Source organism: Acomys minous (genome assembly GCF_964271855.1).
Source record: "Acomys minous genome assembly, chromosome: 1".
In the NCBI taxonomy this organism is placed as follows: domain Eukaryota; kingdom Metazoa; phylum Chordata; class Mammalia; order Rodentia; family Muridae; genus Acomys; species Acomys minous.
Window position 1 is genome coordinate 98,486,956 of NC_140483.1, and position 72,089 is coordinate 98,559,044.

The 72,089-nt window shown below is 39.0% G+C and overlaps 1 pseudogene across 1 annotated transcript; it reads right to left on the bottom strand.

Annotated features, from left to right (window-relative positions):
- Nucleotides 1-25,013: 25,013 nt before the first annotated feature.
- Nucleotides 25,014-50,470, bottom strand: LOC311606577 (non-selective voltage-gated ion channel VDAC1-like; annotated as a pseudogene). The gene is made up of 3 exons: nucleotides 50,387-50,470; nucleotides 26,541-27,257; nucleotides 25,014-25,385 (listed from the first exon to the last, which is right to left on the bottom strand). The product of its transcript is annotated as a non-selective voltage-gated ion channel VDAC1-like (transcript).
- Between the last annotated feature and the right edge of the window lie 21,619 nt (nucleotides 50,471-72,089).

A 72,089-nucleotide genomic window follows, 5' to 3' on the forward strand; every position in this document is an offset into this window, starting at 1 on the left:
TGGGATGGAGGATACCAAGACAGCATGTGCCACGGAATCACATAAGCAGGTCTCTTATGGGTTCACAGAGACTCAAGCACAAGCAGATTATCTGCCTATAACTTATGACTATTAGGTTGGTTTTCGTGGAATTCTTAACAGTGGGAGTGGGTATATCTCTGACCCTTGGTTGTTCTTAGGACTCTTTTTCTCCTCCTGGGTTGCCTTTTTCATTCTCAATATGAAGGATTTTCATGTTGTCTTGTTGTATTTTATTTTGTCTTGTTGGGTTGTTGTCTCTTGTAGCCAAACTCATTTCTTAAGGGAAATGGAAGGGGAGTGGATCTGGGGGAAAGGAGAAGTGGAGAAAATATGGGAAGCAGAGTTTGGGGAGAGAAAACTGTTGTTGGGACATATTGTATGAGAGTAGAATCTATTTTCAATAAAATATTTTAAAAGATTGTACAATGCTGAAAAAACTCTACGGTTCACAATTGAAAAGTATTATGAAATATTCATTTGAAAGAACAAGACTGAAAAAATAGAGCCCCCTGTGTGTCCTGCTGGAAAATGACCACTTAAGAAATGTTTTTCGAGGCTCACTTGAGAAAGTGTGATAAAGACACTATGGATGCAGTATTTGGGATATATTACATCCTGGGACTGATAACAGAACTTGACATCACAAGTGCAAGAATCTGTTTTTGCAAATATGAAGACTATTGGAATGAGGGGGTCACAGAAGTTTATCAAGGGTCTGAAAAGCTGGTAAAGCCAAGTAATACCTAGAAATCATGTGTTTTCTGTAGGTTATGAATGAAACTTTTCAGATGAAGTTTTAGTTTTAATGAAGATCTGAAGATTCCGGGGAGTCCAGAAATGCACTGAAATTTACCAAGGAAATCTGGAGACACTGTGAATCAGGCCCAAGAAAGAGGACACATATGTTGCAAACAACAGAGCTGGAGGGAGGAGCATGATTCACAAAGTAGCTGAAACACAGCTCTCTCATGCCTCCAGATGTCTGGCATGGAGCTTCAAGGTATCATGTTTTCTTTGCTGATCTTTAGTCTCCTTCTGGCCTGGTGGTTATTTGGTATGCCCTTATAAACTGTTGTAGGAGCCAGCATGTTTTCCCTGTGCCATAGCATATGGGAAGTGCATAACTTGATTTGCATTGTTACAGAGGCTCACAGTTCAGAGTTTACATTCAATCTTAGAAAAGACTTTGAAACAACGTAGACTTTTGTCCAACATTATAACTGCTGAATTGTGGAGAACTACTGGAGATAAGCTAAATGCATTTTACATTGTGAGATGATTTTGTGCCTTTGAGAATAAGAGATGGACTATTATGTTTTAAAGGTGATGTGTTTGGGTGTCAAGTTGAATAGGAGTGGACTGATGTTAGTACATCTTGACTATCAACTTTATTGGACTAAGAGATTTATAGGGCATTAGTGACTTACACCTATCTTATATCTGTGAGGGCATTTTCAGAGAGGGTTAGTTACAATGGAAAGATCCATCCTGAATATGGGCAGTACCTTGACATGGGTCTGGGTCCAAGTGTGAGTAGTAAAAATGAAAAAAGGAATTTAAATGGACTGCTTACATTACTCTTTATCTGTGTTTTGATTTGCCCAGTGAAGCAAGCACCTTCCTGCTGCCAAGCCCAAAGTGGTACTGCTACCATGCCTCCCCAACATAATGGATTGAATAAATTGAACTATGGTACAAAAGAATCCCTTCATCCCTTACACTGCTTCTTTTCATATATTGGGTCACAACAATGAGAAAAGTCACCAAAATTGTCCCCAATATGACCAAGTATCTCATAGAAGAAAAAAAAAAAAGAAGAAGGACATCAGGAATTTTGATTAGAAAACTAAGGGTATGTCATACAGCAATTGAGTTGCAGTGACAGAATTGAGAGTCTCTTTTTTTGTCCTGATATAGGATCTTGTTATAGAAGCCAGGCTGACCTCAAAGTCATGCTATTCCTGTCTTATAAGTGCTAATGTCATATATATGTCACCCTTCCTAGGAAGGGGTCAGTATTTTAGAGGACTAATGAACGTTATGAGAAATGATGGTGAATGTGTGTGTATATGGCAAGTGAATGATTGAGCAAACTGGGAGTGAGCAATGCAGCAGCAAAACTGGCAGATGTTTCTACAAATTCCATGGTGTATCTGAATACACAAGACAAGGAGAGTAATGGAGCATAAACTCATTCAAGAATAATTTTGCTGACAAAATTTAGAGTTTATGTTCAAAAAAGAGAAAAAGAATGTATGTGGAGTTAGAACACTGGTGGAGAGTGTCTCTGTATGGTTAAAGATGTGCCAGGAAAGCAGTAGCAACAAGCAAAATGAAACCAATGTCTTACTCTCTCTATAGCTAAGCATTTAGCACTGCTAATGTTCTTCTTTTTCTTTTATTGGGCTTTCATTTTTTACTATTAGTTTGTGGTTGTTTTATCATTAACTCTAATAAATTATTATTTTAATAATATTAACTTAAGACTGTCCTTATTTGGACGCATATTTCAGGTTTTGCATCTTTGCCCTGCCATGTGTTTTGGCTCTGAGTAGCTGGGAGCTTCCCAATGCATTTTGCTCCTTAGTTACACATGATGTGACATGGGGCAATCTGTGTCAAAAGCAGCCACTGAAAACTACTTTTGGCAGATGAATAATCATACCTTTAAAAAAGAGAACCTCACCAAACATATTCATCAAGTAAATATATTTAAAAGGTACTACACAGAAAGCCAACTAAAATAAATGCAGACAACAGGGAGCTGCTGCTACCTGTCTATTACAATACCAGTGTCCCAACCAGTAAAAGTACTGAAAACTAAGTTATGAAGCAAAAAGTTTCATTCCTTCCTTCAGAATGGTGCAGAAATGTGGCATAACAGTTTATAGTTTTCATGGAAAATTAAGCTCACTCTTACAGAATGACCAACAATTTGATCCAAGGACTTGGATCTTATGTTTGCACAAAGACCTGCACACAGATGTATACAGAAGCTTCTTTATTCACAGTAGCCAGAACTTGCAAGTAATCAAGATAACCTCCAGGAGGTGAACTGATAAAAAAGAAAAAAGCTGTGGTATATCTAGACAGCGCTGCAGAATGAAGGCTCAAGCCATAAAAGGAATGTAGGAACCTTAATGTACATTGTGAAGAGAAAGAAGCAATGTTATATAATATAACATAATTCATATTCTAGAAAAGACTATAAGGTAAATAAACTATCCATAGTTTCAGGAAGTTGAGAGGGAGTGGTGAGAAGGTAGAGCAAAGAGGACTTCCAGGGAACTAGGACAGTTCTGTATGTTCCCAAATGGCGAGTCCTTATCACTAGGTATTTAAGACTGCATAAGTAACATCGAGTGTACCTTAATGTACTCTAAATTTAGAGTCATCATGATGTGTCATTGTATGGTCAGCAATGGAAACACGTTCTGTTGGTTCAATGGTGAATAATGGGAGGCTATCTATGAGTGGCACCAGGAGGGTAATGAAAATTGAAGTTTCTTCTGTCCAGTTTCTGTGTGAACCTAATACTTACTTTAAAATGTAGACATGACATAAATATTTGTAAATTTCAAAGAAAAACAAAGCGACTGGACTAGTATGAAGTACCTCAACATGCAAAAGGCCCTTGCCTGACAGCCTGAGCTCAATCCCTGGGACTCAATGTTAGAGGCAGTCAATCAACTCTACACTTATACACACACACATACACACATACACACACACACACACACACACACACACACACACATGCCCCACACATAAACACATTCTTGTACACACATACAATTTCACACACACATTCATACACACACATGCACACACATGTAGGTGCTACTTTTTAACTATGGGGCTTCCTTAATGCCTCTACCTCCCTTCCAACCCCCCCAAACTAGGTAGGAGAGAAAGGTTAGTGGGGAGACAGGATCTAGACCTCTTCATACCTAGTTCTGCTGGTTACCGTCTTTGGGTTCTTAGGGAAAATACTAACCCCAGTCAGGATATCCAGCAAGCCAGCAACCTTAGCAGCAGCTTCTTTCTTTGTCCCTCTCCTTTAAAAGTCCATCAGGCATCTTTTCTCTCTCCGGGCTCTGGTATTTGTACCCTCCCAGAGTCCTCAGAATTAAACTAACTGCAGCTGGCAAAGACCATAACTCTCTTTGAGCTGTATCAGCTGTGGATAAATTAAAAGTAGTTCTATATCCCACACTTGGTATTAAAACAAAAAGATACTTACATAGAATAACTGAGTTTTAATAAAACCAAAACCTACTACATACATATTTTCACATATACACTCAAAAGCACCATACATATACTCTCACATATACACAAAGAAACACATATGTACACATATTGCCAAACACACATGTATACATACTGTAACACACATACTATCACACACATACCATCACACACACACACACACACACACACACACACACACACACACACACCTCTAAATATGGAAGAAAACTATGACAATACTGCTTTAGTTAGGGTTTCTATTGCTTTGACAAAATACCATGGCCAAAAAGTTGAGGAGAAAGTGGTTTATTTGATTTATGCTTACATATTGATGCTCATTTTTGGAGGAAGTCAGGACAGGAATTCAAACAGGACTGAAACCTGGAGGCAGGAGCAGATGCAGAGGCCATGGAGGGTGACGCTTACTGGCTTTCTCCTTGTAGCTTGCTCAGTCTGCTTTCTTATAGAACCCAGGGTCACCAGCCCAGAGATGTCTCCACCCACAATGGGTTAGGTCCTCCCCCATTGATAACTAATTCAGAAAATGTCTTAAAGCTGAATCTCATGGAAGAATTTTCTCAACCGATGCTCCTTCCACTCAATGACTCTAGCTTATGTCAAGTTGACACAAAACCAGGTAGGACAAATAAATATTTTCAGTAGTTGGAAATGGCCACTATTCACAATGTATCTAATTTCCTATACTAAATTCTATGTGTTCAAACTCATTTAAATATTTCCAAATACTTTCCTATATCTTCTATTTATGGAAATATTTTTTAAAGTAAGCCAGATGCAGTGTTTGTTATGTTCTTTGAAGTTTTAAAATATAATACAATATTTTTCTTTGCTTACCTAAGCCAGAAAAAAAATGTTTTTTTAAATAGATTCTATCCAGTAAAATACTTTAAAAATCTATTTTTGCTTTCTTCTAAAGTAACCCAAATAATTTTTTTTGGCCAGGGAAGATTCTATATGCAAGGTAAACAATGGTTACTGGGTTTGTGAAATGTAGCTAACATCAGTGAGCAATTCAACAGTGGTGAGCACAGCGGACTAGTGGCTATTGCATTGAGCAGCATGCGTTTTGTTGCTTCCTCCTGATCATTTTAACTTTCTATTCAAGCCTTTTATTTCTTGTTGGTTAAAAATGTAGAATTTGTCTAATGTTTCATGGGTTCAAACTATAGTTTGCTGAGAATATGTCCTAGTGCCATCACTCATGGCACATTCTGTCCCATCAGTGGATACTTGCTTTATGCTTACTTCATAACTAAGAATGATAAGGCACAGGCCAGGACAGGGATGGGAAAATCCAATGTCTTTATAGCATACTCAAAATATTCCTTGTGACTCTGGAATGTAGCTTTGAGGTGGCTAGAGTGGAGCTGCACAAGCATGTGGATCTTCTAATACGCTCTAAGTTTTCCCTTAAATGTTAGCAAGTAGTTCTTACATGAGCTTATTTCTTTAGGGATTACAGAATAATGACCACCCCCCCCCCCAGCCTTATCATTGCATCTCAACTAACTGAGAAACTTTGTTTAACTCAGATTTGTATTATGAACCAAGACAAATCATGTCTTTTGGCTCACAGTTCTAATTGTTCAAAGTTAGGAGCTCTGTTAGGAGTCCCTAAGAGGCTCTCTTTTACTTTCATGTCCTTGTGCGTCTTTCTTGATTCCACATATGAGAGAAAATGTGTGTTCTAGTGTTTTATAGTTGCTATGACCAATGAAGCTTAGTCCTTTAGAGTTTAAGATGTTTTTAGTTGTAGATAGATGTTTTAAGTTGATAAAGGCAAGATGTGATGGAGATTGATTTACATTCAGAATTTTAGACGCACCAAGATAGGAAAGATGTTTTCTTCAATACTCTCAAATACAAATAATCAAAACAGTAAGAATGTAACATTTATATTATTCCTGACTGTGTGATGGTTCTTCTTGCTATAGGTAGTTTATTGATATACATGTAATAATATAAATGTATGCATAAAAAGAAAAAGTGTTTAATTACTTAAAAAGGATTTATTCCTTTATTATGTATACAGTGTCCTGCTTGTATGTATACCTTCAGAAGAGGGCACCAGATCACATTATAGATGGTTGTTAGCCACCCTGTCATTTCTGGGAACTGAACTCAGGACCTATGGAAGATGAATCAGTGCTCCTAATCTCTGAGACATCTCTCCAGGCCACTGTGACTAATTTCTGATAAGAAACAAGTTAAGTGATAGACGTTTTAATTTTAGTTTATAAATCCAAAGGAATACAGTAGTTCCTAGTGGCCTAAACAGTGTGTAAGAGTTGGAGGTGCTTGGTTCCATTGCATGTACACTCAGCAATAAGGGAGTGAACAGAAGATGGGGTTGGGCTATAAGACCAGCCTGGTCTTAGTAACACACTGCCTTCAAAAAAACCCTCCATCTTGTGAAGGATCTATAGCTTTCCCAAATGATGCTACCAGTAAGAGATATTTCACATTACCATCAGAACCCATGATTCTAGAATTTGTGAAACTGGCTTACTTCACTGAAAAATGTTGTTATACAATTCCATAGAGTTTCCTGTAAATTATATAGCTCCATTTTATGACTCAAAGAAACAGAGGGGTGTGTGTGTGTGTGTGTGTGTGTGTGTGTGTGTGTGTGTGTGCTATTTTTATTCAATTATCTTATAAAAAACCAATGTATTCCATAATTAAGTGACTATACCTCCAATAAATATAGATTTTCAGGTGTCTCCATAAAAGCCTAACTTAATTCTTTGGGATACATAACACAAAACTGGTATATCTGGATTAGATGGAAGTTATATTTTGAAAATGTTAGGACTCTCCATATTGAATTCCATAGCAACTAGACTAATTTAGAGTCTTAACATTAATATACAGTTTCTTTTCTCCTGTATCTTCATAATACTTGTTTATTGTTTTCTTCTTTATTAGCCTATCTGATTTGATATTTTCCTGCTGCTACTTATAGGGCTATTTGGATGTTAATTATAGTCATTGCCTGTGCCTATCACTTGAAGAGTTTCCACTATGTTTCTTGAGTAGTTTTAAATTTTCAGATATTTGGTTTCTTTGAATTGATTTTTGTATAAGTTCATAGGTCAAGACCTAGTTTCAGTCTTGTATGTGGTGACATGGCTTTCCTAGTACTACTGTCATTGGCATTGATGACACGCTGCTGTGCAAGGCAGATAAATTTTTCTTTTTATTCAGAGAAATTAAAACCTGGTTCAAGATCCTTCCTTCCAACCACTGTGCTTAACAGGTACTTTAAAGTACCCTTCATAGTCATCCATCATTTTTGCCATGGTGCTTTTTAGCAAAAACATAGTAAATATACTTCTCTTCCTATGTTTTCCTCTCCAGGAAATACGTACCTGCTGCTTCCTGATAGAACCCCGAAGACAGTCATCATCATTTAAAATCACCTATTCAGCCACATGGAATCCGATGCCTGTTGACTGTATTTTCTAAAGCTTCCCATATTTGTTCACACATCTCTGTTCCTGGTCTCACTTTGAGAGATGAAAGGCTCCTTTCCTGATGAAATTACTGTAATCTCAGAATTGGTATCTCTCTCTTAAATGCAGACTTGCCACAATGGTTTATATATATATATATATATATATATATATATATATATATATATAAAACATATACAATATACATTGGGTCTTTGAAGTTTTGCTTTCATTACAATGTGAGATTTTCCTTTTTGAATCTAAACCTCTGCGAAAAGGACTTTGTGGATTCACTACTGAAAAATTCAATTATTTATTGTCAGAAGAGCCTGTGACCCATACTGCACACTAAAACTCTATTGCATTAACACATTTGTAGCCCACAAACATGGGGTGATTCAAGACAGTCTTTCTTCCTTAGGCCTCTTTCCCACCCCACTAGTCTCACTTTAATAGTTTAGATAGCCTAACCACAAGATCTATTGTCCTGACCATGTTAATATTAAGATAGAAAGAGGAATTATTAGCTGTAACACTGAAAAAAGAACGTTATTAGCCAATTTTATAGGAGGTAACTCAGGTCATTATTTAATCAAAGGGATCTTAATTTGTGTTCCCACAATTTCCTGAGCTTACTTCAAATGACTTTAACCACGTCTTATAAAAGGATTTGTCTTTGCTTTGCTCATCATTGTCTCCAGAAAGCTTTGCATAGGTTTTGATGCCCCATAAGTAGTTGGTATTCTTAAAACAGACACTGTTACATGAACACTCTCAACTAGGAATTTCACTGACGACCTGGACATAAATTAAACTTCATTGGTTGGTGAGCTGGTGTACTAATAACTCTCAGCATTACTGTACATAGAGCTGGGGGAAGGTGTTGCATGGCTCTCAGTTGTTTCTAAGGTACTGTTGCTATTCTCAAAGAATGATTAACATCTATGAAGATTTTTGATAGCAAGCAATGCAGTAATATCTCTCAATGACTTATCCTCTTTAGGATATAGCTCATTATACTTATAAATGTCTGAAATTTTCATGGTGGTCTACTGTAGAGAAAGAACATTTCAAACCAGAGAAGAAAATGTTACATTTATTTATTTATTTATGTAATTTATTCAGATTACAACTCAATTGTAATCCCATCACTTATATCCTCTCATTCCTTGCTCCCTGCCACTTTCCCCTTATTCCCCTCCCCTAGGTCTAAGATTGAGGGGGACCTCCTCCCACAGTATATGGTCATAGGTTATCAAGTATCATCTTGTTAACCTGCTTATTCTTTCATTGTGTGCCATCAAGCATCCCCACCAAGAGGAGGTCGTCAAATATGGGGCACCAGAGTTCATGTCTAAGTCAGTCCGTGTTCTCCACATAATGGTGGAGAATGTCCTATCTGTTGGCTAGATCAGAGTAGGGTTCGATGTTTACTACTTGTATTGTCCTTGGATTGTCCCAATCCACTCATCATGATATTCTTCTTGTGGGTTTCCAGGACGCTCTGGGTCCTTCTATTTGTTCATCTCCTATATTTGGCTTACCTAGAATCCCAGTGGGATGTCCTCACATCTATTCCAATCTCCTGGTAAGCGAAAACTTTCATGGGACATGTCTTTTGGGCTAGTGTCCAATTATAAATGAGTATGTACCATGTGAGTCTTTCTACTTCTGGGTTAACTCACTATTATGATCATTTCTAGTGCCAGCCCTTTTTCCACAAATTTCAGGATCTCCTTGTTTTTAATAGCTGAGTAGTGTTCCTTGGTGTAAATGTACCAGTTTCTTTATCCATTCTTCAACTGAGGGACATTTAGGCTGTTTCCAGGTTCTGGCTATTATGAATAAGGCTGCCAGAAGTGGATAGACACACATATGGTCACTTGATTTTTGACAAAGAAGCCATATATATTCAATGGAAAAAGGATAGCATCTTCAACAAATGGTGCTAGTCTAACTGGATGTCTATATGTAGAAAAGCGCACAAAACTCAAGTCCAAGTGGATTAAAAACCTCAACTAAAACCAGAGACACTAAGTCAGTTAGAAGAAAAAGTGGAGAAGAGCCTGGAACACATTGGCATAGGAGACAACTTCATGAACAGAACACCAACAGCCCAGGCCTTAAGGTCAACAATTAATAAATGATACCTCATGAGGCTGAGAATCTTCTGTAAGACAGTAGACACTGTCAACAGAACAAAGCAACAACCTACAGACTGGGAAAAGATCTTATCCAACCCTACATCTGACAAAGGTCTAATATCCAAAATATATAAAGAACTCAAGAAATTAAACACCACCAAACCAAATAACCCAATTGAGAAATGGAACTCAGAACTAAAGAGAGAATTCTCAATAGAGGAATATTGAATGGCTGAGAAACACTTAAAGAAATGCTCAAAATCTTTAGTCATCAGAGAAATGCAAATCAAAACAACTCTGAGATTCCACCTTACACCCATCAGAACGGCCAAGATCATAATTTTAAATGACACCACATGCTGGCGAGAATGTGGAGAAAGAGGAGCACTCCATTATTGCTGATGGGAATGCAAACTTGTACAATCACTTAGGAAATCTATATGGCGCTAACTCAAAAACTAGGGAATAGGGCTTCCTCAAGACCCAGCTATTCCACTCCTTGGAATATACCTGGAAGATGTTCCTCCTCACAACATGTGCAACTATGTTCATAGAAAATGTTGCATTTAACCTCAAGAGAAAAGGCATCTATATAGTTCATAGAAGACAACTTACAGTTCAGATAGCTATTCTAGATCTATATGTGAAGAAAAAGGCTCACACAGGTAACTAATATTTATAGAGTCCATTAGCTAGAGAGTCATAAAAGTCCTTCTAGAAAGGGTTAAAAACCAGCAGTCGGAGTAGAAGAACATAGCCATGATGCAGTCAGGCAGAAAGAGAGAGTACTCAGTCTTTCTCCTCATTCGTGTTAAGACATGTGGTGGATTATGTGATGGCCATGCCAGCGAAGGTAATATTCCTCTCTGAGGTTACTCAGTCTAAGCAATTCAAATACTCATCTTTTAGAAACATCCTCACGGGATGTTTCTCTACAATAGCCACTCTGAAGATTTCGTGCATTTACAAATACAGTGAGCGATCACCTAAAGACAGCATATCATTCAGAGTTATTTCTGCATTGCCCAACCCACAAATCTCCATACATGTCAGTCATGCCATAAGAACAACAGCAGGGCGTTATCCTATCTAAACAGGGTAACGTGTAGCCAAATATCCAGATACTCCATGACCCAGACAAGTTGATATGTAAAATTAACTATCTCATTATCCATATGGCATATCAATTAGTTCTGACAAATGTCACGGTAATTTAAAAGCAGCCTCCAATAATATTATGGCATCGGAGGTAAATAAGATGGTTTGCCCTGCATATCTCATGTATGTCTTGTACCTTGTTTATGTTTGGATATGTCATGTGATATGATGTGCTCTTATATGGACATGTGTGAAAGCCAGAGGAAGACTTCAGTGGCCTTCCTCTATCACTTTTGTCTTTTAAGTCAGAGTATCTACCCGAACCCAGAAATGTGTTTTGTTTTGTTTTTGTTTGTTTGTTTTGTTGTTGTTATTGTTTTGGTTTTTTGCTTGTTTATTTTGTTTTTGTTGGTTTTTTGGGGGAGGTGTTTATTTTTGCTAAGCTGGCAGTGAGAAATCCCCAAATTCTCACTGATTATTTTGTCTCTGGAGTCCCAGAGGGTTGGGTTATAGCTATTTGAAACCAGATCTGGCTTGCTACCTAGGTGTTAGATATGGACTTGGGACTGGTTATGAAGTCAATACTCTGAATAACTAAAGCTTCTTTTTAGACATTAGCCTTCATGAAATGACTGTTTAATAACAATGTCAAAAATTCAAGGCTTTTCAGGGAGCACCTTTGTAAACTGGAAGCATTGGTCTAAAGCCATTTGGAGCCATAGCAGGCTTCATACTAGTAGGAGAGCAATTGTCTTGGCCTTTATTAGTTTCTTTTATATTGCTTGGATGAAAAACATAACCAAGGTGACTTTTAGAAACCTTGGTTGATTTGGATTCTTCAAAAGGGGTGAAAGTCCATCGCCATTATGGTAAGGAAAAATGGCAGCAGATAGACATGGTAACTGGAGCAGTGAGCTGAGAACTCACATCTTAAACCATAAGCAGGAAGCGAGAGAGAGAGAGAGAGAGAGAGAGAGAGAGAGAGAGAGAGAGAGAGAGAGAGAGAGAGACAGAGAGAGAGAGAGAGAGAGAGAGAGAGAGAGAGAGAGAGAGAGAGAGAGAGAGAGAGAGCAACTGGGGATGGTTGAAGCATTAAAAACATCACCTTCCCCCCCAGTAACATACTTCCTCCAGTAAGGCTACACCTCACAAAACTACCTGAACACTACCAACCACAGTATTAAAATATCTGTGCCTATGAAGGATACTACAGTTTAAACAAAAGCATGACCGTACTCTTTAAGGTTGTTATTTTGGAAACACACTTAGCAAAGAAACTTCTAGAGCAAACCTGTGGTCTTTTGATGACTGCAAGCATATTCAATGTCCCACAGATTGTGTTCCATAATATAAACAACAATGGAGATAAATATCAACATGTTGGGAATACAAAGAATACAGTCTCAATATTTTGTTTCTGCTATAGTGCTCTTTCAATTTCCTTTACAATGGTCTTTTCCATGTTTAGAACAATGAGGCATGGTATACAATAATACATTACTTAAGTAGCCTTTAAGGAAAAAAATAAAGCTAAAGATACAAAAGTTTTTAAGCGGAAAATGAGGAAATAGAAGGATCCAGAGGGTCCTAGAAACCTACAAGAACATCCTGATGGGCAGATCTGGACACAGGGGGGTCTGCTCAAATTACTGCACTAAGAAAGGACAATACATGCAGTAAACTTTGAATCCCTATTCAGATCTAGCCAATGAACAGTACTTTCTCCACAGTTGTGTGGAGAGCAGATACTGACTCTCACATGAACTCTGGTGCCCCATATTTGACCACTTCCCCGGGAGGCCTGGTGGCACTCAGAGCAAGGATAAGCAGACTTTCAGGATGAGACTTGATTGGCTGTGACCATATGGTATAGGAGGAGGTCCCTTTCTGTCACAGACCTAGGGGAGGGGAATAGGGTGAAAGAGGGAGGGAGGGAGGAATGGGAAGATACAAGTGAGAGGATAACAATTGAGAAGTAATCTGAATAAATTAATTAAATAAAAATAAAAAGATTTAATATTTACATGAATACCTTTGCTAAAGCATCTAAATTCCTTAAGTGATTAATAGCAAAAGTTAGGTAAATTATTCTTTTCTTTGTAAAAAAAAATAGTATTTATTATATGAGTATGTATATGTATTTTTTTTTAAATATCCAGACACATATATGTGTGTGAATATCTGAGACTAATGCCAGGAATAAGCCTCGATTGCTCTTCTATCCTGATCTTTGAGGCAAGGATTCTCAGTCAATCTCAGCGCTCACTGATAAGGCTAGTCTTACTTGTCAGCTTTTTCTGGAGACCCACTGTCTCTGCCTTCTGAGCCTGCATCCATCCTGTGTGTACGTAGGCTCTGGAAATCTAAACCCTGCTCCTCCAAATCACTATTACTTCCTCTGGAAAAAACAGTCATGCTCTTTTTCAGTTGTTTCAATTAAGAACATTAGTGCATTTTTTTTTAGTCAACAACCAATTACAAAATCGAGGCAAAGAAATGCACTTTGCATGTCTTACTAACCACAGCTTCTAGCAGAGATGCAGTTACATTATCCTCTAGAGAGAACCAGCTACTTAGCCTTAATTTGAACGTCCTCGAAAGAAGAGTCTGCATATTTGTGCTATAGAATAGTGTCTGTGCAAGTGTGCTCATTACTGGGGTCTTTTATAGCAAAGTAGAGTAATTTTATGGATTTTATTTTTAGCAGAAATTGGATCTACATCAGGCCGGATCTACATCAGGCCTGGGCTAATGACTGATAGGGAAAACCTCAACCCAGTATGCATTTGTGTGAAATAAAAATCTCTGGAAGAGTTAACTCAGGGTGATATATTAAATCTTTGTGTTTTCACTTTTGCATATGAAATGATATTAACTCAATTATAAAATTAAGTTGTAAAGTGTGGTGTATAACATCATTTTTAAAAAAATCTATTGAGTATATTCTGTGTGCCTGGCCTTTTTTTAATCATGGAGACAAAGCTCAGATTCTTGCCTTGCATTCCTATACATCTATTCAGGTAGGAAGTCTGTTAAGTAAACAAATACCTTTGTAGTGCATTAAAAGGTTATGAAACATATAGAGGAAATACATATCAAGGACGGGAGTGTGAGACTTTTAGTCATTGAGATGAAGCATTCAATTTTTACTTTATAGCACATGATCACACACTTTAAGATTTAAAACAATGTGTACTTACTTATCAAACATCACAATGTTGCTGGCTCATGATCACTCCACTTCAAGGCACTTTGGTTGCAATTTTGGTGTTCCACAAGGCTGCATTCTCATCTGGATCATAAATGGGAAGCATCTTTGTTCAGTCTCCTCAGGTTGTCAGCAGAGCTAGCTTCATTTTGTGTTGTTTAATTTATGACAGCTAGCTTCATCAAAGTCAGCGTTGGGAAAGTGTCAGAACTGGATCTTTTGGCTGCATCATCCCCTCTGATATGTTATGATAAAAGAGTGGTAACCTATCCTTTGTGTGTGGGTATGTGTTAAGATGGTTTACATATTTTGGCTGCATCATCCCCTCTAATATATTATGATAGAAGAGTAGTAACCTATCCTCTTTTCTGTGTTAAGTAGACTCTGACATTTGGAAGCAGAGATAGAGATCATGGGGGCCACTTGGGAAGTCTGTCTGTCTGTACATTGATTTAAGGAGAAAAAAGATGGCTGCCAAAGCTTTCATGAAAGAGGTGATGATAGATCACATCTTGGAAGGAACAATGAGAAACAACTATGTGGCTAATCTAGGGATGACATCCAGCATTAGTGCAAGCCACCTGAAGGGAAAGGGTGTTTGGCATTTTTAAGATACAACACAGAGTCTTATGTGGCTGGAGTAGAATAATTTAGAAAAAGGTGGACTTTGAAGCCAGAGAGCTACCAGTACCAGGGGAAAGGTGGAAGAGAGGGTAGCCATATTGTGGAAAATTCTGTTTCGTTATTTCTTCACTTAACACCCTGATTGTAGCCCCTTTCCTCTCTTCCCTTTCCAGTCCCACCCTCCATCCTTATTCCCTGTATCCCCTCTCCCTCTACTCCTCAGAAAAGGGGAATGCCCACATCAACTCACCACAGAACATTAATTTACATCCTCTTCCCCTGTGGCCTGGAGGCAGTCTCCCAGGGGGAAGTGATCAAAAAGCTGGCAACAGAGTCCATGTCAGAAAAAGCCTCCACTATATATATATATATATATATATATATATATATATATATATATATATATATATATATATATATACATATTGACATCAAGCAAAAACGGGGGAGGTTAGAGTAGAGACACAATTTAATATAAATTAAACAAAGATGTCGCTGCTTGGGACAAGGCATGGTGTGAGACTCACAAAAGTATGGGGACATCTTTGAAGACTACCAGATTAATTATAATAGAAGGGTCGGTGGACATGAGAAGACCTGATAAGATAGAGAGACATATGAAATCAGATTGACCTTTGAGTTTAATTTTTTCTCCATTCTGTAGACAAAGTAGTATTTTCCAAATTTGTCACCATCGCTACATTGTCAATGGTGTTCCTACCCTGAAACTTTGGAATTGTATGAGAAACAAGCTCAAGGGGGTGTAGTGGGGCGCACCTTTAATCCCATCACTCTGGAGGCAGAGGCAAGTTGATCTAGACAGTTTTTGATGCCAACTTGTTCTACGTAGAGAATTCTAGGCCAGTCAGGGTTATATAGTAAGACCTTGTCTAAAAACTAACAAATAAACAGAACAAAAACATAGGAGCAGGATAGATGGCTCAATTATAAAGATCATTGTAGAGACTTAAGTTCAATTCTTAGGTTCACAGCCGTCTACAACACCAGCTTTAGGAAGATTGAACACCTTTGGTCACCAGGAGTACTTACACATATGTGCACATATTTACACTCATAAACACAATTTTAAGATTGTAAAAAATAAATCTCTTAAAATCTCTTAATCTGGTAGTCCTAAGAAATTGAACTACAGCCTGTAAATCACTAGAAGGGGTAATCACCATTATCCACCAGGCTGCTTAAAATAAACAAGCAAGCAGCAGCAAAAAAGAGGGGGAGAGGCTGGTGTGTGTGTGTGTGTGTGTGTGTGTGTGTGTGTGTGTGTGTGTGTATGGAAGGCTGTGGGATGCCTCCTATAAGTACTTGATCAACAGCAGCCATGCAAACTAACACCAGCTCACACAAATGAAATCAAAAGTCAACCTAGGCAAAGTCATATGTTAGGAGAAAAAAATGTAAAAATCTCTTCTGCTTTTACTGTATCTTATTTCTGACGTACTGATACATTTTAGAAAAGGTGGTGAGACTTTCATAGGCCAGTACGTGAGTTTGGGAAAAGATTTACAACAGCGTACTGGTGGTCCTCTGGCCCTTTTGTGAGCTGCACCTGATGTCCACAAATTTGCAGCTTAAAGAAACACTCCCCCCTCCTCTCACTGTTTGTGCTCCAGGACTGAACTTGGATCTTGAAGTTCGGTGCCTTCACCATCTTGTTGGCCCAGAAAATTTGAGCTTTTATAAGGCATTTCTCTAGGCACGGGTTATTTTCATTTTCAAACTCTTTACTGGCCTGTAAAGAGCCTTTTCAGCCTCAAGAAGCTAAGGTGATTAAGGGAAGATCGAGAGCCCTGAGACATTGCATTTCTATTGTTACCTCATCTCCAAAGCCAGAGACTATTATTTCCAAAGCCTCCTTTACTTACACACAAATGTGACAGTGGTAATTCACTAGGGTGGTTTTACTTTAGCTACTTGTTCTCACGGTTAAGCCATTTTCATAATCGCTAATTAGATGTCATGGAAAGTATTACTGGAGGATAGATTTTGTTCTCTGAGGCTGCTGGTACACCATGCTCCTTCTGTGTTGCCCTGTGTGAGTGTATATACATAACTGGCTTAAAGAGTCAGTGACTCTCGCCTCGTTATACCGTGACCATATGTGGCCAATTACATTTCCTCTGTTTTTAATAATGTGGCTGTTGATTTACTAGTCCACATTCTTCTCTGATCATTAATTTTTATGGGCTTTCGTCTTTTGAATCATCCGCATGTGGTTTGTTACAGCAGCAGTTTCTTGCCACCATGTATTTTAAGCTTATAAACAGAATACAAAATCATGTTGTTCCCATAGAAACACTCAAACACCGCAAAGCCAAAGCTTTGAGTCTGTGACTGCTGTTGTATGAAAGTTAGTGCCCTGTAGCGGCATGCTCTAATTTCCAGTGCCCTTAACAGGAAGAAGCAGTTAACCCCAACGCCATTACATCTAATTGTTTAATTTATTTTTCTTTTAAATTGCTTGGATCTGTTCTAACCATTGGGGCAGTGCATCACAGTTCACCAAGGTAGGGTCCCTGAGAATAAGAAAATCTGTTCTAAAGAAGAGAATGGAAACCAATGGTGGAATTTCTCCAATTTTTTATTTATTCATTCATTTACTCACTCGTTCATTCATTCACCTATTACTGTCAACTAATTGGGATGAGCAGTCCTGGGAATTTTAGTGATGAGCAAGGTAAAGTTTCTGACTTTGTGATGCTTACAATACAGTGAATATGAAAACCAAATTTCCCAATATATATATATACTCATACTAACCCATTGGTATTGGTAAGAGCTGATATATGCATGTATGTATGTATATATATATATATTGTTTTAATCAAGATAATCAATGGGAAAGTCACTGTAGCATATACAGTTGACCAAATACTTAATTGCCATGCAAAAGCCTTACTGATTTTCTTGCCCTGATAAGGAAGTTGAAAGTGCTATACCTGGAATATGAACTTGCACACTTGTCTTCTGGCCTGTGGAGGAGTTCCAGTATCCTTGCCCCAAATACCATGAGGAGGAATTTGCCATGTGACGTGGCAATAGATGAATGGGAGGTAAGGGAAGTGATTATATAGTGGTTTTCAGGCCAAACTAAGGTTACTGAAGTTTGGCTTCAGTGTGAAAAGTATTGAACATCAAGTGCATTCACAAAGATTGCATATCTCTTTATTGGTGGTAAATAATTATCCACCAGGGAAAGAATAGAGGCAGGAAGGACAGCAATGTTGTTGTTGCAGCCATTATTTTGGTTTAGAAGATAGAACATACAAGAAGGTTGGTATATGGGCTTCTGAAAGAGAACAATGAGTCACACTGATTCTTTGAACATAATATGTGAGCAAAAGGAGCCAAAACAACTACTGATGGCCATCATCCTAAATAACTGGATGAATGTTGATAGCACTGCCCAAGATGGAACACTGAGGACAAAGAAGCTTTGAAGATGGAGTTCTGCCTCATATATAAGACGTTGGATCTCTCCAATTAGAGAGCCTAAGCAAGGTTTTGCTCATGTGTTTTAATGTACAAATTTGGAAGTTAGAATGATTAACATAAGGGTTTATAAGTCACTGTTCTGGCATATAGTTCTGTAAAGACATCATAATTATGACTATCTGAAGCCAGAATTATAGCTCTCCATACATACAATATTGTTGTCCTATACAGGGTTCATTCATAACCACCAAACTGGAGTGTGCTGTCATGCGATGATGCATCTGTGGTCACTCAGTTCTGATATCTTCTCCAGGAAAGGAGTAGCTTAGGCCAGGTAGTGTTCATGCCAGTTTTTAAGCTGAGGGTACCCTACAGTGTTATTTCTCAGTGTTCATCTCCAAATGAATCACATGGTGATGTGTAACTTCTCAACAAGTGGTTAAAGTGTCAAAACCAGAGGGCAGAGTAGGCAAGTGAAATGTTTTGAAAGCCAGTCACTTTTGTAATGTGTTTGTTAGTTAGCTTTGGCTGTGCACACCTGTCATGGAGAGGTCACAAATATTTGCCCTGTGTACCTTTTGGCTTGTGGCTCCAGGAAAGTAGCAGTTCTGTGTTCTTTGCTGAGCCTCGTATATTGAAAACTTTGTGCTTCTTACAGGTTCAAGTATTGAGAAGTGCTAAGTTGATATTTCCTCGTGTATTTCTTCAATAATGTTTCGTAAAGGACTTTTTTTTTTGCCATATGCTGTTCTTTAGCTCCCTAGAGAAAGTATGAATTGAAATATAAGAGAAATGGATACTAGAAATCAGGAATACAGAATGCTTGAATAAAAATTACCCCTTAATGTTTTAGTATTAAGCACACACATTCCAACTCGCCTGTCAGTTATATGTTACCCATATAGATTTACTGCTGCCCTTGTCAAAGCTTCCAATTGTACCTAGGATAAGGATTCAGAACCACTTCAAGTAGGTAAAAGGGTTGTGGTTGGCCTGACTCCTCCAGCCTCCATTCCCTCATTGTCTATTGTTTCTCCACACCTCTCTATACCTGAGCCATGATGTTTTCTGTGTTTCATGAATGAAGGATGGATGGTCCCTTCTGACTGGTTCCTATGCTTCAGTGACTGCTGAGAAACAGTAATTTTCTTTGCATCCATACTGAACTGTCAGAAGTCCTCTGTTCTGAGATTCACAGTATCCACCACTACACGGCTTAGCACAGAAATTTTAAGCAGACATTTGCAGGCTGCTTTATTTGTATCTGTCTACCCTACTTTAAGATTCATGGAAAAAGAAAGTGTCTCTGTATAATTAACTTCTGCAGTTCTAAGGCTTAGCATGGTGCCTGGTACAAAAGAAATCCATCAGAATGTTTTTGTTTGAGGCTATCTTGCCATCAAGGTGAATCCTTGCCTTAAATAAAGCAAAAATAAGCAGGTCATTTGCAAGTACTCTAAAGAGTTCTGTAGAGAGGTGTGTATCAGAACATACTCTTTTGATTATATAAAATATGTTCTTTCTATTTTTGAGACTTCACTTGTTAAAGAGCCAGACTCATGTCTAGTTTCTAATGGAGCCATATTATCATTATAACATAACAATTTAGCTGGAAGGATTATTAAGATAAAAGATAAATTTCTTTCTCTTATCTAATTTCTAAATGCAGAAAAATTAGGTTTGAGATTTATTTCTGGAGGTATTAAGAGCATGGACTGACTATGAAACTTGACTACCTGATATTTTATTTTTCCCCTAATGACAAAAGCTCTAGAGTCCTAGAACAAGATGAAGAGGCTTTCTTAAGGATTTAATAAATTTACCTTTATGTATGAAAATAAATGATTATAGAAACCTGGATTTTAATATGTATTATATCTACTCACTCTTCTGAAATTAAATCGTTCCTAGTTATGTGAACATCTGTCCAATTTTTTTCAAGGAACGAACATCTCTGTGAAAATTTTAAATCTTAAGACATAGCTTTGTCAAACCAAGAGGAAGATGAGGAGGAGGAGGAGGAGGAAGAGGAGGAAGAGGACAAGGGCAAACACAGAGGTTTTCAGTATTTAGTTCTTTAATTCTAGCTACAACTTTTCCATCCAATGGCCTTGAAGAGGCTGATCCAGCCTTCATGGTGGTAGACATAAAGCTTTCCCACAGTTGGTAAGCTTTCCCAGAAACTTTTGAGTAGCTAGCTAGAAATGCTCCTACACTGTAGACTCAGGAGGCTCATACATTCAACTCAAGGCAGAAGAGAGGTACGTTAACTGCCCAAACACAAGCTCACACTTCAGTGAATAGAGAGCTTTCAGAATAAATTAATATGTGATGGAGACTCTCTTAGGTTCCTTTAAAATTACCAGTGAGTTAGAAAGGAAGGCAAAGCAGTACACTAAGAATTAAGCCTGAGATTGCCAGATTTGAGAAAATTCCCTGGGTATAATATAAATTTGATGTGCTCGATTTAAGATAGAAAACTCAAACAGCTGTCTTTTTATACCACGAGAAAGCTCTGTGCTCTGAAGAAGGTAGGAACAAATCCTCTTCTGACTTATCGCTCCGTCTCTCAACAATAGCAACAACAACAAAGAGCCTTGAACTTCATATTCAATAGGATGTAGGTCCTGAGAATTTGACAACAAAGGAAGTAAAATATTTACACTTACTGAGCTTCTACTGTCTCACATAACCTGCAATCTGCCACAGAAATATATCATGAAAATATGTATTGTATTGTGTGCAAATTGTACAAGTATCATGTGACTTGGTGCATGGCCAATGAGTAGCTGCATGGACAAGATGACAGGAACAATTGAGTTAATGGAATGAGTGACAAACTTTATACTGACAAAATCCCAATAATTCATTTCTACATGTTATTGGAATTGCACACGTACGTGAACCAAGTGAACACATTGGCCTGAGGGTGTGAAGAGAGGAAAGCAGAGCACTTTCCAATATATTTAAAACTCTTAGTGACAAGATTACAAAGGGCTAGATAAAGAATAGTAAGACTTGATCTGGAGGGAGTCAGCAGAAGTAACACTGGGAGAGATCATTATTCAATTCACTTAATTGACATCTTTGTACACACAGAGTGCACAGTGTGGTGTTTGGACACATTTGCACACATTTCAGACAGACTCAATTAGGCTGAACAGCATGCCCATCACATCATCTACAAATTTTGCTAAGATAAGATTGAAGAAAGGTCTATTCTTTTAACAATTTTTAATTTTCAGCATATTATTATTATTTTTAACTTTGCTCACACTGTAGTATTCCTCTGCTCTGACAACTGTACCTTATGACCAACATCTTCTTTTCTCTGTGCCCTTCTTTTCTGCCGCCTGGCTTTGACTTTACATTTATATGAAGACATTCCTTCAGCTTCTAAATAGAAGATTATTGTAAAATATTTGTCTCTCAGGGTCTGGCCTATTTTCCTTAAAATAATGTTCTCCAGTTAATATAATGTCCCCCAAACCATCCATGTTGTCATGAATGACATAGTTTCTTCATTTCAAAGATCGTACTTTAGATATATTCATGCATACCATATCTTTATTTATTAACGTGTTGACAGATGCTTAGATTGTTTTCATATCTTAGCTAATATGACCAGTGCTTACGTAAAGATGGGCATGTAAATGTTTCATTAATACAATAATTTTAATTATTTTGTATAAAAATAAAACTTAAATTATATATTTTATATATTTAAAAAACTGTTACTGTATAACAATGAGATAGTGAGATGGCTCAGCATTTAAGAACACTAGCTACTCTTCCAGAGATTCTGAGTTCAAGTCCCAGTAACCAACTGGCTTATGATCATCTAGAAAAGAATCTGGTATCCTCTTCTAGTATGCATGTATACATGCAGACAGAGCAGTCCTACATTAAATAAGCAAATAAATAAATAAATTTTAAAACAACAATAAAACCTGTTACATTATTTATGTTCTGGAGAAAGTATACTGCTTTGCAAAATGGAAGTACCAATTTACATTCTCCTGATGGTGTGCATAGGCTTCCCATTTTTATCACATCTTTGTTAACATTTGTTACTTCTCTTCTTTTCAATAATTGACATTCTAACAGATAGGAGATCATGGCTTTTTTTTTTTTTTCTTTTTTGCAGAGGAGCTTGAGTGGCAGGAAGACAATTTGGTTTTGAAAGCAAATAAATGACATTGTTCAAGCCATCTTTTACAATGATGATAATAGTTTCAAAAGGAAGGATAAATGTAACATGGGAAATATGAGAGTGAGAGGAGTAAGAAACAGGTACCTTCAGACAATGCACTGTGGATATACATGATAATAAACTGGCCGTTATAGTCAATAGCATAAGAGTGCTCAGGGTAAGATACAAAAAGTTCTAACTAAGGACTTATGGATAAAATTGTAGTGCCATAGATTGAGTGTTGCATGCTTCTCAAAGACTCCTAAGTGAAATGCTTTGTCCTCAGTGAAGTACTGTTCTGAGGTAGTAGATCTTTAAGAGCTGAGGTCTACTGGGAAGTTTTTAGGTCACTGAGGACCTATTTCTAATGCTGTCTGTGGCTCGCTCTTCTGTTTTCTGGTTGATTCAATAATCATCTTTGCTCTGGTCTGAGCTATGCTGAGTCACTTCAAGATAGACCTAGAGCAATGAAGCTAATCATTTATGGCCTGGAGTATTCAAAACTGTGAGTTCAAATCAACTTTAAAAAAAATATATATCCTTATTATGTCAAGTAGTTTGTTATAGTAATACACATCAACTCTTGATTAATAATAATAGAGGAATAAGAAAAACCAGTCTTTGCTTGTTCATCTGATAGATTTAAGAACTGGTTTTCAAAGGGATAAAGGTGAGCCAGGTGAGGCTTCGGTATATAAATTTTTGATGATATTTGCTAACACGGAAGCAGATGAGAAAATGAGATTCTAAAGGAAGGTAAACTTAATTTTTAGCTTATGAAGTATCCAGTTTTGTGCCTACTATAAGAGGACCTATAGACTTTTTAGATTCCCCAGCACAGAGAATAAGGCAACTGTGCAAAACTGTAAAGGATGTGAAGAGAGGAGCCAGAAGATAGGACACATGGACTTTACTGGAACACACACAGGAAATTGGAGTTTTGCAAAGATAAGTAAGGTAGAGGAGCCAGACTAGATAGAAGACATCCAGAGACCCACAGCTCAGAACGCTCTTGAGGAAGAAGGAGCTCTAGGGTGCCCGTGCAGTCTACCTGGTAGCAAATAAAAGTACTGTCACCTAACTAGGTTGTAGGTGCTTTTTGCTGTGGAAAAAATGTTCCTCCCTAAGAGGTTCATTAAAAAAAAATAAGTTGATGTCCTTAATCTGTGCTGACTCTGGGGGCCACATTAATGTCTATGGTCCTTGCTTCAGCTAGGGGCCATACTGAGGACCATGTTTTGTGCTATTGATAGCCATGGTCTGTGCTATCATCAAAAAATCATGTTGACGTACGTGGTCCAGGCAGCCACCAGAGACTGTGCTGATAACTGGGATCTGTGCTGCTACCGTAAGCCAGGCTGCTAGGGGCAAAGAAGCTTCTTTTACAGTGGTGTCAGTGACTGTAGATTCATAACTGAGAATGAGAGACACTAAAGTCATCTGTGACAGCCCGCCTCCCACCAAAAAAAAAAAAATAGTCTTGACAGGAAGCATTTGAAGAGTTCATTAAAACCGTGATAAAAGATGCTGAAGTGTAGCTCTTCATGGTTCATGGCTTCTGGCTAGAGAGTAGGGGGTGACTATTTTTTTTAAGGAGCTGCCACTGGGAGTTTGACCATGCTTCATTGTGTAAATAGACAACACATAGTGGACATGGTGGGCAGGGTGAAAGTGCAAGGGTTGGAGTGCAGACCTGGGAGGAAGGAGAATTGAGTGTCATTGGGGTGCATTGTATAGAATTTCCAAATAATTAATAAAATATTATGTTGGGGAAGAAAGCAGAGATTTGAAGTAACATAGCTGGAGATTATAGGTAGTATAGTACAGAGGTAAAACCTGCAAACGTTAGAAACATTTAAAATAACATTAGAAAGTAACCAGCTATGCTATTCAGATGCTGTAAAAAGCATTTGCAACATTCAAGCGAATGGCATGAGTGGAGTACGGAAAAGTTCATCTATGAAAATTTTCTTCTGTAGTGGGCATTTATACTGATGTTTTTAAACATGCAAATACTCTTAAACATTTCAAGCCAAATGTTCTTGTTTTCACTGTGCAGATAGTTGCCGTTTTTCATACATATAGGAAATATCTGTGAAGGTGACAGCTTCCTTTGTGAGTATCTTACAACAGCCTTTAATGAGTTGATTAATTCAAAGACACAAACATTTATCAAGCAACTATTGTGCATCAGTCACTGTTCTGTGAAAGAAAAAGAGTACCTCCCGCATCTAAGTAGCTGACATCCATGCATGGGAAAGTAGATCATAACAAAGAAAGTACAGATATTGCCAATTATGTATTATATTCAGAGCTGACAAATATTACTGTGGGAATAGAAGAAAAAAAGGGAAATTGAGATTGCCAGAAGCAGGATGTTTGGAGAATGCTAGCCGTGCACCACTTGTTGGATGTAATTGATTCAGACACTGTTCATCTTCAGTCCTGCAGATGTGGAAACATTGAGGTAAATAGCTCTCTATAATTTGCTGTGACAACCACCTTGTACTACAGAGGCACAAAACAAAAGCATCTCAGCCAGGCCACGAATGAGTTCTGATGACAGAAGACCTCCTGTGGAAAGTGACGTCTTATCTCATGTGTAAAGAGGAAATAAGCCGTCAGGCAGAGGGAGGTACAAATGCATCAATGTTGGCTCCAACTTCCTGTGCCTGTCTGTTCTATGGCAGGTGGCAGTGACCTTTCAAGTCAGGGTCCTGATTTACACAGCAGAAAGTCAAGTTCAGATTATGCATAATGTGTAAGTTTTTCTTAATGAACAGATGAGACGATCTTCCTTTCGGGGCCAGAGATTGACTTCAATGAGGCAAAGGTCAGAGTCTCGGTGTGAGTGTGTGGATCCAGGGAGTCTGTGCTGAGCCCATCCTTTCACAGCTCACGGCCCATTCTCCACACTGAATAGAAAGTGAAATGCCTGCAGTAGTTAGTGACTGTAGAGTCCCGCAGCAAAGGCAGCATTCTGATGGTATGCAAATGTTAGAAAATGTATTTGAGGAATGCATAATTTCTCTTTGAAAGCAGTTGTAGACACTGTCCAGGTCATTATCTGGTGTTTTTAAACACAGCAAACTGCTATATTAACTTTTTGTCAGCACACCAATTAACTTTTATAATTTCTTTTCTTTTTTTTTTTTCTTTGAGGTTTCAGTACTTTATTCAAGATTTATTTTAAGTGATCTCAATTACAGAATTTGGAGGAGAGGAGCCAATGTATCCACTAAGTTGTTTTTAAAAATGGAAGGGTGAGGTTACAACAGAAATCAGTTTAGATTCCTGGTGTTGTTTGCTGTGGTCTCAATCACTGGCCCAGCTCAGGGACTAGAGGTTCAGGATCTGTTTCATACTCTGGTACAATGACAAAAAAGAAAAAGCAAAAAGAAAGCCACACTACAGCACAGGGAAGAATTAAGTTCTCAATGACTGTCTTTATCTTTTCCCTGGTCTTCACCCCGGCATACAAGAAGTAACTATCCACACCTTGAAGACTACTTTTGGTTTAAAATGGGCAATTCACATGCTGTGGTGGGAACAAGGCACCTAGCTGAAACCTTTCCAATACCAAGCTTCGGTGCTCACTAAGTCACAGTTTTTTTTTTTCCTTTTGACTTGACACCGATTTATAAAAGGCCTGAACTTGCAGCCTAGCATATGTAGAGGGGCTCCTCCCAAACCCACTTCCACAGCTAAAATAACCTTGTCTAGGGTTTTTCTATACCTCTGAAATGGTAAGACCATAAAGCTAAGTCATTAGCCCGGAGGTCTAACATGATAAACAACATTAAAAGATAAACTAAAATCTGATGGTAGCTAATGCTGTAAAATAGTTTTAAATTAATGATTTATAATACTTGTTTATGCTTCAAATTCCATTCTTAGATGGAGCAAGCTTGTGGCTGCCAGCATTGATGCTCTCGCCATCCCTCAGAGCTGACAGGAATCCCTTGATCCCTGGCTATCCCTGGCTTTCGGGTCTGAGTGTGCTGTAAGCCTATCAGGCTGGAGCTGATCACTCTGATAGAGAAGCGGGCATTGGGCATCCCTGGGTATACCTGATACTTGGCTGTTGTTCTGAAGACTCAGACTTATTGTTCTCTGCTGTCCCAGCGACACTGACAGCAGTCTCCAACTTCTTGTTCACCTTTTGATAGACAGAGTCATCAAATTCTGTCAGGTCATTCAGATGAGAGTAAAGCTGAAACCATCCATCTTGTGGCAAACTGTGAAGTTGCTCTGGGTCACTTGAGATTTCGAGGTTGCAAAATTCATCTTGTTCCCAGCCAGCCAGCCCTCATAGCCAAGCACCAGAGTGCCCTGGATCGAGAGCCCAGCAATGTCAAAGTCCATGTCACAGCCAATGTTGTTGGACTCCTTCTTATACCCTGTCTGATTTTAGCACCCCACCCCGCACACTGCTGTATTAGGCAAGAAGAATGAATTAAAGGTTAGCTTCAGTCCAGGCGCATGAGCTGGTCTTTCGTGGTGATCTCAGTCCTCAGGGTGATAACTATTTCATTTCTCTGTAAATGGCTATATTCAATCGAGTTATACTTGGTTTCCAAGCTGCTGTTCACTTTGAGTGTTTCTGGCTTGTTTGAGCCTGAGGTGGGAAATCCAAATCCATTCTAGGACTTTGTTTTCAAATCAAATTTTCTTAAGTCAAATCTGTAGCCCTTGGTGAAGACATCCCTGGCAGACTTGCCAAGATCAGCATATGTGGGAGATACAACCACCTTTGTGGAAGCAGTGAGGTGTGGAAGCAGCAGCAGCTAAGGAGGGGCTGAGCACAGGAAGCAAGTTTATAGTTTCTTTTTATTTAAATATATTCCACATGTACTGAATCCTCAATTCTTGCCGACATTGCCTTTCCCTCTTCTCCATTCCTATGCTTATTGCTCAAAACTAGCTCTTAAACATTTCTTCCGAGACTATTGCACATACGCTTGTTATGAGCCTGAACATACCAGCATCAATTTTATTAGAAGTCACAGTAGGCTAAGGGTGCTAATGAAGCTCATAATATCTCCAATAAGATACCTACAGAAATTAATGTGACAAATATCTTTAGCTTTCAATTCACATTTAAATGCCAACTAACTCTTAAAAACATCATCTTTCAGGAAGCAGTAAATATTCTAATCTTCTTGTTTGTATTTAGAGTTTAGCTTTCTTTTTGAAGGAGACTTAACTGAAAGTGTCATTTATATTTTATATATAGTAACACTACCATTAAACTATTGTGTTCAAATGCCTAAGATCTGAATTACTTTGTCACTACATACACACTTGCGAAAAATCCAATGATATCTATTAATCCTTCCTTCAAGAAGAAAACGAAGAACCTATGAAGTATAACATGCAGAAATTTACAGATAACTTACTGCCTATTACCAAGAAACCTCTGAGCTTTTGAAAAATTTTAAAGGTATATATTAGTTGAAGAAAATTCAATAATACTTGAGCTTGTTACCACAGTGACAACTTTGAGAAGGTTCTATAACCCTTTTTGCTCCAGCTTTACTTAGCATCACATAAGGCTCCATTTATTTTTGGAAGTATTGAAGAAAACAGAAAACAAACTGAAACCTGGAATTGCTAGTAAATGATAAATTCACCTATAGAGGATGTTGCCTTACATGGATCTTATTTGATAATGCTTCTATACCACTTTGTCAACTTATTCAGGTAAAGTATTTATATGTTTAAAACCTATTATATAGATATTATATGCATTATTATTTGTAATTATATATATTATTATATAGAGAATCTTAGCCTAGAAGATTTTCTGTTAGAACTAAAGCAGAAAAGGCTTGAGGTGTCGGCAACTTGTCCCCTGAGCTCAATTCTCAGGCCCAAAGCTCTGTCTGACTTTCTGAGGAGGGCTCATTCTATGAGGCTGCAGTTACCCTGATACTGTAACCATACAAAGACTCTACAAAAGAAGAAACTTTCAGAACACTATCTCTCATGAACATTGCTGCAAGAATACTGAATAAAATACTCAGAAACAAAATTGAAGAACATATCAAAAACATCATCCACCATGATCAAAGAGGAATCATCCCAGGGATGCAGGGATGTTTCAATATATGAAAATTCATCAACACAACCTACCATATAAAAAACACAAGATCATCTCATTAGATGCTGAAAAAGCCCTTGACAAAACCCAACACCCCTTCACATTAAAGGTCCTAGAGAGATCAAGGATACAAGGTACATACCTAAACACTATAAAAGCAATTCACAGAAAGTCAATAGACAATATCAAATTAAATGGAGAAAAAATGTAAAGAAATTTTACTAAAATTAAGGGTGAGATAAGGCTGCTTACTCTCTTCATATCTATTCAATATAGTACTTTAAGTTCTAGCTAGAGCAATAAGACAATTAAGGAGATCAAGAAGGTACAAATTAGAAAGTCATAATACTACTATTTGCAGATTATGTATAAATTACCCCAAATTTTTACCAGAGAACTCCCACAGCTGATAAACTATTGGGCCCATGGACAATGAAACAAATAATAGAAAGTGTCTTGGTGTAACTCTAGCTAAGGAAGTGAAAGTCCTGTATGACAAGTACTTAAAGTCTCTGAAGAAAAAAATTGAAGAAGATATCGAAAGATGGAAAGAGCTCCCATGTTCACGGATCAGTAAGATTCACATAGTAAAAATGGTCATCTTAACCAAAGCAATCTACAGAATCAATGCAATTTCCATATAAATTCCAACACAATTATTTTCAGATCTTGAAAGAACAATTCTCAACTTTATATGAAAACACAAAAAGGCCCAGGATAGCTAAAACTATCCAGTACAATAAAAAGTCTGAGGGTATCATCATCTCTAATTTCAAGCTCCACTACAAAGCAATAGTAATAAAATCCCACACAGTATTGGCATAAAAGCAGACAGGTTGATGAATGGAATATAATGGAAGACATAGAAATAGACCTACACACCTATAGACACTGGATTTTTTTCCTTCTCTTTTTTTTATTGATTTATTCTTGTTACATCTCAATGGTTATCCCATCCCTTGTATCCTCCCATTCTTCCCTCCCTCCCATTTTCCCCTTATTCCCCTCCCCTATGACTGTTCCTGAGGGGGATTACTTCCCCTTGTATATGCTCAGAGGGTATCAAATCTCTTCTTGGTAACCTGCTGTCCTTCCTCTGAGTGCCACCAGGTCTCTCCCTCCAGGGGATATGTTCAAATGACACTGGATATTTTCACAAAGAGCTAAAATCATACAGTAAAAGAAAGCACATTCAACAATTGGTGTTGGTTTAACTGGATGTCTGCATGTAAAAGAATGCAAATAAATCCATATTTATCACCCTGCACTAAACTCAAGTCTAAGTGAATCAAAGACCTCAACAGAAAACCAGATATTTTAAATCTTATCGAAGAGAAAGTGAGGAATAACCTTGAACTCATTGGTACAGGAGACAACTTCCTGAACAGAACACCAACAGCTCAGGCTCTAAGATCAACAATTAATAAATAGGATCTCATGAAACTAAAAAGTTTTGCAAGACGAAGGACACTGTTAACAGAACAAAACGACAGACTAAAGGTTGAGAAATGTTCTCATCAACTCTACATCTGTCAGAGGGTTAATATCCAAAATATATAATTAACACAAGAAAATAGACATCAATAAACCAAATAATCCAATTAAAAATGGAGTACAGAACTAAACAGATTTTTTTCAATAGAGAAATTTTAATGGCCAAGAAGGACTTCAAGAAATGTTCATTGTCCTTAGTCATAGGGAAAGGCAAATCAAATTGACTCTGAGATTCTATCCTAAATCTATCAGAATGGCTAAGATTAAAAACTCAAGTGACAGTACATGTTGGTGAGGATGTGGAGAAAGGGAGCACTCCTGCACTGTTGGTGAGAGTCCAAACCTGTATAAGCACTCTGGAAATCACTTAGGTAGTTTCTCAGAAAATTGGGAATAGCTCTACCTCTAGACCTATTTATACTACCCCTGGGTTTATAACCAAAAATGTTTCACCATACTACAAGGACAATTGCTCACTATGTTCATAGCAGCTTTATTTCTAATATTCAGAAACTGGAAACAACCTAGATGTCCCTCAACCGAAGAATGGATGAAGAAAACGTGCTACATTTACACAATGGAATACTACTCAACTATTAAAAACACAATGAAATGACAAAATCATTGATTTACAGGCAAATCAATAGAACTAGAGAAGATCATCCTGAGTGAGGTAACCCAGACCCATAAAGACAAACATGGCATGTACTCACTTAAATTGGATATTATCCATATAGTACAGGATAACCACACTACAATCCACAGACCCAAACAAGTTAAGTAACAGGGAAGGCCTAAGTGAGAATGCTTGTTTCTCATTCAGAAGAAAAAGTAAAATAGACATTGGTGGTGGATGGAGGAAGGAAACTTGGGTGGGAAAGCAGGTGAGGAGGGGGAGGAAGAGAGATCAAGTGTGGGGAGGTCTGAGGTAGAGAGAACTGGGAAAGAGAGAAATTGGGGTTAAGGGTGGGTATCTCTGGAAGGGTCCAGAAACTTAGGACTAGGAAAACTCTCAAGAATGTGTGAGGGTGACCAAGCTAAGACTCTTAGCAACAAGAGATATGGAAACTAAAGTGGTCACTTGCTTTAAGCATGCAAGACTTCCAATGGAGATATGGGGATATCAACTCATCCACACAAAACCTGTGACCCAAGTTTGTCCTGCCTACAAGAGATGCAGGGATATAGAGGGAGCAGAAAGTGAGGGAATGGCCAACCAATGACTGGACCAACTTGAGACCTACTTCATGAGAGAAATCCAACCCTTGACAATATTAATGATGCTCTGCTACACTTGCAGACAAGAGTCTAGCAAAACTGTCCTCTCAGAAGTTTCACCCAAGCAGCTGATGGAAACAAATATAGAGATCCACATTCAAACATTAGGCTGAGGTAGGGGAACCTAGTGGAAGAAGAGGAGGAAGGATTGAATGAGCCAGAGATGTCAAGAACGCTACAATAAAACCTACAAAAGAACCTAAAGCGGGCCTATAGGGGTTCACAGAGACTGAGGCACCAACCAGAGTATGCGTGGGTCAGACAGATATACAGCTTCGTATTTATGTGAGTCCCCTAACAACTGAATCAGTGGCTGTCTATGACTCTGTTGCCTACCTTTGCATCCTTTTCCTCTAACTTAGATGCCTTGTCTAGCCTCTATAGTAGAAGAGGCATCTAGTCCTACTGCAACTTGATATGCCAAGTCAGGTTGATATTTGTAGGATGCCTCCCCTTCTCTGGGGAGAAAAGGAGCGTGGATGGGTGGAGAGGAAGTGTGAGGGATGGACTGGGAAGAGAGGAAGGAGGGGAAGCAATGACAGGGATGCAAATTAATTAGTTAATTGAGGAAAAAAACAACAGATATTGTCAATATATGTCATAGGGATATTGTGCATATATGTGTGTATGCATTTTCAATTTAATATCACAAAGAAAATTCATCATGAGTCTAAGACTTTAATTTACCATTGATATTGACAAGTTGCACAACTGCATCTATTTGAATGTATACAAATGAGGAAAGAGTGAAAGTAAGATAATTCTATCAAGTTCACATTATAGGAGGAAAAATGTCAGGTATTCTGCCATTGGTTGTAGGTGCACAGCAGCTAAAGATATTTATTATGGGCAAGGCACTTGCATCATTAGAGATTCTTTGCTCTGAAGCATAATGTTCAAAATATACTTTTCTTGTAGTTTCAGAAAATGAAGTTTAAGAATAATTTAATAAGCTATTTTTAATCCTTAGACAAGCAATATCTATATTGGTTTCTTGACCCATTATCTTTTTAAAAATCTCTCAAATTGAATAATAGATAAAGATCCTGAGCAATAATTTCTTTCTAAAGGAGAAGGTCCACATAGTTCTTTTCTCTGCATTTTTCATATGATAATCAAAACTAGCCTATGAAAGTGGGTGAGTTATAGTTTGATATAAATGGCCTCTATTAGCTCACATGATTAGATATGATGTCTCTAGCTAGTGGTATTGTTTGGAGAGTCGTGGAAACTTTAGGAGCCAGAGTGTTACTGGAGGAACTGTGTCAACTGGGAGCAGACTCTGAGTATTTTGTAGCACAGACATAATCCTTGTCTGGTCTTTGCTTCCTGGTGCACTGAAATGAGGGCATGACTCTACACCCTCAGGTCATCAATCAAATAATGCCTTCATTTCACTGGGTGTGGTGGCACATGTTTTTAATCCCAGGACTTGGGAGGCAGAATAGGTGGATCTTCATGAGTTCAAGGCCAGCCTGGTCTACAAAGGCAGTCCAGGACAGCTAGAGAAACCGTGTCTAGAAAAACGGAGCAAAAGAAAAAAAGGCTTCTTTTCCTAGGTTGCTTCTTGAGGCTATTGGTCATAGCCTCATATAAAGTCACATAGCAAATGTCTGTATCGATCTTTGGAACTTTTGCTCTGACCGTCTAATGTGTGGGTGTTAGAATTTTGCACCTTGTTGTCAGGAGGGAAGTGGAACAGTTTGGAGCTTCGGGTTAACAAAGCCCTAGAACGCTGTAGGTGGAACTAACTGGGGCATTCTGGCGGGAATTCGGGGCACGAGAGTACTGAAAGAAACACAAGCAGGGAGATGGTGCTGAAGGGGATTCAGAGTGAACAGGGGTAGCAATTGTGAAAGAGATGTGTGTGAAATTAAAGATAACTAATCTGATTGATATTTCTCAAAAATAATTCTTTGGATATTTTCGGGACTGCCCCCATGTGCGTGCCAGAAAGGGCAGAAGTGGAATACCTGATAACATATTTTTTTCCTTCATCTCTTTGTCAAAGTAAGAGCTTTGGGAAGGGCGGGAAATGTTTGCCTTCCAGGTAAGCGTGACCGTTCAGCAGCCTCATGATGGTGTCCTTCCATATGCTTTCTCCTTGTACTTATATACATCTGAGTAAATGTGAAGGAACAAAATCAATTCAATTATAAAGCAACAGAGTCCAAGTCCTAGGATTCCTACAAATATGTACATTTAGGATTTTAGGCATATTAGCCATAGAAGTTGTTGATTATCTTCCCTATGTGACCACAATATTTAATACGAATTTCCATTATGTTTTTCTAACATATAACCACCTCATGTCAACAACTGCTCTTTAAACAACTGTTCCTCTTTAAATCAGAAATGGTCCCTTGTATTAGTTTCCTAAGTATTATTTTTGGGAAATATCAGTTCAATTAATTGTCTTTAGTGGAAGTGATGTGGCTGAAACCTCAGCTACAACTTGAAAAATCTATATACTATGTTGAGACTATTTCATTTACAAGAAAAACAATAAAGGATGCATTGTAATTAAGTCTAAGGACTTGATGTTCTTTACAAGAATGCAGTCTCTCCTACGTGAAGACTTTCTCTTACTGAAGATAAATATTTTGCTGAATAACATTTTTTTAAAAATAATGTATATGAATCATACAGGATAATGAACTTTATTGTGACATTTTTCATACATTCATATAGAAATTTTTATTGTATTCACTTAATGGATACTAATGTATAGTAGATTATGAACTTAGATAGGACATTTGTAATTCAAAGTTTCAGGAAAAATCATGAGTTAACTTGCATTTTATTTTACAGACAATATGAAATTGCTTGGGTCATTTGTACGTGGGACAGTTGTAATCTGACTTATATTTTAGAAGAGTGTTTGGATTGGTGCTGATGCAGACAGGGGTCAGAACAGTGTCAGCCAACAGAATACAGATGAGTGGAACAACCTGGCATTGACACCTCATCTAAATAATCAGGAAAGCAAGTGACTGTCTGAGGATGTGGCAACTTGCTAAGATTATAGATGTGGGATTTAATCAGCTCCAGCCAGCTGTCTTCCCGGAATATAAATCCAGACTCTAGTCTTGCCAGAGTTTTGAATTTAGGAGAAAGATACAAATCTTTAAATTTTCAAATCTTGACAACTTCTGAAAATCATTTTTAAAACCAGCGTGACAGCCAAAAATAAATCTCAGGGCTAGATTTAACCTAAGAGTCACCAGTTTGCACACTCAGAGTTGAATTTATATGTTCAGGAATTGGTCCCTTTCCTTTACCAGAGGAAGACTGGAAACCAATTTATAGAAAATTTTCTGTGTTCTATTTTGCTAGTTGGTATATTTTGATTAAATTGTGTGCATTCTTTCTTTGTGATCCTAATTTTAAAATTTTGATTTAATGGCCTTGTGTGCATGCGTGTGTTTGGCACATGGTTGAGGGATGTATGCGCCACAGTGTGTATGTTCAGGTCAGAGGACAATGCTGAGAAATTGGTTCTTTCCTGCAACCTTCATAGTAATTTCAGGAGTTAAACTCAGACAAGTAGACAAGTCCACCCATGCCACTGAGTATTAAACGGCCCTAGCACTTTGCCCTCTCATTGTGTGCATATCACTTCAGGTACCAGTTGATCTGTATTCTATTTCACTTGTTAATGAAATTGTTATTGAATATCATGAACAAGGTTATCCATTCCCACTCAATGCTACTTCAACAATAAGCCTAAACAGATATAAAGAGCATGTAGACATGTTTCCCATTCCTTCCTAACCAGTAGAAGGTGAGACACTAGAGTAGAGAAATCAATGCTTTATCAGCAGACTACAACATGTTGAGAAATATGACTGGGTAAAATATTTCTACTTTAACTCTCTGTTCTATTTCTATAAGAAATCCATAAAATACTGGTCAAGGCATTGTAGGGAAGCTGTGTTAGAATATGGCAGCAGCACTAATTTCATTCTTTTTTTTTTTTTTACAGAAAACACGGCCAGGGGGGTCAGTCTTCAAAAAAACACAACTCTCTGTCACATGAATTAGTTATGAACAAAGACAAGCTGGCTTCTTATCTCTGTCTGTCAAGTGTTTCACATGGCAGATCTAATACTTGATCTAATACTAGAGGTGGCCACAAAGCATGCTGCATCAACTTGATCAAACAATGTGGCTAAAGGCTTAAGTAGACCATATTTCTTTCAATGGTACATTTCTACCTCTGAGATAAATATTTCATTTTTGTCAATCCCCAACCTTCGGTTTAACACCACAAATCACACATGATTCTTTTCATTCTATCACATACTTCATGTATATTTAACATGTATATTTAACCTTTGGCACTAATTGAAAATTTTACCATCAGTTTACTCACAGCTCCCATCCTAATCCAAACCCTTATATTTTGTGTAGAAAACTGCTATATACTCTTTGGGCTTCTTGATTCCCTCCCTATGTTGTATTTTTATAGAGAAGTTACTGATGAATTTAAGGCATAAACTACTTCATACTGTTGCCATTCCCAAAATGCAAACAACACAACACTACAGTGGTTTACTACTAAGAACTTTAAAAAAAAAATCCCCCATACTTCATGTCTTGCTCTGAAGACTCTGTATGACTAGGTCCTTACAAAACTCTCTGGCCTTACTTCCTACGTTGTGTCTCCTTATGTCTCTTGGTCACAATGATGTAGTCAATTAGCAGTATTCTGTTTCTCAGCGTGCCCAGTTCATGGCAGCTCTAACTTAGCAGTTGCGATTCTCTTCCCTAGATCTTTTTTCCATTTCTCATGGTTTCACGACTCATCTCCCTTCCCTTAAGTCAGGCTCAGCTATCACCTGTCCACAGGTCTTTCTTGACCTTCTCTGGTGATACATACTGGCTACTCCCATGACCTGATTGTTTTGCAGTCAGAATGAATGATTTTTGGTTCGGTAGCTATTTTTCCTTAACCGTATTGCAAGGAACTTAAAGACCTTATGTACCTTCATTTCTAACATAGCTCCTAGGGAATTTTCAGTTCATTATGTGTAGACTTTTAAAAACTATTTTCTTGGGTGAGATCTATCATCAATACAACTCAAATTGTTCCAAGCATTCCACCATGTTATCTACTACACACAGTGGGTGCAACGGATAATTTATGACAATAGAGAAATGCAAAACATACTGCTAGTGTTCATTTTCTTAGCGGTCTATACAGTGAACTTAAACTAGAGAAGAACAGAATAGACAAAAACAAGTTAGTATGACAGTTCAGAAGACAAAATGAAAAGCAAGTTTCTTGAGTTTTCCTAGGCTGCAGGGTTTATTCTGTGACTAAACATTTTTCTGCATTTTGTAAAAAACCTAAATTTAGTTACATAGCTCATTTCATTCAGCTGACTTAATGATAACCAATATTAAATTATGCCTCTTAATTTATTCCCCTTTCTCCTAAACATACCCCAATATTTTTATTTTAATTAGTTGTGCTCTCTATATTTCTGCTGCCCACCTATGAAGCAACTTTGATTTAGAATTTAGAACAGCAATGTGGGTGGTGACTGTCAAGAAGTTGTCTATTCTTCTAGAATTGTGGCTCCCAACTGTGCTAATGCTGTAACTCACTCTTTTAACACAATTCCTCATGTTGTGATAACCCCCAACTATAAAATAATTTTCATTGTTACTTCATAACTGATGTTGCTATTGTTATGAATCATCATTTGAATATCTGCTATGCATGATATCTGATATACGGCCCACAAAGGGGTTGCTGCCTACATGCTGAGAACTGCTATTGTGGGATATTTTGATTTTTTTCATTTACATATAAACCCACTGTTTGTTTTCTGCCCAAAATCCTATATAGGCCTGGCTAACCTGAAACTTACATTCATTTTGTGTGGCCTCTTTCAAAAATTGCTTTCACTTCTCTGTCCTTAAGTTAACTTTCTTGTTTACTATGACAAATTGCATGAAGGTTGCTACATTTGGAAAGTTGTCCCTCAGAATGTTTCCTGGCCCATCAAAGATGTACAACTTAATCTGCATTTGAACCTGTGAACTTTGTCTTTCTTCTGATCACAATGCAAATGTTGCCTCCACCAGATCCAGACCTACTAACATCATTGTGTGAAGTGTCCAGTGCTAATTTGGCCACTCTGTTGATTCTTTTTTTTTACATATACATTTATATTATTCGACATGTATACAATAAACTACTTATAACAAGGATAACTGTGACATAATCTTAAATTGTTAGACTCAGATTCTGTCTAACTTGCCTTTAATTTCTGGATTTTCAGGATGTGCATAAAAATGTGATTTAATGTACATGACCATGACTTTATCAACTAACATTTAACTGGTATAACTTATTTATCTTAGGTGCTACAGATAGATATGATTCTATAGAAAGATAAGGTCAGATAGTTAGATAAGGCCTTCAAAAACCTCAGAGAAATACAGAATATGGAATTTACAAATGTTTTTACTATTTTAAAGATTCACTGACAATGAGACAAGTTAACTCCTTGTAACACCCAGCCTACCTCAAAGAGAATGATGACAATTAAAGAATCTCTTTATTGAGATGGCTTCAAACGTGGCAAACAAGCCACTGGGCAAAATGTTTTCATTTCTACCACAGACAGAATCCTGCCTTAAAAAGGGGCAAGCTTGAATGCAGGCAGAGTCGACAAACTCTGCCAAGACAGGGTAAGCAAGTCCTCAATAGTTCTTGACTCACAATTATGTCTGTCAGATATATTGGGATAGAAGGTTGAAGATGATGCTCCAACATTACAGAGTTTTGGGTGACTGTTCAGGTAGAAAACTGTGTCTGTCATCTTTTCATTTGGGAAGCTGCATTCCCAGCATTCTCAGGTAATCAAGTTTATTCCTTCTCAAGTCTTTAATGGAGTTGAAGACCAGGTATCCTAGTTTTACAATAAAGCTTAGTTGTTTAGGGGTTAAGATGCTTTTAGGTCCAGATAAATATTTTAAGTTGATAATGACAAGATGTGATAGAGATTGATCTACATTCAGAATTTTAGATGCACCAAGATAGGAAAGAGGTTGCTAAATACAAATAGCCAAATCACTAAGAATGTATAATTTATATAATTCCTAATTGTGTCATGCTTCTTCCTGCTATAGGTAGTTTATTGTATATATGTGTAATAATATAAATATCTATGTAAAAAAGTTAATTAATAAAAAATAAAAACAAAGCAATTTAGTAGTACTCTCTTAAATAACATCCTCACCCTAAGCACAACTATAACTTGATGATTCTGAATCCTTCTGTCCTGGGTCTGAAGTGCTCCTCAAAAGCCCACATGCTAACAGCGTGGTCACCAGCCTGAGATACCAAAGTGCTGGAATAGGACACACTTGAAAGGAGTTAGTTCACAAGCGGGTGCTCTTCTAAGGGACTTGGACATGTCCACCCCATACTCCTTCTTTCTCTTCCCCTTCTTTCCCCTCCTTTTCTCCTAGAATCCCTCTCTCCCCCCTCATCTGTACCTGTCTCCCTCCCCACTTTCTCTTTCTCCTGATCCCCCTTCTCCTTCCTGGCCCTGATAAGGAGATCAGTTTCCTTTGTTATGTGCACATCTGCCATGGTTCTTTAGAATAGTTCCAATCAAATATGGAATAAATATTCTGATACCAGGAACAAAAGTAAGCCTTTAAAAAAAATAAGATAGTTCTCTCAGGCACTTTATCACAGTATAGACAAAATGGAGAACATGCTTTCACTAATAAGACAGTCTGAAGCATTGCCTACAGTCAGATCCAATGCTTTAAATCAATTCTCACTCTCAGTATCGTTTTTTTAGCACAGATAACACCAGCCTCACGAAACACAGTCTTTAGTATTTAAAATATATAATTAATTTATTAGCATGTAATTGACATATCATAAAATTTATCAAAGTTAGTATTTCAGTAGATCTCAAATTTAGTATTCAGTATTTTCACTGAGTTTCACAAACATTGTCACAGAAACTTTAAACACTTTCATAACTTCAAAAAGAAAACCACACCCAGCCAGTTTTCATTCATTGTGCCTGCCATTTTGTCCCCAACTCTTTAGCCAACTGCTGCTTTTAGTGTTTCTGATTAGTCTATCCTGAATAGTTCAAAGACTGTGATAATAATAACAAAAGGAACTTTATTACTATTTTCTTCCATAAAACATACTATTTTAAAAGATTATCCAAGTAGTATTTTTATGTAACTCCAAAAATTATTCATTGTGTAGAAATACTTTATTTATTAATTCATCTCCAGCTAATGGGCATTGATGTTGATCCAGCCATGGTTATTATGAACACTTATGTACACATTATTTCAGGGAGATAAATTGCTCATTTGTTGGATATACCTAGGAATGAAATTGATAGGCCGTATGGTAATATGTTTATCCAGAGAAACAAGCAGTGTTTTCAAATGGTGGCAGCCCAGTGTGGTGGCACACGCCTCTAATCCTAGTACTTGGAAAGCAGGGGTAGGCAGATCACTGAGAGTTTAAACCAGCCTGATCTACAAAATGAATCCAGGATAGCCAAGGCTACACAGAAAAACCCGTGTCAGGGGAAAAAAATCAAATGGTGATTGTTTAATTTTCCAAATACCTACATCTTCATCCTGTGGTTGCTCTCTTTTTATACCAGCCACCTGAATGGAATCAAGTAGGCATTCGTTGTGGCTTTTATATGCATGGTTCTGATAGATGCATTATTGTTTTGTGATTTAAAAGATTCCTGGAAACAGTCTACCTGAATGTTTACCACTATACCAATTCTCAGTTTCACAAAACACCATGTCTCTGTTGTATTCTGTTAGTGGAAGATTGCAGTCACAGTACACTATATTCAAAGCACTGATTCTCGGCCTTGAAGTCATTGAAAATCATCGCATGACCTTTAGAACTATAGTAAATAAGAACACTGATGTTGATAAGAGGCATTTGGTGGTTACACTGAAAGTGTAGCTCATACTGTCAGTGCAGTGAGATTACTCCAACACTTTAGTGCTGTGAATATACTTTGTACTCCTGTGCAAACACACTCGATGTAGAATGCAAGACTAGACCCTAAAGTAAACACTGTCTTTGAGTGATAAGGATGTGTCAGTAGACGTTCATCTTTTACGGTAAGTGTGTCACTCAGTTTAGATGTCGTAACAGGGAGCCATGCATGTTTGTGTGCAGAAAGTATACAGGAATTGTGTAGTTTTCACTCACTTTTCTATGAACCTAAAGTACCACTAAGATAAAAATCACATAAAATGGAAAACAATACTCTAAAACTTCTGCTGTTTTGTAAACTGCATTTTCTTGGTGTCTGCTTTTAATTTCTCTTTCACCCAAACATGAAATGTTTTGTCTATAATCATTTTAAGTGATTTGGTCCTTGTCTTTAAATGCCACATATATTCTCATTGTTCCTACTCTTTTATTTCCACTATGATTTTTTTTTACCTTCTTGTATTTTCAGGAAATTTAAACTTTAAATTTATTTCCAAGTTGCAATTTTATAGAAGCATCAGCATAATTCAACTTCCACCTCTTCTCATTTAACTAACCTACACCTTCATCTATCTGTTCAAGATCGAAGCCTAACAGCTATCTGTCTATATTTCTTCCCTTTCCATCACCACATCTGAGAAACCAGTCAGCTTCACCTTGAAGACACCATCTAAATAGAAATCCATCCATCTGTTGTTTCCTCTTTGTCAGCAGCGTACCCACTGACTTTGCAACACAACACTTACATTCTTAATTGTACTCTAGCTACATGAATAGCTGTCTACACAAAAGTCACTACAAAGCCTTTTAAACTTAAATTGGATTCTACAACATTCAAGTAAAAAAACAATCTTTCAATTAGTGTTTCTTAGACTCGGGAATAAAGATATAGGGAGTGTTGAATGTGGACGGCATCTGACCACTGACATGCCTAGAGATAAAGTATCTTGAATTTATAATATTGGGTTAATGAATAGATATGGACACATTTTAATTATTATTGCATGTGTGTTATTGAATAAACCTATTGTTTAGGGTAGTGAAAAAACAATTCTATTATCTTATATAAGTCACTATTCCCTTTGAGGTATGATGTAGTTCGTTAATTTAATAAAACAGTAGACGAGGTACAAAAGCGACTAGATAAAGATCTGCATAAAAAGAACAGTAGTATAACTTACTGAGGTTGCTGATCTGAACATGTGGATAGCCATTTCTGCTGCAGTTAACTTTCCCAGTGATTAAGGTGCATGAAGATAAGATGATCCCGTGCCACATCAGCTCTGAAATCATGGGAGTAACCTCCAGTGATGTGCAACCAGTGTAAACATGACTTTTATAAGATATTTACTGGAAATTTCTGACTGCTGCTGCCAGGAAGCCTTTGGCGCTATAAGTGCCATGTTTTGGTCCTAAGGAAAGTTGCCAGACGGTGAGTAAACAGTAAGTAAAGAACCATTCTGTTTATACCAGAGTAAGAACAGTAAAAGCAGAAGTTCCTTTTAGCTTTTAGACTCAATAATTATTAGACAAGTAATCAAGAAAAAGAACTTGTGTCCTTGAAAGTGATAATTATATACACAAATGGTCCTTCTGGGTTCTGTACAACTGTGATTCATGTTTCAAGATAGATATCAGCACATCCCAAATCTCTACTAATACAGAAGAATCTTAGGCACAATGACACTTGATAGCTTTGTTATACCTTTGAGGTGTAGCACAGGTCTTCCAAGGAGAGCCTAAGCAGCCAAGAGAAGAGAAGAGAAGAGAAGACAAGATAAGAAAAGAGAGGAAGTTTATAAAAAAAAAGTATCATAGGCACAGAGAAAAAGAATCGAATGACAATGATTAAAATGGGGATAAAAGTTGTAATCATTTATCTGCTAGAAAAATGAATTCATATTGGTAACTTGTCAGTCTGTCAGTGGCAATAAATTGTATTCATATAGGCACAGCACATTCAAGTTTATAGGCACCAAGGAAGAGCAGAATAGATTTCTAGGTATGGTCAGACAAAGTGAAGGATGGAGATCCTTAGCCTTGAGAAATCCCCCACTCAGTATAATAAGGTGCTTCCTGCCCCTGTCGCCGTGTGGTGAGCCAATTGTTTTGACACTCTGAGAACTTAGTAGATTTCTGGAAGTTGATGGGATAAAAACTGTTTTGGGTCAAGTTCACCCGGGAAAGTTTGTTTCTGTTCTTTGCCTTATATAACCTTGTTTGGTTGCAGTTAAAAATGATACTGAATTTCACAGTTTAAGAGCATAATTTGTTCTGCTTTGACATTAAGTCTAGAACTTTGAAACTATTCCGATAGTTAAGGGGACCAACATTTCTACAACCCCACCCACATTATCTGTGCCTTCTGTTGTAATCCGTCCATTCCGCTGCCTGTATTCTTGAAATAATCAGCCTACTTCCTGTCACTGTAGATTACTTTTACTTTCAAGAATTCCAGCAAAATACTTGTCTAATTACTTTTTTTATTAATTTATTCTTGTTACATCTCAATGGTTATCCCATCCCTTGTATCCTCCCATTCTTCCCTCCCTCCCATTTTCCCCTTATTCCCCTACCCTATGACTGTTCCTGAGGGGGATTACCTCCCCCTGTATATGCTCATAAGGTATCAAGTTTCTTCTCAGTAACCTGCTGTCCTTCCTCTGAATGCCACCAGATCTCCCCCTCCAGGGTACATGGTCAAATGTGAGGCACCAGAGTACGTGAGAAAGTCATATGCCACTCTCCACTCAATTGTGGAGACTGTTGTGACCATTGGCTAGATCTGGGTAGGGGTTTAAAGTTTACAGCCTGTATTGTCCTTGGCTGGTGCCTTAGTTTGAGCAGGACCCCTAGGCCTAAATCTGCCTACCATAATGTTCTACTTGTAGGTTTCTAGGATCTTCTGGATCCTTCTGCTTTGCTATTCTCCCATGCTTCTCTCATCCAGAGTCTCAATGGGATGTCCTCCCCTCTGTCCCACTTTCCTGGTAAGTGAAGGCTTTCATGGGACATGCCCCTTGGGCTATTATGCAGATATAAGTGAGTATATACTGTTGGCGCCGCACCGTCCAGTGGAAATAAGACACCAACAACCAGACTTCTTCTCGAGATCTTTACTCAGGATTAAGCTCAGTGGGAATGGCCCCGAAGAAGGGAAGGGCCAAGCTTAAGTACAAATCAAGGGTCAATCAGCTCATGCCAGGTGCCACCTTCTCATAGGTCAGCGTCAGAGCAGGACTGCTCATCATCAGATCACCAGTTACCCTTGCACAGCCTTTTGCCATATAAGGACTTGTTTATCTTAGAGAGCGCTCGCCGTCGGGATGGCAGAAGGCAGAAGCCTACGTCATATTAAGGCATGGCACCTCGCAGCTCTCAACAATATACCATTTGAGTCTTTCTGCTTCTGGCTTAACTCACTCATTATGATCATTTCTAGCTCAATCCATTTGTCCACAAATTTTGGGAATTCCTTGTTTTTAATGGCTGAGTAATATTCCATAGTGTATATGTACCACAGTTTCTTTATCCATTCTTCTACTGAGGGACACTTAGGCTGTTTCCATGATCTGGCTATTTTAAATAAGGCTGCTATGAACATGGTTGAGCAAATTTTCTTGTTGTGTGCTGGAGCATCTTCTGGATATATTCCAAGGAGTGGAATAGCTGGGTCTTGAGGAAGCCCTATTCCCATTTTTCTGAGATAGCACCAGATAGATTTCCAAAGTGGCTGTACTAGTTTGCATTCCCACCAGCAGTGAAGGAGTGTTCCTCTCTCCCCACATCCTAGCCAGCATGTGGTGTCACTTGAAAGTTTGATTTTAGACATTCTGATGGGTATGAGATGGAATCTCAGAGTTGTTTTGATTTGCATTTCCCTGATGACTAAGGAGGTTGAGCATTTCTTTAAGTGTTTCTCAGCCATTTGATATTCCTCTGTTGAGAATTCTCTGTTTAGTTCCAAGCCCCGTTTCTCAATTGGGTTATTTGGTTTGGTGGTGTTTAATTTCTTGAGTTCTTTATATATTTTGGATATTATACCTTTGTCAGATGTAGGGTTGGTGAAGATCTTTTTCCAGTTTGTAGGCTGTCGCTTTGTTCTCTTGACAGTGTCTCCTGCCTTGCAGAAGCTTTCAGCCTCATGAGGTCCCATTTATTAATTGTTGACATTAAGGCCTGGGCTGTTAGTGTTCTATTCAGGAAGTTGTCTCCTGTGCCAAAATGTTCCAGGCTCTTCCCCAATTTCTCTTCTAAGTGACTTAGTGTCTCTGGTTTTATGTTGAGGTCTTTAATCCACTTGGATTTGAGTTTTGTGCAAGGTGACAAATATGGGTCCAGTTGCATTTTTTTTTACACATAGACATCCAGTTAGACCAGCACCATTTGTTGAAGATGCTATCCCTTTTCCATCGAATGGATTTGGCTTCTTTGTCGAAAATCAAGTGACCATATGTGTGTGGGTTCATATCTGGGTCTTCGATTCGATTCCACTCATCAATCAGCCTGTTGCAGTGCCAGTACCATGCTGTTTTAATTACTATTGCTTTATAGTACAGTTTGAGATCAGGTATGGAGATTCCTCTAGAGCACCTTTTATTGTACAAGATTGTTTTCGCTATTCTGGGTATTTGTTTTTCCATATGAAGTTCAGAGTTGAACTTTCAATGTCTTTAAAAAATTGTGTAGGTATTTTGATAGGGATTGCATTGAATCTGTAGATTGCTTTTGGTAGGATGGCCATTTTTACTATGTTAATTCTCCCGATCCAAGAACAAGGAAGATCATTCCATCTTCTCATGTCATCTTCAAGCTCTTTCTTCATAGTTTTGAAATTTTTTTCAAACAAGTCCTTCACTTGCTTAGTTAGAGTAACTCCTAAATATTTTATATTGCTTGTGGCTAATGTGAAGGCTGTGGTTTTCCTAATTTCTTCCTCTACAAGCTTTTCATTTGTGTATAGGAAGGCTACAGACTTTTTTGAGTTAATTTTGTATCCAGCCAATTTGCTGAAGGTTTATCAGCTATAGGAGTTCTCTGGTGGAATTTTGAGGGTCACTTATATACACTATCATATCATCTGCAAATAGGGATAATTTGACTTCCTCCTTTCCCATTTGGATACCCTTGATCTCCTTTTGTTGTCTTATTGCTCTGGCTAGAACTTCGAGTATGATATTGAAGAGATATGGAGAGAGTGGGCAGCCTTGCCTTGGTCTAGATTTTAGAGGAATTTCCTTGAGTATCTCACCATTTAACTTGATTTTGGCTATTGGCTTGATGTATATAGCCTTTATTATGTTGAGGAAAGTGACTTGTATTCCCGATCTCTCTAAAACTTTAAACATGAATGGGTGTTGGATTTTATCAAATGCTTTCTCTGCATCCAAAGAGATGATCATGTGGTTTTTTTTTTCAGTTTGTTTATATGGTGGATTACATTGATGGATTTCCGTATATTAAACCATCCCTGCATGCCTGGAATGAAGCCTGCTTGGTCATGATGAATGATATCTTTGATGTGCTCTTGTATTCGTTTTGCAAGTATTTTATTTAATATTTTTGCATCGATGTTCATCAGAGAAATTGGTCTGAAATTCTCTTTCTTTGTTGAGTCTTTGTGAGGTTTAGGCATCAATGAGACTATGGCCTCATAGAATGAATTTGGTAATGTTCCATCCCTTTCTATCTTTTGGAGTAGCTTGAAGAGTATCAGTATTAGCTCGCCCTTGAAGGTCTGGTAGAATTCTGCACTGAAACCATCTGGCCCTGGGCTTTTTTTGGTTGGGAGACTATCAATGATTGCTTCTATTTCTGTAGGGGAAATGGGACTATTTAGCTTGTTTATCTGTTCTTCACTCAACTTTGGCAAGTGAAATTGATCAAGAAAATTGTCCATTTCCCTTAGATTTTCAAATGTTGTGGCATATATGCCTTCCAAGTAGGATCTTATGATTCTTTGTATTCCTTCAGTGTCTGTTGTTATGTCTCCCTTTTCATTTCTGATTTTGTTGATTTCAATACTGTCCCTCTGTCAGTATTGTTAGTTTGGCTAACAGCCTGTCTATCTTGTTGATATTCTCAAAGAACCAGCTCTTGGTTGTGTTGATTCTTTGGACTGTTTTCTTGGTTTCTAATTTGTTAATTTCAGCTCTGAGTTTGATTATTTCCAGACGTCTACTCCTTTTCGGTGTTTCTGCTTCTTTTTTTCTAGGGCTTCCAATTGTGTCGTTAAGATGCTTACGTGCGATGTTTCCAATTTCTTTTTAAAGGCACTTAGTGCTATGAATTTTCCTCTTAGCACTGCTTTGAATGTATCCCACAAATTTGGGTACGTTGTTCCTTCATTTTCATTGAATTTCAGAAACTCCTTGATTTCTTTCTTTATTTCTTCCCTGGACCAGGTGTCATTTAGCAGAGAGTTGTTTAGTTTCCACGTACCTGTAGGCTTTTTGTTATTTCTGTTGTTGTTGAATTGCAGCCTAAGACCATGGTGATCTGAAAAGATACAAGGTATTATTTCAATCCTCTTGTATCTGTTGAGGCTTGCTTTGTGACCTACGATGTGATCCATTTTGGAGAAGGTTTCATGGGGTGCTGAGAAGAAGGTATATTCTTTCTTGTTTGGGTGAAATGTTCTATAGATATCTGTTAGATCCATTTGACCCATGGTGTTGGTTAATGATGTTATTTCCTGGCTTAGTTTCTGTTTCAATGACTTATCCTTCAGTGAAAGTGGGATGTTGAAGTCTCCCACTATTATTGTGTGGGGATTGATGTGTGGTTTAAGCCTTTTTAGCAAATCTTTTACAAATGTGGGTGCCCTTGTGTTGGGAGCATAAATGTTCAGAATTGTGATGTCATCTTGGTTGACTTTACCTTTGATGAGTATGAAGTGTCTTTCCGCATCCCTTTTGATTAATTTTGATTGAAAGTCTATTTTGTTCAATGTTAAAATGGCTACGCCTGCTTGCTTCTTGTGACCATTAGCTTGGAATATTTTTTCCCAACCTTTTACCCTGAGGTCATGCCTATCGTTATGGGTGAGATGTGTTTCTTGAATGCAGAAGAATGTTGGATCTTGTTTATGCACCCATTCAGTTAGTCTGTGTCTTTTTATTGGAGAATTGAGACCATTGATGTTGAGAGATATTAATGACCAGTGACTGTTAAGAGTCTTAATTTTAATGTTGGTTCCAGTTGAGCGTTTGTGTAGTTGTGTTTTTGCCGTGGTATAGTTATCTATTTCCTGAGTAGTTTTGGTTGTAGTTTGACCCTTTGGGATGGAGTTTTCCTTCTAGTACCCTCTGTAAAGCTGGATTTGTGGATAGGTACTGTTTGAATTTGGTTTTGTCATGGAATATTTTGTTTTCTCCATTAGCCATTATTGATAGTTTTGCTGGGTAACGTAGTCTGACCTGGCATCTGTGGTCTCTTAGGGTTTGCAGGATCTCTGTCCAGGCCCTTCTGGCTTTGATGGTCTCTGCTGAGAAGTAGGGTGTAATTCTGATAGGTTTGCCATTAAATGTTATTTGGCCCTTTTCCCTTGCAACTTTTAATATTTTTTTCTTTGTTCTGTATGTTTTCTGTTTTGATTATTATGTGATGGGCAGGTTTTCTTTTCTAGTCAATTTTATTTGGTGTTCTGTAGGCCTCTTGTATGATTATAGGCATCTCTTTCTTTAGATTGGGGAAATTTTCTTTTATGATTTTGTTGAGAATAGTTTCTGGGCCTTGGAGACTGATATCTTCTCTTTCTTCAATGCCTATTATCCTCAGATTTCTTCTTTTCATGGTGTCCTTAATTTCTTGGATGTTTTGTGTCAGGAGTTTTCCAGATTTGGCATTTTCTTTAATGGTTGCTTCAAGATCTGTGATTGTATCCTCTAGACCTGAGATTCGTTCTTCCATCTCTTGGATTCTGTTAGAAAAGCTCGCCTCTGTGTTGCTCGCCTTCTCTGAGGTCGCACGTTCTCGTTTATCTTCTGTCTGTGTTTTATCATTGAATCCATTTTCGTCTTCAGTTCTTGAACTGATTTTTTATTTCTTTCATCTGATTGTTTGTATATTCCTGAGTTTCTTCCATTGACTCTTTATAGTTCTTCAGAGCTTGCACCGTTTTATTTATTTCTTTCATCTGGTTATTTGCATTTTCCTGAAATTTTTCCAGTTCCACTTTATGTGCTACTTTTATGTCTCTCACCTGTTTGTCTGCGTCCTCCTGTATTTGATTACGAATTTTATTTGTTTCCTCCATTATCATCCTCATTACCAAGGATTTGAGGTCATTTTCTTGTGTTTCCGTTGTATTTGAGTTCTCTGGGTTGTTTTCTTTGGGATAGCTGGAAACTAGAGACGCCATGTTGTTTTGGGGTTTTTTTTGCATATGCTTTTACGCTGTCCTTTAGACATCTTGCCATCTTTGTTTTTGTTGGGTAGCTTCCAGAGTTGGGTGGAGGGAGTCTGATGATAGATTCACTTGTTTTCTCATGATTTCCCTAGTCTGGAAGCTCTGATACTTCACAGGTGTGTATGGCAGGAGGCTAGCCCTGTCATTTTGGACTTTCACAGCCAGTGATCCTCAGCTCCCCTGTGCTGTGTGTCCTGTAATCGGTCTGGATCTCTGAGTGAGCGTTGGGTCAGGCCAAGGTATCCACAGCCTTCTGGGTTCCCTGTCAAGTCCAGCCAGGGACACTGGGTCTGAACCACGTGCAGAGCTCTGCTAGATTCTCAGGGCTTGAACCATCTGCCGAGTTCAGCTAGGGATTCTGGGCCCAAAATGCACACAGGGTCCAGCCAGAATTTTTGGGCTGGGACTGTGCACCGAGCTCCGCTAGGGGCTTTTGGCCCAAAGTGCGTGCTATGGTCAGCTATTGACTCAAGGCCCAAACCATCTGCCCAGCTCAGCCAGGAATTCTGGATTCAAACTGCACACTGTGTCCAACCAGAGTCTTAGAGCCGGGACTGTGCCAAAGTCTCCCCTAGAGTCTTTGGGCCCAATCTGTCTGCCAAACACAGTTAGGGACTCTGGCCCCAAACTGCACGCCGAGCTCCACCTGAGTCTCTGGGGTGGAATTGTGCACTGAGCTCAGCCAGGGACTCTGGACTCACACTGCACACTGAATTCAGCCCAGGACTCCCAGCCTATACTGTGTGGTTAGTCCAGCCAGAGTCTTGTATCCGTGCGCCTGTGTGCACAGCTCAACTAGAAATCTCTTGGCCCAATCTGCCCAGCAAGTCCAGCTAGTGCCTCTGGGCTGAGAACTGTGGCTGCGCTGAGCTGGTGCTTAGGGTGAAACTAAGTGCTCTGCCCAGCCTGCATCACAGCCAGCGAACTGTGGCTGCCCTGAGCTGGTGCCCAGGGTGAAACTGAGCACTCTGCCCAGCCTGTGTCACAGCCAGTGAACTGCAGCTGCACTGGGCTGGTGCCTAGGGTGAAACTGAGCGATCCGCCCAGCCTGTGTCACAGCCGGGGAACTGCAGCTGCGCTGAGCTGTTGCCCATGGTGAAACTGAGCTATCCGCCCAGCCTGCGTCATAGCCGGAGAACTGAGGCTGCGCTGAGCTGGTGCCTAGGGTGAAACTGAGCAATCCGCCCAGCCTGTGTCACAGCCGGGGAACTGCAGCTGCGCTGAGCTGTTGCCCATGGTGAAACTGAGCTATCCGCCCAGCCTGCATCATAGCCGGAGAACTGAGGCTGTGCTGAGCTGGTGCCTGGGGTGAAACTGAGCGCTTCACCCAGCCTTTGTCCCAGCAGGGGATCTGTGGCTGCCTTGAGCTAGTGCCTGGGGCAGAATTGCTTGCTGCGCTGAGTCAGCATCTCCATGGCACAGCGCACTGAGCTGACCCCAGGACTCTGGGGCTGAACTGTTTGCCGAGTCCAGTTTGGGTCACAAGGCACCACTCGACCCAAATCCTGTCCGGAGTCCCCTCTCCCGCAGCAACTCTCCCTGGCCACCACACTAATCACCTCCACTGGAAGGCTCAGAGCTGCAAATCTCAGCCACTACTGCTGCTGACGCTGGTGCCGCTGGTGCCTCCGCTGCTGCTGCTGCTGCCTCCGCCACTGCCGCTCCAATCTGAGAAAATGCGCACTCCTCCCATGTGCAGGGGCACGCAGGTCCGCCGCACCCTGGTCCCTCCGAACCGTGGAGCACTCCTGCTGCTGTGGTGTGGGGACCTTGGTGTTCCTGGCTCAGAGATCTATGCAGTTCCCCGAATTGTTCATTGGAGCTTCCAAACTCGGTCCACACTGCTCGCCACCATCTTGGATCCTCCTACTTGTCTAATTTCAAGCATCAAGACCCCATGGATGTCCCCTTAGTTCACTTACGCTATTACTTGAGTGATCAAGAGCACCAAGCTTAATCAGTAGGAGCAAAAGCTGGTCAACATTCAGACCTTGCTCATTAATACATCTCGTTTGATGTACCACACTAGTTTTTATATTCACAAAAACCATAGAAACTACATACTCTACAGGCTTGCCTGAGTTAATGAGCAACAGATAAGCAGCCACAGCCTCTACAGACACGTCTGTATACATGTCTTTTTAGTCAAATCTCTCTTGCGATATAGTCTATGCCCATCTTAGCTGTTACTCTGAAATTAATAGTAAGCAAATGTGAATTAAATGAGTGTTCAGCCATATCATAACATGTAGCATGACACTGTCCAACAAAATAGACAGAATCAAATTAAACAGAACACATTTTAACTGCTATGGGTTTTTTTTTTAATGTGTCAAAAGCATGGTAATGAGTTGTCAGTAGACTTAGGAGTAAGGTCTTTAAAACCTTCTGGCTAAGGCACCTCTTTTACTTAATTTTTGTCAGGAGATTTCTATATTAAGCTAATTTTAAAAGACATCCAAAGCACAACACAAGGGGCAGCAGCAAGACAGATGACATACTGGAGGTAAATCCTGAGCTGAGGATGATAGGTACTGCAGAGTGAGGCAGAGCCTCTGTCGTGAGAACCCCTGCCTCTTCACACCTTCTCCTCTCTCTTGGTCTCTCTCTTTCTCTCTTTATGGTAGCTTCTATCACAGGGTAAATGCTAAATACTGGCTATATACATATACTAGAAAAAGACTCCCCCTTTAAACCCTTAAAACCAAGTGTTTAAAAGTTATCACTTCCATTTTACAGTTTGGTTGAAGCAATATAGACTTTTCAAACCAAATGGACATATTCTACCATTGAGTAACATTTGGCAACCTTGAGCAAGTTATGTAACTTGTGTGGACCTATTTCCTTATTGCACACTGGAAGCAGAAATAATAAGACATAGGAAACACTCTTGGAGAGTTTATTATGATGTGCCATTTATGTGGTTGATGTGCTGTCTGAACTGTCTCATTTAAGGCCTACCCCCACATCTTACAAAAAGCTTTTATGCAAATTATTTCTCCCCAGATCTGTGACACTATAATGTACTAAATATCCTTGAGCCTCAGCTTCTTTCTGCTATCACCAATCCCTAAGCCTGCTTTTATATGTATTGATCAATCTACACATTTAATCAATTTATAACAGTTAAGAGCATTCTGCCCTGATTTGGTGCCACCGTAGAAATCTCAGGCTTGCAAAGAGGCATGGATTAAACCTACCCCAGAGGACACATGAAAAGCATTCCCACTGAGTCTGGCACTTTTTTATGTTTTCAATCAGTGAATCGTTTTCATTTCAGCTTTGAAACTATTCTCAAGCTTAATATTAGGAGTGGCCTTACATCCTAACAATCTAGTCCAATAAGAAACCAGTGAGTGGGGATGAGCCAGCAGTTCACAGAGAGCCTGGTGATGGGCTTTTATAGCTGCTATTCTATAGTAGCAAAATTTGTAAAGGGTATAGTATAAACTCTGATTTAATTTAGTATTTATTTAAGACCCTTAGAAAATTAAATCACAAAACAAATGCTTGCTAAGCAGAGTATTTAATTGTAATATTCTAGGCTAAATTACCTAAACATGTTTTCCAGTTAGAAAGTGAAAATATAACCTATTCTACATTCTTTCTGGCTTAATTCTAATAGTAGTAAAACCAATAAAAGCAGTGTTCTTTAGGTGCCAGCTGTTTGGAGAAACAGAAGGAGGTCGTGCATTTTGCATTTAGTTTCAGGCAACGCACTTTTGAGTGAGGAACACATAATCTGATACATGAGACTTTTAATGGCATCTAATATTTCTTGGCTGTGAACTTAGGTGGACAATAAATGACTTGCTTTTCTATGATTCCTAACTTAAGAGGGAACTGTTAAGACAATCGTGACAATGATTATCCATCCCATATCCTTGATATAAAATTCCGTACTCCCATTAGGAAGACATATGGAAGACAATTACGATTTTCTGTGGTAATTATTCGATATTGGATGCTGAAGAGCCTTCAATTTCACTATAATGTCTAAATTGAAGAGGAAGAAAAGAAGCAGAATATCAAGACATCAATATTCTCCTGCAGAAGATCTTCTGAGGAGTTGTCCAAAAACACACAAAGGTGTGTGCAGGGCATAAGATATGTATACCTGCAACCCCGAATACTTCCATGTCCTCCCTGGAGTATCTGTTTGATCTGTTCCAGTGAGGACTGTCGGCACGTCTTTCTAGGAGAATGAAAGTGTGGGGTTCCTTATGGTGTTGCTTGGCATTTGTGCACATTGGACACAGACTAGGTTTCTGTTTCCCACTTGTAAACAAAGTATTTCATATGATTTGGATGCACTGCCTGGCTTTTGATTAGCTTTATAAACAAAAAAGACACGGAATCATAGTTATATAGTTGATACACAAAAGAACTTCAGGCCTAACTAAATGTAACGAAATAAAACGAAACATTTGCTGAAATTTCTGAGAGAGGGATTGGCACTCCTTTCATTGGCTCTGAAACCTAAGAAAATATAAACATTAAATCTGTTACTGCTACTTGCCACCAGGCATAGACCAGTGTTATTTACAGACCACACACTTAAAAACTTTCAGTTTTGAACTTGGCCTTTCTGACGCTTGTGCTAATCTTCATTATGATTCATTACTTAAGCCTATTTCAGTAGAAAATTGATACTTATGACCTTGTTATTTCAAATAATGAAGATCCAAAAAGGACCATGCCTCTTTTAGTTCTTCCATCTGAGAGGTAGGTTTCTTAGTGTGTGCCTCTGCCACCAACAGAACCAGCTTTGGGCAGAAAGTCATACAAGAATGATGTGCTCATCTCTACAGTCAATGTAATTAAGCATTAATGTAGACTCAGAGTTCCCTATCCATTCCTTTTTCTCTGAGCATCAAACCCAGGCCAGTGTGCATGGTAGGCTAGTTTCCTACCACTGAGCTACAAGGTCAAATCAGTTTACACAGACTGAGTGATACGCTCATCAGAAAAGCTCTCTAGTAACTTGGGTATTCAAGTAAAAATAAGGTAGATGCCTTGCCTTATCCAGGGCTCTCTAGAGACACAAAATAATATAATAACTATATATAATTATTGATTTTTAGTAAAAAATTATTATATCTGTTAACTTCAAAATAGTAACAGCTGAACCACACTGAAAGGCTGAGAACCAAGTAGTTACTCAGTCTGTGGGGCTGGGTGATTCAGCAGCCTCAATGTGGCTCAGAAAACCCAGTGAGTTCCTGAGCATCTGCTGGGCCTTAGTTAATCAAAAATATCTGTAGACCCTAATTCTGATCTCAGAAGAGAGTCAGCAGCAGCAGCAGCAGCAGCAAAAGCAGCAACATGGTAGATGAACTTGGCGGCAAAGGAAGGCAGAATGAACAAGAGGTGCATCAACTTCCTCCTGCTACAACGATTTTTATTTGGGCTGCTACCACAAAATGTTTTCCACATTTGGGTGGGATTTTCTTCTTCCCACATCAATTAGGGCAAGCAGGATAATTCCTTTACAGAAGCTCCCTACTGAGGTAGCATGACGCAAGTTAGCACTGAATGCAATCATCGCACTTGTAAAATAGCCTTCTTCTTCCCTCCCAAGTGTAATTTCTCCTCTCTACCTTCCTCCTTCTCTCTGTCTCATACACACACATCCTAAGCACACACAGACACACAGACACAGACACAGACACACACACACACACACACACACACACACAGGCACACATACACATACACACACACGGGGGTGGAGAGAAATAACACTCTGACATAGTATAGTCTTTGTCCACACTAATTTTTTTCCCTAAAGTTTTTATTGGGCACAAATTTTCCTTGCTGAAATGGAAAACAATTTCATTCCATTTCTCCAACTTCCCTTTCCATACTCATTATACGCTCATTAAAGTATCCCAAAGGAAATATTAAAATCTTCTAAAGAGACTGTGGGAAAAACCCCGAGTTGTGCTATGCGTGAATGAGGAAACAGTCACGACTTCAAAAACTATTAACTCTTGTTCAGTGACACAGTCATTCTAGAAAGGACTCTGGCAGAATTTAGGGAAAAGACTACATGTGTTTCCTGGAATCCAGCCATTCCATGCCTGAGTCAACATCCTGGGGAACAAGGGCTTGGGACTCTGACATTGTTATCGTGTGTTCAGGTGCTTCTTTCCTGGGAAAGAAAGGTGGAAGGAAATGGAAGAATCTGCCAATAAGGGGGAGGATGAGTAAGATGTGGTACAGCAGGGAATTATGGGATATTCTGCAGCAATTACAGAGTATGAGTGTGTCTCAGAAATACTAAAACAAACTCAAAGCTTAGCTCATCCTTCTATGTCTATAAATTTAAAAGACACATAAATACATATCCCATGTGCTTAAATGATTATCATATAGAAAAGGAAACAAATGAAAAATGTGATTCCTACCAAAAAAATCTGTATGATTTCTATTTTTGGTTGGACAAATCTTTTTTTTTTTTTTTTTTTTTTACTATCTGACAAATTTTGGAAATAAAAGTAAAACAAAAAGGAAAAATTTGAAATGAGTCAGCAGTAGATCAAGGAAGAAACACAAGTTTGCATTGGAGAAAAACTCACACCAGACACAACAATCCACCTTTAGGAAAGGAGCACAATTAATTCAGCCATCTGCCCTGAACACCAGCAGGTGTACAGCATGGCAGCAAGCTCCGGCAAACCTTTAGATGCAGCCCAGTCTGCCTTAAAACAAATTTTCTCTCTCACAGGTAACACATTCATAAATGAGAGGAAAAGAGCTGCCTTTTGTTGAGGGCCCCTCAGTTAGGTTTAGATGAAGGAGGAGACAGGAAATGCTAATGGGGTTTCTGACATGTATGTTTAGAAAAATTCCTGTGATGAATTACTTGTGTGACATGAAGACTTGCTTATACCATTCAGATGGATATTTTGCCAGGAAATAAAAAATATAACTATATGTAGAGACTATAAATTGTTTCTTATTCTATTAATCTATGCTTTTAAATTTTTGAATATACTGTATCTTGTGATGGATGTAAACGTATTTTTGTTCTGATTCCAAGTGTGGGATGTGAAACAGATTTGTGAGAGGGCGTGTGATGGTTGTCACCTGAAAACAGACTTGTGAGAAGACAATGCTTTTCTGCTAGAAGGGGAACTATCTCATGTGAGGCATGACTTTTGCCAATTGATAAACAAACATCCTGGTACAGACTCTAAGACTATATGAGCCCAAAACCAGAGGCTTGGCTTTTGGCGCTTCGAGGTTCTGGGTTCTGGCTGCTGCAATTGCAGTCACTTTTCCTGAATTTCTGGTTTGCTGTTCAAAGAATCTTCCAGAAATCTGACAATGAAGAGTAGAATTGGCCAAAGAAACAGAGTCTATAGAGGTCTATATCCATTGTCCCCATTAAGCTCTTTTCTCTCCTGTCAAGGGAAGGTGAGTTGCAAGGGAAGTAGAGTCACTAAAGAAACACAAATAAAGTTTTAAAGATCAAATCCATGGTGTCTATATTATAAAACTTGGAAAACACTGAATGTTTAAAGACTAGTTGAATGTAACCTATATGCACCTTCAAGGATTAAGCAGGTTGAAACACATTAAAAGCTACAGTCTTCTGCTATTCCATGTGTGTACATATGGGTTTTGTAAGTAAAAGCATTATTATCCTTTCGTACAAAAAGAGATGGAAATATAGTACGACTCTTCTATCCAATGGGAACAGCTACCACAAAATACTACAGACTGGGTGGCTTATAAAAAAAGATTTAATTACTACTCTTCTGAAATTAAGAATATTGTGCTTAGGATATCATCATGATGTGGCTTATATAAGATCCCTCTTCCATATCACAAAAGACCATCTTCACATTTTGTTATCACGTGAAGGAAACACCAGCCCCTATTTTAAGGAACTAATAGCATCCTGAGCGTTTTAGTCTTATTATTTAATCATTTCCTAAAGGCAGGCCTTACCTCCTAATCCCATGTTGCTGGCCAGGATTTCAACATTTGTGCGTGGTGTGTGTGTGTGTGCAAATCTTTTCATTTTGTAATATATTATTAAGCTTCTACACTTAAGTAAATCTTCTTTACAAGATATTTCATGGCTTCCTATTATTTCTAACTATGTTAATTAGCCAGTTTCATAGAGTAAGATATTAAAATTTTATAATTTGTTGTCAGAAACACCACGTTGGTAGGCATTAGGGAACATTTTGATTATTTTCTTTTAGTAACGATTCCAATAAGTGATTTGTTCAGTCAAAGAGTAAATTTATGTTGTTTGCACGTATGGATCAGATCACAATCTACAACATGAAGCTATTAAAAGGGCTAACATATCCTTCAGTTTCAGATATTAACTTATTTTATGTTTCAAGATAAACACAATGACATTTTGCCTTGACAATATTTAAATATTTAAAGACATACTTCTAAGTATGTCAGAACAATTCTTTAAAATGAACGTAAAGCAAGAGTAGTAGTCAAAATACTGGAGCCAGAGCATCTAACATGAGTCCTGGCATTGACAATTACCAGGATGCATGGATGAGACTCTTCATTAATTTCTGTCTCATATTTCTTTGTTGTATTGTGTAGTATCTGTCCAACCACCCTGGATCGAAACTAAGTAGAAAAACATTGTTTCTTTTCTTAATGCAAAGCAAGGACACATGCACATTGGAAAGTTTACTTACTTGATCCTCCCTATATTCCTATACACCAAGAACATGTATTGTGTTCTTTTCAGGTATATGCCCAAGAGTGTTATAGCTGGGTCCTGAGGCAGCGCTATTGCCAATTTTCTAAAAAACAAACAAACAAACAAAAAAACAAAACAAAACAAAAAAAACACCAGCTTTATTTCCAAAGTGGTTGTATATGTCTACACTCCAACCAGCAATGGAGGAGTGTTCTCCTTTCCCCACATCCTTGCCAGCATGTGCTGTCACTTGAGATTTTTTATCTGAGTCATTCTGATGGGTGCAAGATGGAATCTCAGACTCTTTGATTTGCATTTCTCTGATGACTAAGGATGTTTAAGTATTTCTCGGCCATTTGATATTTCTCTGTTGAGAATTCTCTGTTTAGCTATGTACCCCATTTTTAATAGGATCATTTGGTTTGTGGGTGTTTAAATGCTTGGGTTCTTTAAGATGCTCCTCCACCATACGACAAGGACATTTGCCCAACTATGTTCATAGCACCTTATTTGTAATAGCTAGAATCTAGAAACAACCTAGATGTCCCTCAACTGATGAATGGTTAAAGAAACTGTGGTACATTTACACAATGGAATACTACTGAGATTTTGAAATTTTTAGGCAATTGGATGGAACTAGAAATCATAATCCTGAGTGAGGTAACCCACACTGAGACTCAGAAAGACCCAGAAAGACACGCATGGTATATACTCCCCTATAAATGGAATTAGCACAAAATAGATCTCCTCTGAGAGACTCTACCTAGCAGGGGATTGTGACAATTACTGGGACTCCTTGCTGGACTGAGGTGGAGTGCTGAGAATTGTAGGGAAGAGTGGGGTGATGGAAGGTCTGGGCAGAAGCAGGAGCTCCACAGGAAGACCATGAAGGCTGGTGAAGCTGGACATGGGGGCTGAGACAAACTGATGCACCAATGAAGGACAATGCATGCAGAGAAGAAAGACCTCCTGTTCAGATGTAACCAATGGACAGTTGATTCTCCACGTGGTGGTGTTAGGGTGATGCTAAACCTCTGACATGCACTCTGGAGCCCAAAATTTGGTCAATACTCCTTGGCAAGGTGGTCTTGAGGGCACACAGAGGAAGGGGATGCAGGCTATCTTAATGAGACCTAATAGGCTGTGGCCAGACAGAGGGGCAGGAAGCCCCTGCATCAGCGGTCTAGGGGAGGGGAATAGGGAAGAAGAGGGAGGGAGGGTGAGAGCAAGAAGATTACAGGGAGGGTATGACAATCAGGCTTTAAAATGAGTAAATCATAATAAATAAAAAATATTTTTTAACTTCCTTTTCTAAAAACATTTGATGCCAAAGAACAAAGAGTTACATGGCCTTGGGTTGCAAGCTCGGTTGCTTTTTTATATCCTTTTAATCTGGCCTGGACTCTCTCATCTAATGGAAATGAACTTCAGTTGCTTGCAAAGATAAAACATAGTGCCTGGAACCATTTTGCAACGTAGTTGCTATAGAAAGCTTTGCCTTTTAATTAACTCAATGGCTCAGATGATTCAGTTTCAAATATCTGTGTATGGTGTTTAAAGTTTCCAGTGCCACAGGTATTTTTTTTTACATGGGTTGGAATGACTATCACCTTCAATTTCTTGTCCTGTGTGTGTGTGTGTGTGTGTGTGTGTGTGTGTGTCTTCATAAATATCTGGGTAGGATGCTAATGTTACAGATAGTTGCATTAAAAGAAAATAATTAGATTTTCTGGAAATGGGGAACAGAGTTTCATTCAGCTTAGTAGGTGCTCACTAAATTCAATATACCATATGTAACATTGTGGGGAACGTGTATAAATCTGAATTAAAACCACTGACTTTAAAAGGCGCATAGACAATATGGCAGTAAGCATATATCATCTGTACACATAACCTTCCACATTTATGCACGTGTATAAAAAACACATCCTGAGACTTTGGTGACATAGAATGAACTTTACTTAAAATAGGAATTTTATGTGACATTTAAAGTAAAGATCAAAAAAAGAAGTTTCCTATGTTGTTGAGTTCAACTTCATCAACTACTACATATGCTTTTCCTCACTGAGACTGAGAGAGTTGAGAAGAGAAACAGAGTTGATTAACAAATGGAGACCGAATTGTCAGCTTTCAGTTGTGCATGGTGGTTTATTCTAGGACTCTGAGCTAAAGAGGAACTATACAATTTAAGGCCAGCCTGGGCTGAATAGTAAGACCCTAAATCTAAAAATAAAACAAAGTCAGCTTCATGCCTGATAAATCCGTGTGGAAGGAGTTCCCATCTGCAGAGCTGAGGACAGCTTTTGACTGTTTCATTCTGTTGTGTTCACAGAAAGGCCTTTGAAAGGGTCAAAGAGGTTAGCATCTTCTCCCTTGCCCAGATAAAACGCTGAGCAGGGGAGACTTCCTGCTGAGGTTTTATCTCGTAGATGAAGAAATCAATGATGAGAAATAAAAGGGAAGGGACTTGGGGAAGGAAGGCGAGTGGTGAAAGCAGGCAGGTGTGCTCCACTTGCTCAGGGCTTTGCAGGAAACATTAGTAGCATTTGCGCTTTACCTCTTCCTGACAGGTGCCACTGGCTCTCACATCAGGGAGCCAGAGGGAGGAGAAGGAAATTCGCAGTGAGAGTTCATCTTTGCTTCACTCTTGGCTCTGTGGAGGGTTGTGTACCTCGTGCTCATGACTTGCAATTGACTTTCCCAGCAGCCTTGGGACGTTTCTCAGCTGTACACCTGAATTCGTTCCTGAACATCCAAGACCCGCTCTCCCCTGTCTCTGCCTGGAATTGTATTATATGAAGCATGATTTCTAAGTCAACTGCAACCTCACAGACCTGTTGGAGTTCTTTCCTTGTGGCAGCACGAGACTCCTCACAGTTCCAGCATCCAGTTGCTCTGCACGTGGTTATGCTTTCTCTGAGTGCACGCCAGGCACTGTGGTGGTCCAGGTAAACAGGGAACACATAGCAACATTTCAAGTAGTTTTATGGAAGCTGCTGTGCTCACAGACAAGTGACGGTACTTCCTACCACAGGACTTTAAGGTTCATGATTCAATAAGACTCTCTGTGAAGAATTCCACCTGTGCAGTCTGAAGCACCAACCAAGGACCATGCATGGCCTGGATGTAAGTCTTCTACATAGATATATCAGATGAGCGGCTTAGGCTTCATGTGTGTCCACTAGTAAGGGAAGTAGGGGAGGGGGCGATCTCTGACATGGACTCTTGCCTGCTTTTTAATCACGTCCCTGCTGGGACTACTTTGCCAAACACAGGGGTAGAGGACAAACTCAGTCCTGATGCTACTTGATGATCTGGGGTAGGTAGATAGGGGTATCCCCCTTTTCAAGGAATAGGGGAGGGTAAAGAAAGGAGGAAGGAGGCCCTGGGAGGAAGGGAAGGAAAGAGCTACAACCGGATGTAAAGTGAATAAACAATAAAATAATAATAATAATAATAATAATAATAATAATAATAATAATAATAATAATAATAATAATAATAATTCTGCCTTTAAAAACTCCATTGGACTCCTTTGACTCTTTTATATTGCCCTTATAGGCTTATTTCAGGAAGTGAATACCGGTTAGCTAACACGGCCTCTGAAGTTTTGCTAGAGGACAGTGCTTTGCACCATGAACCCTGGAACCAGTTTGTAGAGTACATGAGAGGTCCTTGTGCTTACAGATAAGCACCAGAAAAACAGGAATGTTGAACATGGCAGAGTTGTTTCTTTAGCTGACAGGATGTGTCCTTGTTTCTGCCCAGAAATCTAGGACCAGATATAGTTAATAGCCTGGTGATCCCTGCTATCTGTGGGGCAAGGCTGCACCTGATTCCTCCAGACTCTTCCCTAGACCTTTTCATGAGCATTGTTTCTCAGTCAATTGGAACCCATTCTTATGGAAGAGGGTGCATGTAGTTTGCAAAAGTTTTCAGTGTAGTCATTCCTTACATTTTATTGTGATAGTTGTCACTAGGAAGATTTTTTTCCAATATTGTGCTGTACGTATGTCTAAAATAAACTGCCTGGTGTCAGACTCTAGAAGTTTGGACTAACATTGGCTACTGAATAGGATTTTCTTCTTGCCTCATTGCTCTGCCACCCCTGGTGTTTACAGAGACCCCTCCCCCCCAAAAAAAACACCAGTTGCCTAATTCTTGACTATCTTTTTCTAGAAGTAAATAAACTACCATACTTTGCCTCACTTTCCTTATTTTTATTCTTTATCAGATATGGTGTCATTAATTTTCCCAGGCTTGCCTTAAATTCATGATCCTCCAGCCATGCCTTATCAAATGCAGGAATAGCTTATTCCCAACTGTTATCAACCCAGCTGGATTTCATCATTTATAGTTACAAATTACATTGTAGTACCTGATAATATTATGTGTGAATAACCAAAAATTTGAATCAAACATAATCAGACTAGATTGATTGGCAATTAAGTCTGATTAGTGTTCAGTACATTGTCAGAGTTTCTCTTTCAGAAAAGAATTCTAAAATTCAGTCATCCTTCAGAAGTGACATCATTCCTTTCCTTAGAAAATGAATTCCAAATAAATTAATAGATAATGGGTTTTTTTTTGCCATGTTTTTAATATCTCAACCATAGAAGGTAGCTTCTCTAAATGTCTTGACAAATTCTGGCCAGCTGTGGTTAGATGGGTAACTCCTTTAGCACCTTAAAAGTTGATAATAATAAAATCACCTCTCTAGATGTTGTAGAACTTTTAAACTCACCTACAGCAATAGTTCCTGACATGCCTCCTACCCGCCCATTTCTGCTGTTTAGAGAAGATCATAGATGACTTAACAATGTGATGTCAAAGAGTTGAAGTGTCCAATGTGCATCCTCCTTTAAGTGCTAAAACCACTGATGTTGTTCTGGGCTTTGTCTATATGACCCTTTCCATTAGCAGTGGTTGCCCCTTCCCCAACAGTCAGTTTTCCACGTGTCTTGTGCTGCATTCTCCATTTATGCTCATCTCTTAATTTTACATTATTCTGCACTCAGCGTTTAGCTACTGTCTCATCTCTTGTTGCCTTGGAAATCTCATTCAGTCTTTTGGCTTTGATCTATCATTTTCTTGTTAATTGTCAGATTTATCCTACTGCCTCAGAGTGCTCTACTCAAATCTTGCATATTCAACATAATTATTTTGGTGTGTAATGAATATTAGAAGTTTTATTTTTCCTAAAGCCTCCCATATCTCTTTTTTCTAGCCATGTTACTTCTGACTTACACATAAAATAGTCCTATTCTTTCCACTGTCTGCTAGCCTACTTGATAGTTCCAGTTTCTTGGGCCTAGACCACAAGGCCTTCAAGTCTTTTACTTCAATATTTTCCTCCATTTAATTCAGAACTTTCATTCTCCAACTTTCATTGAGTTGCAACATCATCATTTCCTGTAGTAGCTTTGTGCTAGCCCTCAAATCATCATCCATTTTCCACATATTCTATTTGTAGTTCAACAGCCTAAGAAATCCTTCTAACATGTTATATTGTGACGATGGTCTGCTCAAGCTCTCAGCCATATATTATGCATGTACTTTTGCTTTAAAAATTCTGTTGCTGAAGCATCTCCCCAAGAGATAGAAATTACACAGGAATCCCATAAAAATATTTAACTAAAAGCCAGAATTTATATGCAAAGGACACTCTTTTCTCTTCTTCTTCCTAAGGATTCCATGAGCACTGAAGGGTGGAATTTGATGGAGATATTCCATTTAGAGCAGAGTGTTCCAAGGGGAGATATCAGTATAAATGAAAAGGAATAGAAGGACCTCTTCTGGGATTATAGTAACATTCTATAATTTGATCAAGGAGGTATTTATACAGGAACCATATTTCTATTCCTAACAAAAATTATAGAGTTTAAAAGCTGTGAATCTTGAGGTGTATAATTTGTCCTTTATAGTTTTTGAAAGAACTTGATTTTGCCAACAAGTACCTTCTAAAAACTCACAATGGTTTGAGACTTTCATTGATTTAGTTTGCTGCTAACATTTACAAGCCTGTGTGTTCAAAGTTTGTCAGACTCATTAGGCATGTCTGACTTAGATTATCAGCATGTTGTTATTCCACACCATTTCAGCACTAGAAAGAAAAAAGATTTTTGTAAAAATTCTATCAATGTGCTCATTTCTTCTTTAGAATTTTATTTTTATGTAATTAAACTATAATTACATTATTATATCATTTCCCTTCTCCTTTCTTTCCTCCTACCTATCTCATGTATGACACCCACTACCACCCTCATGGCTTTCTCTTCTTTAACCAGTCATTGCTGTAACATACATATCAACAAAACCAGCACATAAATAGAACTTGCTGAGTCTGTTCAGTGGCCTGCATGAATATGTTCTTAGGACTGACCACTCAGTATTGAATATCCAGGTAGGGGGCCTGATCCCTAGGGAAAACTAATTCTCCCTCTCTCCAAAATCCTTAATTACCTACTGCTTTCATCTAAGGTGGGTCCTATAACATTTCTCTCATCTACACTGGGATGTCAAGTGTTGCTGGAACTGTTCTAGTCTTATGTAGGAATCCATATTGTTTTGAATCCATGGGTACAACTTCTTTGTCCTAACTAAAAGGCAAAATCTCCCAGCTGACTAGCAGGGCATGGCTCTCATGGTCATTCTGTCCTCTCTTTTCCTATGTTTCCAGAGACTTGAATGCAGGAGCTGTGCTGTAAATGTATCATCTGAGGAACGGATATACTACAGTCATTTGTTCTCCGCGTTTTCCCCAGTTGTGTCTTTCTGTAATGGTCTCCTGCACAAACATAAGCGTATTTGATGAGGGCCAAGATTTACACTTCTAAGTCAGTTAAAGAGAAACATTTAGAATGTAGTTAAGAATTATACAGGGTAATGGCAGTAGTAAGTTCTTATCTAAGATCTATGGCCTTGCTAGCCATGTGTACGTGGCCAACCTTATGGTACATATATATATATATATATATATATATATATATATATATATATATATATATATATATATATAAGTATAGTACTTATTTTCATTTTTGGACAGGCTTTGAGTCCAATTAGACAACCAATGGTTACTGCTAATATATAAATGTTGTTATCTCACCTTGGGGATAACTTTCCATGATGGTCAGTGTTGTGGTTCATAAAAATCATAACTATATAGGAATGCTGATTTTTGTCTTCCTCTGAGAACCTTTGTATCACTGTCTGGTACTTTGAAAGCTTTTTAGGGGAAGAGGTTTAGGATCATTTCCAGCTCAAACCTTTCAAGTCCTTGTCTAAAATGTACAGTGTCTTCAGCAATAGGAACTACTTTCAGATTCTGAGAGGGAGTCAAATGCAACAGCAGCATCCTATGTCCTTTTGGGAGACGTACTCCTCTGACCACCAAATTTAGCAAAGGTTTCTCAATGCCTAGAACTGGGATTTTGTTAGCTGTTCTTGAAGATGGTGTTTTCACCTCCAGTAATATAATTTCATTAAAATATGTGTGTTTACTCAGATATATGTGTACATACTACATATAATTTTAGGTGAAATAAATAATTCTCTAGATTCCTTCTTTTGTGGACCGATAGACTTACCCTCTCTAAGAGTAGCTTAAACGACATAGTGAAAGCTTACAGGGAATGACAGACAGATATCTTCTCAGAATCCTCAGAGGCCATGCTCTGTCTCACCTCTTACAGTTTGGCTTGAGGATTGGCCCACACTGAGTGGAGTTTTGCTTGATAAAGTTTTGATGCCGTTTTGAAAGCTGACTTTGGAAAGCTGAGGAGTCTTTGCAGACTAACAGTGGATGGTATGGAGAAGATCCCCTTCTGTCAGGGGTCTAGGGGAGGGGAATAGGGCAAAAGAGGGAGGGAGGGGGAATGGGAAGGTATGAGTGAAGGGATAGCAATGACAGTGTAATCTAAATAAATTATAATAATTTCTTTAAAAAGAAAGAAGAAATGAGGAACAAGTTAGTAAGAGCCACACCTACAAGGATTTTGCTTAGGTTTTGTTTTCACATTCCTGCCTAGGGAAAAAAAAAAAAGAATGTCAAGACAGTCCTGCTGACAAATTGCAAGAACTAATAACACCAGGTTGATGCTCCAGATCTGCTCATCTAGACTGCATTCTGAAATCAATAGATCAGGCTAGCCTTGAACTCATGGTGCTACCTCTATATCTTCCCCCACAAGCTCATGAGACCTGTGGCTACAGGAATGAACTACCATACCTGGTCACACGGTACTCAAACCCTTCCTTGGTCACTCAGAAGGTACCATTATGATAAAAGTTGGGGCAAAAGAGAGTCTCCATCTGTCTTATGGTCCCCTATGGAGCATTACAAATAAAAACAGAAAAATGGGAAAGTGACACACTGCTAATGCCAAGCATTGAGAACCCTTTTTCAAGTTGGTGGTCAGAAGGGCCTAAGAATCTCCCAAAGCAACAGAGGCTATTGTTGTTGCCCTTGGTTGCAGGCAGTTGAATGTAGTTCTTATTTCTAAAGATTCTACAATTATAGTATACAATAACACTCCGCCTGAAAATGAAGCTATTCTCATTAGTATGAATTTATTATTTGTTATACTGAGCACTAGCTAAGAGTCAAATTCAGTGGAATAAGAATCAATTAGAATATTTCCAGAGTTGGTTTTGTTATGAATCTATATTTGTTCAAAAAGGAAAGGTGAAAATTAGGGTAATTAAGGTGTACTGAAAATTTTGGAATTTCGGTCTTTAAAAAACATAGAAGTAGTGTAGTGGGCGCTGGGCCACAGTGGGCACAGGACCCCACTGTGGGGTTCGAAAGATGAGGTCCTCAGTGCATTCTGAGGTGAATGATTGTGTTCCACAGCTACACAGAAATGTTCACCTCCAAGAACAGCCTGACTGGGAGGAAACACTTAGCTCAGTATATGAGAAATACCCAAGCCGAGATCATCTAAGATAGTGTCGATTGCACACTGTGTCTGATGCCTGGAACAGCAGTGGCTGCACAGCCACCAAAGGGCCATACTGAGAGCTCCAATACACAGTGCTGATGTTCTCCAGAAAGAAGGAAATCCTGTCATGTGGATCATCTATGTCCTTCCACAGCAGGACCATGGGACCCAGGGACCCCAGACTGCCACCACTGCCACTGCTTTTGGGGTTGAAGCCTGGCCAGGCACAGTGAGGGCCAAGGAGATGGCATTTGAGGAAGGGGTACTGTTCTAGTAGAGCCCAAGCAAAGATTGCACGGCCCACACCACAGGCTTCACAGGCCTCCTCTCATAGGCCAGAGCCGTGGTCAGTGTCGAGAACTGGCTCATGCAGAGGTGGATACTAGGGGCAGCACTGAGGTGAGGGTCTATGGCAGATGGAGCACAATGGAACCAGAGACCTGGGAAGAAGGAATCAACAGAGCCACAAGTTCCCTTGGACAAGAAGCTGAGCTGGGTCAACATCACTGGATTTTGGGAGCAACTCAAAGAAGACTTTGAGGGGCCTCCACTTGCCATCTGCTTAATGGCCCACAAGATCCAGTACCCACAGGAGTAGGAGGCCATCCAGGCCTTGATGGCCAGAAACAATTTGGTGAATTGAACAGGAGCAGGAGAGCTGGCCCTGAGGACACCAGAACAGGAGAGGTGGCCCTGAAGATTTGGGAGGACGTGAGCCAGCCCTGGGGTCATGGGAGCCAGAGAGTTGGCCCTGCCCTGAGGACACAGGAGCAGGTGAGCAGGCCCTGCCCTGATGATATGGGAGTGGGAGAGCAGGACATGCCCTGAGGACATGGGAGCAGGAGAGCCAGCCCTGCCATGATGACAGGTAAGCAAGAGAGTGGGCCCTGCCCTGAGGACATGGGAGCAGGAGAGCCAGCCCTCCATGATAATAGCTGGCCCTGCCCTGAGGACAAGGAAGTGGACCCTGATCCAGGGCTCTGAGTCAACCTCGCCCCAACATCTACCACATGTATGACCTGCTGTAACACATGAAAGGGCAAGACATGCATATTCAAAGATTAAGAATCTCCTTGACTCAAGGCAACAATGGGATAGTTGACATCAGTCCTAGTGAGGATCTGGTAATGACAGTGGAGGCCTCAAACCAGACTCATGACTCATAGCAATGAACATTTGAAAGTAAACATATGTGGACAGAAGGCTATACTGCGTGATACACTACAGCTTCCGTGAGAAGATTTTTGTTTATTTGTTTTATTTTACTGGGGGGAGGAGAGGTATTTAGGTACATGACGTGTAAATCACAGACATTCAATAGAAGTAAAAACTATTATAAGAATATAAGACTATAAGAGCATTCTTACAGTACAGGAGAATACATTACAAATGTAGGTCCTAGAAACCTACAAGAAAAACATTATGATGGGCAGATCTGGACTGCTCAGGCTACTGAACCAACCAAAGATAGTACATGCAGTAAATATTGAACCCCTACTCAGATCTAGCCAACAGACAGGACATTATCCACAGTCCTGTGGAGAGCAGGGACTGACTCTGACATGAACTCTGGTTAGAGGTTTAAAAGCCAAGCCCCTGGTAGAACTTTGCCATTTGTGTCTGACAATTTTAAATCCTTAAAATGTGTTGTTCATATGACTCTACCTCTCATGCTTGTGTGTGTGTGTGTGTGTGTGTGTGTGTGTGTGTGTGTGTGTGTGTGTACTGTGGGATCACACAATAACTTTCTGGAATCAGTTTTTTTCTATAGCAAGCTCTTGGTATCTAATTAACTTGGTTTGTAAGGACTGCATTATAAGCACCTTTACCCTCTCAACACTCAACAGCCCTCAAATGCTTTAAAATGTAGTTTCCTAATCAGTTCCCACACTCAAACTTGCAAATGAAGCAAAATATACCAAAATCCAGGCCCTTCACAGGAGTTGACATGAAGTCAAGGCACTACTAATCTTAGTTACTTTCCAGTTTTTCTCTTGCTAGTTAAAAAAGAACACACATCTTAGAACTTCTTACCTATTTCTAGTTCAGTGTATTGTTTGGCTGTGGGTCTCTGTATCTCTTTCCATCAGCAGCTGGATGAAGCTTCTCAGAAGACAGTCATGGTAGGTTCCTGTGTACAGGCATAGCAGAGTATGATTAATAGTGTTAGGGTTTGGCTCTCTCCTATGGCGTCACTCTCAAGTTGGGCCAATCATCGGTTTGCCATTCCTTCAATCTCTGCTCCATCTTTATTCCTACACATCTTGTAGGCAGAACAAATTTTAGACCTAACATTTTGCAGGTAGGTTGGTGCCCCACACCCTCCACTGGAAGTCCCACGTGGCTATAGGAGGTAACCATATCAAATTTTGTATATTCCTTTGCTGGGAGTCTCACTTAGGGTCAGCCCCATGGACTCATGGGAGCCTCCCCAGTCCTAGGTCTGTGGCTTGTCTCAGAGGTGCACTCCCCCTCCAATTTCCATTCTCTTTCCCAGGCCCCCTCTCCCCTGTCCCTACACCTGATCTCCACCCCAGCCCCCCATCTCACCTAGTTCCCTCCATTCACCTCTCCACCCACCTCCAATATCGAGCTCTTTACGTTAAGACAATTGTCTTAATTTGTTTTTGTCATGGGAAAGAGGAAATAGAAGGATCCAGCGGGTCCTGGAAAACTACAGGCGAGTCTGGGCCCTGGGGCCCTCCGCAAACTGTGGCAACAGCCAAGGAAAAAATAGGCAGTAAACCTTGAACCCCTACCCGGACTAGCCAATGGACATTCTCCACTGTTGAGTGGAGAAGGAGATCTAACTTTCACACAAACTCTGGTGCCCCATATTTGAACATGTCCCTTGGATGGAGATGCCTGGTGGCACTCAGAGGAAAGATAATAGGTCACCAAGGAGAGACTTGATACCGTATGAGCATATTCAGGGGGAGGAGGTCCCCCTCAGACACAGACTTAGGGGAGGGGAGGGGAGTAGGGGGGAAGTGGGAGGAAGGGAAGAATAGGAGGATACATGGGATGGGCTAACAACTGAGATGTAATATGAATAAATTAATAAAAAAATGTAAAAAAAAAAAGACAATTGTCTTAAGATAGCATTGCAATTGTCTTTGTTTGTGCAATGAACTCACAACCCACTGAAGATGACAGATTTTCTCACAAACAATTATAACCAAACACAGTGAGGTTGCCCATTGTAGAATACAGAGCTGATGTTACAACCAGATTCCATGCAGTCCAGTTTATTGCAAATAAAAAGAACAGTGGGGATAATTCTCAAAACTCTCTTCCCAGCAAATAAACCAAGAAAGGGTTTTTCTGTATATCTTTGGCTGTCCTGAACTTGCTTTGTAGACCAGGCTAATCTTGAACACATAGAGATCCACCTGCCTCTGCCTCCTGGAGTTCTGGATTAGCGGAATGTGCCACCAAGCTCAGCATCAAGGACTGTAATTGGAGAACATTCAGCATGTTCATACAGGAACATTGCCACTAGTAAACAAAGCACACTTCCCAAGAATGCCCAGCCAGAGAAAATGCTTCTTTCTACAAACATTAAAAATAATAGAGTGAGGTGCCTCCTGAGTGGAGAATTTAGAAATATAATGAATAATGTTAACTCTAGGTTACCCAGAAGAATTACTCAATGTCTACAATTTATCCTGGTTTAGGGGTTTTGAGATTATTTGTTTTAAAAAAAAAGAAGAGTAAAACAAAACACATTAATATAAACCTTTCCTCAAAAACATGAGAACTTGCCCATGAAAGTCTCTGCCTTGGATCCTACTGTGATGAGTGTGGTAATAGAATGTATCTGCATAACACTAAGGTTTATATTTGCCTAAGATGAACATCCATTGAAGTACTAATAATTCAAAGTATTATTATATTGTATTCTGAAACACTCAAAGTTTTATAGCCAACAACCTTTACTCTTCTCAGTTTGAAGATCTCTTTCCGTGGTAGGAAAGAGGAAAGTAAATACTGTTATTCCCAATCACTGTGTCATTTCCGGAGTCAAGCCCATGTGAGTTCAACACCTCATTTTCTTTTCATACAACATCAGCAAATTGCCTGACTTCCCTGAACCTGAAGCTCCACCCACCCAGTATAAATGTAATTCATAATAACATCCTTGTAGCATTCTTCTCGACCAAAATCCTTATAGTTTCTCAGCTGGCTGCTGGATGTGTAAGAAATAGTCCTGCAATATTGTTTCCATCTCCCATTAGCAACTAAGTGCTTCGTCATTTATGTATGTGTTTTCTCCCTCTAATGAAGCTAAAGGAATGGTTTTATTCTCTTCACTTGTTTCTGTAAACTCATAACTTAGTCTTCTTGACCTGTTTCTTTTTTTTTTTTTTTTTTATTATTATTATTAATTTATTCTTGTTACATCTCAATGGTTATCCCGTCCCTTGTATCCTCCCATTCTTCCCTCCCTCCCATTTTCCCCTTATTCCCCTCCCCTATGACAGTTCCTGAGGGGGATTACCTCCCCCTCTATATGATCATAGGGTATCAAGTCTCTTCTTGGTAACCTGCTGTCCTTCCTCTGAGTGCCATCAGGTCTCCCCATCCAGGGGACATGGTCAGAGGTGTGGCACCAGAGTGTGTGAGAACGTAATATCCCACTCTCCACTTTACTGTGGAGAGTGTTCTGTCCATTGTCTAGATCTGGGTAGGGGTTTAAGGTTTACCGCCTGTATTGTCCTTGTCTGGTGCCTAGTTTGAGTGGGACCCCTGTGCCCAAATCTGCCTATCATAATGTTCTACTTGTAGGCTCCTAGGACCCTCTGGGTCCTTCTACTTTGCCTTTCTCTCATGAATCTCACATCTAGAGTCCCACTAGAATGTCCTCTCCTCTGTCTCTGTTTCCTGGTAAGTGAAGGCTTTCGTGGGACATGCCCGTTGGGCTAATATGCAGATATAAGTGAGTATATACCATTTGAGTCTTTCTGCTTCTGAGTTAACTCACTCATTATGATCATTTCTAGCTCAATCCATTTATCCACAAATTTTGGGAATTCCTTGTTTTTAATAGCTGAATAGTATTCCATAGTGTATATGTACCACAGTTTCTTTATCCATTCTTCTACTGAGGGACACTTAGGCTGTTTCCATGTTCTGGCTATTATGAATAGGGCTGCTATGAACATGGTTGAGCAAATTTTCTTGCTGTGTGCTGGAGCATCTTCTGGGTATATTCCAAGGAGTGGAATAGGTGGGTCCTGAGGAAGCCCTATTCCCATTTTTCTGAGATAGCACCAGATAGATTTCCAAAGTGGTTGTACTAGTTTGCATTCCCACCAGCAATGAAGGAGTGTTCCTCTCTCCCCACATCCTCGCCAGCATGTGGTGTCGCTTGAATTTTTGATCTTAGCCATTCTGATGGGTGTAAGATGGAATCTCAGCGTTGTTTTGATTTGCATTTCCCTGATGATTAAGGAGGTTGAGCATTTCTTTAAGTGTTTCTCAGCCATTTGATATTCCTCTGTTGAGAATTCTCTGTTTAGTTCCATGCCCCATTTCTCGATTGGGTTATTTGGTTTGGTGGTATTTAATTTCTTGAGTTCTTTATATATTTTGGATATTAGACCTTTGTCAGATGTGGGGTTAGTGAAGATCTTTTCCCAGTCTGTAGACTGTCGCTTTGTACTCTTTACGGTGTCATC